The 72,089-nt window shown below is 39.1% G+C and overlaps 4 protein-coding genes and 1 long non-coding RNA gene across 6 annotated transcripts; 2 read left to right on the forward strand and 3 right to left on the reverse strand.

Moving 5' to 3' along the window:
• Nucleotides 1-10,060: 10,060 nt before the first annotated feature.
• Nucleotides 10,061-16,180, reverse strand: LOC148877946 (uncharacterized). The gene is made up of 3 exons (XR_016105385.1): nt 15,927-16,180; nt 10,343-11,132; nt 10,061-10,241 (listed from the first exon to the last, which is right to left on the reverse strand). It is a non-coding gene; the product is annotated as an uncharacterized LOC148877946 (long non-coding RNA).
• A 6,538-nt stretch (nt 16,181-22,718) lies between these two features.
• On the forward strand, nt 22,719-29,996 carry LOC148877947 (protein TRANSPORT INHIBITOR RESPONSE 1-like). 2 transcript variants are annotated; one of them, XR_016099695.1, is made up of 5 exons: nt 22,739-24,051; nt 25,946-26,438; nt 27,649-28,421; nt 29,141-29,226; nt 29,421-29,996. XR_016099695.1 is itself a non-coding variant. In XM_088947027.1 (4 exons), exons 1-3 carry the CDS (start codon nt 23,552-23,554, stop codon nt 28,405-28,407), a joined length of 1,752 nt encoding a protein of 583 aa, XP_088803153.1. In that variant the 5' UTR covers nt 22,719-23,551; the 3' UTR covers nt 28,408-28,421; nt 29,421-29,996. The 2 variants fall into 2 exon arrangements, 1 of the variants encoding a protein (XP_088803153.1); XM_088947027.1 differs by lacking the exon at nt 29,141-29,226 and having other exon boundaries at nt 22,719-24,051.
• Nucleotides 29,529-30,229, reverse strand: LOC148877948 (dynein light chain 1, cytoplasmic-like). Its single transcript, XM_088947042.1, has 2 exons — nt 29,985-30,229; nt 29,529-29,849 (listed from the first exon to the last, which is right to left on the reverse strand). Exons 1-2 carry the CDS (start codon nt 30,084-30,086, stop codon nt 29,658-29,660), a joined length of 294 nt encoding a protein of 97 aa, XP_088803168.1. The 5' UTR covers nt 30,087-30,229; the 3' UTR covers nt 29,529-29,657.
• Nucleotides 30,230-42,572: 12,343 nt separating this feature from the next.
• LOC148877949 (protein CELLULOSE SYNTHASE INTERACTIVE 1-like) lies at nt 42,573-44,796 on the forward strand. The gene has a single exon (XM_088947048.1). It carries the CDS (start codon nt 42,918-42,920, stop codon nt 44,667-44,669), a length of 1,752 nt encoding a protein of 583 aa, XP_088803174.1. The 5' UTR covers nt 42,573-42,917; the 3' UTR covers nt 44,670-44,796.
• Nucleotides 44,797-49,971: 5,175 nt separating this feature from the next.
• Nucleotides 49,972-51,730, reverse strand: LOC148877950 (uncharacterized). The gene has a single exon (XM_088947069.1). The coding sequence runs from the start codon at nt 51,555-51,557 to the stop codon at nt 50,130-50,132; it is 1,428 nt and encodes a 475-aa protein (XP_088803195.1). The 5' UTR covers nt 51,558-51,730; the 3' UTR covers nt 49,972-50,129.
• Between the last annotated feature and the right edge of the window lie 20,359 nt (nt 51,731-72,089).

The following is a 72,089-nucleotide window of genomic DNA, read 5'->3' on the forward strand; positions in this document are numbered from 1 at the left end:
CACTTTTTGTTATAATCATGAAAACAATGTTTCTTGCAATGGCAAAACATTTTTCTCCTTAGGCTCAGTTTGGAAGGAGTACAAATGCAAATTTGTAGAGTGCGAAATCATGTATTTTGTATTATTTTGCATATATTTGCATCATACATATTTGTATTTATACTCCTTCCAAACTGAGCCTATAGAAGTAGTACATATGCAAATATATACATTATAAATACATATATAAAATAATACAAAATATAAGGTTTTGCACTCTACAAATTTGCATTTATACTGTTTCCAAACTTAGTCTTATGTTGGTGCCCAATGGCACCTATATATCATAAAAAAATGGAAAAATCTATGATACGGAAAAGATATGGTATAGAAAAAGTTTTGACCAATCAAAAATGACCCATGAATTTTGATAAATAACACGTAATTGACTACCATGTTTATGATTTTAATCGACTGGTCAGAGTTTTTCAGATATTATATCTTTTCCGTGAAACCCTAAAAAATAATAAAAAGTATTTAAATATTCAATAGGGTTATGTGTACAATGCCACCAACTTTTCTGTTTTCCAAGACAAATTCTCACAAAATTATACTTACACTATCGTCACACCCACTCGCAACCGTGTATTAAGAATATCTCTGTACTTCTATCTTTTTATTCATGGAGAGTATTCTCGGTGTACAGCTGCAAATTAAATGATTGTGAATAAGATATAAACATCGTATTGTGAGGATTGATTCCAATCTCTGTAATGATCCAAGCATAGACATATCATCCCTCTAGCTCCACATGGCTAAAATAGAAGTAGAACCGTAGAAATGGCATCAGCTTGAAAGATTTTGTGGTTGTATGGCCATATCATCCCTCAATATGGCTAAAAAAGAATTAGAAGTGTAGAAGTAGGTAGCGTCAGCTTGAAAAGCTTGTGAGGTTGTATGGGAATATGGGATGAGGATGGAGTACTAAAGGGAAAGGACAATGATAGGACATGGCGAAAAGGGTTTTGGCGGAACATGGGATTTCTCAGCGGCAGGAAACAAGGGAGCAGGGAGTCAATCCAATCAAACAGAGCTCTACTGTTAACATGTTTGGATGAATTTAGCAGAAGAGTCGGTTAATAAGACTGGTGAATTGTCTGCTTATGTTGGTACTGAAAGTGAAAGAATATGGGTATGGCGGGAGGAGGTGAGGACTGCGGAGAGCCCAAATTAAACCCACTGTCATGCAGTCAGTCATTTTGAATGGCTGTCCACTTCAATGGCTTATTAGGAGCACTTCAGATCAGCCAAATCAGTTTAGCTGAATCTTCAGCTTAACCCCATGTCAAATGTGCCCTTTTTATGTCCTACACATTAATCCTTTTGGCAGCGGCTGAAATGACTGAACTGAATGACATATTGTTGTGAATTGTGACTTGTGACTTGTGAGCTGCTTAATAGCAGAATGGCACATGTTGGATTGATTGATTAACTATTTTATTAAACAACTAATTTATTTAGTAAAATTAAAGCAATTAATAGATCATTTTAGGTCAGCCACTTATTAAAAGAATCGAAACATTTTACCTAATAAATCATATATATGGTACAATGGCATTTCAGTATTATTGTTGTTATGGGATATTTGGTCGTTATTTGTCTTCAATTCCATTTCCATTATGTGATCATCTTGTTTTGGCCCTTTGGCTTAAATGGGGGCTTCATGCGTCCTATATTTTTAGACAAGCAGGACCAACCACTGATTGATCATTCACATGGGAGACATTTTCTTTCTCTGCTTAAAATAAAAAAGATGAGATGGATTTTAGCAATGAGATTCCTTTTCCATGTTTATATATATGATGAAAACATCATTCTCTATCAAATGACTAGTCTCTGCAGCTATCATCTTTATCTTTTTCTTTTCTTTTCTTTTTTTTTTCAGCTGATTCTAATCGCTCAAGAAATTAGTCATGACAAACTCTAGCACTTCCCTCTAAGGTTGTTAATGGACCGATTTTGGGTTGGATTCCTTCAGTTCAAAATTAATTTGGACGGATTGGATGGAAGAATAAGACATTGGATTAGATCAATTCGATCCAAAATATTTATTAGATTGGATTGAACTTGATCCGTTCATAGCAATTTTATATTAGATTGGGTTGAATTAAGCCAATATTTGATCCATTAATATAAGATAAGAATATATGTATCAATGAACCGGGGATTGAATTTAGGTTAAAACCAATCTAAATTAAAATAAATTTGAACAGATTAGACGGTTCAAACATTGAATTGGACCGATCCAAATCAGTTTAAAACATTCATTGGATTGAATTGGACCTGATCCATTTATAATGGATTTACATTGAACCGAATCGGATTGGACCAAATCCAGTCCAATCGACACCCCTACCTTCCAGGACATTCTATTTCTATATACGCCCTTCTACGGGAGTAATCACAAAATGACAAATACATCATTCGTGTCAATTGATCTTAACTGGCAAGAGCTGGAGCCTGGAGGAGTATTATGAAACCCCAAAGAAAACTTCAGCTTGATTTCAGAGCACAGTGTTGTAATGGAGATAACGTCGAAGCCGAAGCCTAACCATGTGGGATGTAGGAAGGTCTGCAATTGGTGGTGCAACAAAGGTGTAGAAAGCTTGGTAGCTAGAAAGTGACTCGGCATCTACAATCCTTCCTATTGTCAAATCGAGATGCCAACGCCACCTCCTTATTATTCTGGGAAACCCATTGCCATGTACCTATTATCGGCTATAAAAGAATTTAGGATAAATTAAAGAATGCCACCATATGTATTGTGGATGTGGGAGTAGTGACACTTAGCGTTTGATAAATCTAAAATCTGAAAAGTTAAAAAGTTAAAAATATATTATTTGTATTTGAAATATGAAAAGAATTATAGGTGATTTTTTACTTTTTAGAGTATTTGAATCGATAATTTTTTTTTGTATTAAATCAACATCTGAAATTCACTAATTTTACTTTTTTATCCTCAGAACATACTATTTGGTAATTTTGTATTTAATCGGCACCACCTCATAAAAAACTGTTATCAACTTCAAAATAATATTGAAATAGTGTGAATAAAAACTAATAAATTAATAATTAATAAATAACACAATTAAAATTATTAATAATTAATAAATAAAACCGAACCATGAGCACCCCGACCTGTTTTTTCCTTCAAACAAAACACAGCCTAATAGAATACTATTTTATTTAATATTCTTTTTATTATTTATAATATTATCAAGCAATCTATTTCTAAGGGTAAAATAATAAACTTCACAATTTAAGATGTCAGAGAATTGTTTCAACTCAAATGATCTTATCTTTTCAGAGCCTTTAAAAAATGGAAAATCATTTCCACTTTTTTTTTCAGATTTCAGACCTGAATAATAAGAGGTTGGAAATTTTTAATTCATTCTGTATTTCCCCTTTTTCTTTATTTTTTGTTATATTTCTTATATTACCCACAATTATCTACTTTTCTTTTATTTTCCATTTTTATGTTGTATGAGAGCATGGACATGAGGCCATAGACCCTAGCTAACCTGTCGTAAGCCAAAGCTGAATTGTCTTGGTCCAACTTGAATCATAAAATGTTAATTAAGGCCAAGTCATGAGTACAACATAGACATAGTCTAGTGGTTGACATCTGGACACTTATGTTGATGTGGCATAATTCCTAGCAGATTTCAAAAAAAAAATAAAACTCTCATTTAGGTAAAAGTATAGTTCACACTCTCTCTCCTCTACCGACTTTCTCCTTTTGTCATAGGGAACTTCAATAGGACTACGGATCCGTTTGGTTCACAGTTGAAATCCGAATCAAAATCTTTCAGCATCGAAATTAGAATGATCTATTTTTATAATTTATTTGGCTCAAAAAAGAATCAAAATTGAAATTGATATCAGCTAGAATGAAATCTCATTCTCAAAGAAGGTGAGAATGACCATTCCATCAGAAATAGGAATGAAAATTTGATTCTGCCCAACCAAATGATTAGAATTCTGGTTCCGATTCCAAATCTCTATAAGGCCCTACAGTATCCTGATCGCTCTCGAGAGACACGAGAGGGTACTTTAGCACAACCCCATTTTTAGGGGTCCGTTTATTCCATTTTCCCTGTCATTCCTGGACTTTCGGAGTTAAACACCAATTATGTCCCTCACATGTTGTATTTTATCAATTTTTTTACGAAATGATATCATAAAATGGCATAAGGGTAATATAAGGTTTTAGAAATGTTCAAAGTTTAAACTCTCACATAATGGTCACATGAAAATCTTTTTCAAAAGTTAATTCATTGAATCCTAATGATGGGAACAAAGTGCTAAAATTTAAAGTTGAAGGTAGGTAGTTGTCGCAAATAAAAGTTCAGAGGGGTCCCCAAAGTACATGGTGATAGATTAACAGTTTGTATTTTACCTAAAATTTAGATAGTTTTACCTTTTTTTTTTTTTATCCATTCAAGTGTATTGATGGAAGATATGATACTATAGCTGACTATAAGCTAATTACTGAATGTTGTCTTCGAGGCTCCTATGTATATGGGGTCTTGGAAGGGTAGACCGGATATGATCCTAATATTTGGCTTTTTTTTTTTTTTTTTTTCTATAAAATGCCCCTCTCAAACTCAAACCAGCGTTATTTATGCTTGTAAAATTAATGGCTCGTTTGGTATATCTTTTCGTGTGGTTTTTTGGCTATTTATAAATCGGGAAAATTGATTTTTAGTTTATTTTCATTTGACTCGTAGAAGATCTAGTCGTCAAATGATGGTGTATTAAATTTAATTTCATGCGAAAAAACATGGGTAGACGCACAGAAATATGCGCATCTACCAAAATGTCTTCAAACTGCCCAGGTCTTATATCAAAAGCTCAATACGTTTTTTGACTATCAGAACTATAAGAAGATCCACTTTAAAAGATATGACAAACAGGCCTTAAAAGTTTAGGACTAACCAAGTAATTGGCAATGCGGCCTCTCGCCTCTCTTAAAAATGGCACAGATAGAGATAGCTTTTTGGGGATATTTCCTTTTTTTTTTTTTTCCATCTTTTCAAGATATTATACTATTCATCAGAAAGTACAAAAGGACCACTGGAGAAGTAGAATTTACATTTTTATTGCAAATGAGGCTTCGGAATAGGGATCACTTATGGGAATAAGGTTCTAACTTTTGATAAGGATTATCCATCGAGTTCCAGAAAAAGAGGGTTTGGAGAGGAAGGGACAGCCCATATGAGAGGAATGGAGAATTGAATAGGAACCTTATCTGCTTATCCATTGATGTTGCTTAAGATCCATGGATGACATTAGTATACTAAGAGCGGATAACCATTTCTGTCAGGGGGCCCTGGACTTGTTAACATTAGCTGTGAAAGTCTTAACTCCAACCCAGTTCACCCAGATCCTCTTTCTTTTGAACACATATATCCAGGTCGACATCAGTCCAGCTTAACTTCAAATCTGGGTCTGCCTTGTAGTCTGGTTAGATCTCAACATGGCCCAATTTGACCCCATGAGACCTTTACAAATTGCATAAAAACTACCTCAAATCTAGTCGCTTTAGTGGGAGGGAGGTGTTCGTCGATATTTGTTTTTGCAAAAACAAAATCACATTATTTACAAGCATTATTGAAGAAAAAAAAAACAAAATCCATATTTACTCTCTAATAATATCATTCCTCTCTCTCTCTTACACACACATTAATAGTCACTGCTTATAATATCTCCCCTTCACATTAAATCCATATTTTCTTCTCAAATCTCTTTTAATCCTTTTTGGCTCTATCTAATAAAGTAGGGTTGTTAATTATATGAATTGGGTTAGGTTAATGGCCAACCTAAATATGAGCCTTAATTTGACCTAAACTAATGTCAAAACCGAGATTCACACACCAATATATGGGGTGAATCAATTTTCTTCTTATATAAAAGTTTAAAGAAACCATTTATCATTTTCATGGGTTATTAGGTTTTTCTCTATTTTTATTAATTTAATGTAGATTTGTTTTATAGATTCTTCTGGTTCCACAAAAAAAAAAAAAAAAAAAAAACTTAACATGAACCTTTGGTTATCTTTGTTTGTTTAATTTTGGAATTGCTTTTTTAGTTTTGTTATTAATCTCATGTTAAGCACCTTTTTTTGACTATATAATTTGAAGCTAAATAGCTAAAAAGGAAAAGTATATGCAAAGAACTACAAATTGAAAGTTTTGTTATTAATCACTATTACATAAATGTTTTTCCTTATAAATACATTTTTAAAAAACAATCAATACATCACAGTAGTGGTTTAATATATAAAAAAAAGAAAAAAGAAAAACTTTTAACCCATTAGATGAAGTGATCTATTACAAATTGAAAAAGTTAGAAGAATCAAAAGCAGATTGAAAAGAATTTGGATTAGCGAAACGAGATTCATTCATATAAAGGCTTAGATGATGATAAAAATGAGCTTTATAGTGAAAAAGGAACAATCAAGTAGTGTAGCTATTTTCAATTTCCAAATATTTGGAGGAATTATGTTTTTATAGTTAATTTGATTGATTGGTTGATTTTATTAAATTTTGTCATTTGGGCTCGTCTCCTAGTATTGTCAGGCTTATGGATTTTTTTAATTTATTTTTGGTAAGGAGTAAGGAGTCAAGCCTGTGAAATTTGAGTTGCTCCATCCCTTCCATTTTGGATTTTTGTGTCGTACGAATGATCCAGCGCTCACGGACACAACAGCTTCTCCTAGCACCTGTTCATCAAGATCGTTGCCTGATCTTCACCATTGATTGACGTGTTGCAATCGTGATTCGTGAAGGCCATCATCCATTAGTCTGATCATCAACACACGATTGTCAAACGGTTGACTCCTCACCCCCCAGAATTGAAAAATCTACAGTGCTGCATTTATCCATTTAGGATCATCTACAAGAAAACTGAAAGGACCAATCATGATGTGCCACGTCATCTTAGGATGTAGGAGCCACGTGTGGGAGCAGTATATCATGGTACAACTGTAAACGACAGGAACTCGCACTTTTGAGCATATCCAAGGAAGAAACACGTTTCGCAACGGGCGGAGAAGCCCATTATCCATTAACAGGTTACGTGGATAGTGGACCTCTCACCTCTGTGGAGGCCAATCTGGTCTTAAAAAAATAACATGATCGGACTATTTTACACTTGGGGGCCCAACAACACGGAATAGCTTTAAAAAAGCGAAATGAGGTCACAGGACCATGTGCTCGTCGTATCTTAAATGAACCATTTATGATGGCTAAAGCTGAACTAACGCGGACCCCACGAGTGGGGCCACCAAAAGAGGATGACCCCACCCCTCACATGCAATCCACAGGCGATAGTTCGCACTACATATTCATTAGAATATAAATCCATAAGCAAATAAAATAATACTGTGCCCACTGTCCATTACACTTCTCTAATAAAAGGCCCAGGCCTATTAAAAAAAAAATGGAAGCTTTTTAGCTATTGCCCATTGGTAGATTACCTTTGACATTGTTGATGTCATAACTCACAACTCGCAAGCCAAAGCCAGCTCTGATTAACTGGGTTCTTCTCCTTTTCCACTTTTTTCTTTCCTGTGGGCTGTGATTGAGGTGTTATGATTGTGTGAGCCATACCACCCTACCACTATGATATAAGAGGCTAATTGGATGGCTAGGATCAACTTGGATAGTAATAGATAATGTGGGGTCTCATGAAGGGGGTGGGGGGCAACGTTCACTGATTGGACTTTGGATAGCTTGGTGGACCGATCGGGCAGTCACTCTGCAACGTACTTGTTAGCTTGTAGCTGAGGCCTTGTGGGCCGAGATTTTTTCATATAAAAATGAAAGAGGAGCAAATTACTTGAATGCCCTCAAGTCTGCTTGCACTCGGCAGTCGGCAGGTGAGATTAATTAAGTAATTAAAATATGAAGAGGAAGTTGGGTAATTAATAGAGAAAATGATAAAGTATGGAGGTGAGCCACGAGGAGATGCATCGGGTTTATAACAGAAATCTGGAATGCATTGATAATCTTAGAATTTCAGGAAACAACGATGCAAGCATTTTTGTTTATTAGATTACAGATTTTTGGGAAATAGAAAGATATTATAAAATATTTGAAACCAAATAAATATGTCCATATTGCTCTATTAATGCACGTCGCCTTTGCTATTATTGATTATTAATATTCCCTCTTTCCCTTTGGCCTTGTGTTATAAATTTTAATTTCTCTGTGATTTTGGTATATTCTTCTATTCTCGTCTCAATCTCATACTTATCATCTTGTTAGTCAACCTTTACGGCGCACGTTAGCGGGCAAGGCTCATGAATTGATTAGTGAAGTTATAGCTGAAAGGATAAAGACACGTGTCGTGATGAAAACAGGGTAAGGAGCATTGACTATGACAGCCAGCTGTTCTTAACAAACCCATGTTGGAATTATTTCTTCCGCTTCTTAATCATTTATTAAAAAATAAAATTGGACGATTAATGTATTGAGATTCCAGATAATGAGGTTGGTGGAGGATTAAGTCCTTCGGCCTTTTCTTTTCTTTTTTTTTCTTATTTATTTATTTAATTTTGTCTCTTGCCGGTTAAGTTGACTTGCACGAACCGGTTATAGGGGAGAGGAACGTTGGATGGGCTTTAATTATCCCGCCCACAAGGCTCTCTCCCTTGGTGAAATGGGTTGTCTCAATTTGTCATCGGGTGGAATTGGGACTGAATTCAGTCACATCCGAATTTGATCTGGATTATTGATACTTCCAAATCTGATTTCGATTTGAAATCCAATTTTTTTTGGACTCCAATTGAATGCGGATTAAATCCATTTTATTATTTAAAAAAAAAATAAAGATTAAAAAAAACTTATTCATGTATAACAAATTGATATAAATATAAATATTGAATTCATAAAACTTTATATTTTTATATGTAATATTCATATGTAACATAGTTGTATTATATTTTTAACACAATGAAATTTAATCGGACTTAAAACAAAATTGAGATCTCTAACCTCTTTATAACTGTTGTAAAAAATATGATAAATTTCTTAAACTATCCTTATTATTTATCTAACCGATTAAGTATACCTTTACTATTTGACTATTGTCAATGCTATTCTTACTCTTTCAAAAAATGGCCATTGTTGTTAAATATCAACAGAAGAGCTAAAATAACAATTTTATCCTTCTGTTAAATTCCTTTGAAAGGGGTTCTCTCTCCTCTCGCTCTTCACCTTCTTCGCACACGGTATAGTGTCAATGAAGCCATCGTCGCCACCGCTGCAACCTTTGAAAGCGGTGGTCATCACTAACAGAAACTATTATGGGCCTGGGCGTAGGATCTCGTCACGGGTCGGTCCACCGGGAGAGATGCCTACTTTCCCTTGACCTTCCCCTTGCGTACAGACCCCGTTGGCCTTCAAGTAGTCCCTAAATTCGTCAGAGAGATACTCGCCACCTCGATTTGATCGAATGGCCTTAATTTCTCTCCCTAATTGTTTCTCGACTTATTGTCTGAACTCCTTGAACTTTTCAATGGATTCAGACTTTTGTCTCATTAGGTACACGTAATCATATCGTGAGTAATCATCGGTGAAGGTGATGAAATACATGTGTTGGTTACGAGTCTTAACGCTCAGGGGACCGCATACATCAGTATGTATAAGGTCAAGCATGCCTGTACAACTTTCAGGCTTACTGTTAAATGGCCGTTTTGTCATCTTACCTCGGAGGCAAGGCTCACAAGTGGGAAGATCTTCAATGGTTAGAAAATCCAAAGGATCATCCTTTACCAATTTTGTGATTCGGTCAATACCGATATGGCCATGTCGGTAATGCCACAGGCACGTGAGACTAACTATATCACATGCCCTTTTCTTGGGGATTTCTACCAACGTAGTTTCGATTAAGTTAGTGTTTAGAGAAGGATATAGAACATAGAGACCATTCTCCAGTCCCTACATGCGATGAATTTATTGTTCCTTTTAATAGTAATCATATTACTAAAACAGACAATATATCCATGAGCACGCAATTTAGAAACAAAAATCAAATTTCTTCTTAAGTTTTGTACATAAAGTCAATCCTTAAGTACAAGTATTTCCTTATCTAAAGACTAATTCTACGGTTCCTATCACCGTAGCTACAATACTTGAAGAAGTCCCCAAGTAAAGTGTCACTTCTCCTTCACTCAGCCTTCTACTTGCTTTGAACCCCTACAATGAATTACACGCATGAGTTGAAGCCTCGGAGTAAACACATCAGGACAAAAAAGCAACTAACAGGTTAGTTTCCACGACACAAGTTTCGAAGTTACCATTCTTAGATTCCAGGTAGGCAGGACAGTTCCTCTTCCAGTAGCCGGCCTGTTTGCAAAAGTGATAGGCATTGGATGCCTTGTCTTTCTTTTGTTTATTAGATTTAGTGGCCTTTTTCTGGGGCTTCCTCTTTGCCCTCCTCTTCTTGCTAGATTTGCCAGTTTCAACAAGCATGACTATCGGCTCATCCTTTCTAATCAGTTCCTCGGCTCGTTGCAACATGCTGCTAAGCTCTTGAACGCTGACATTCAACTTGTTCATATTATAGTTCATAATGAACGGATTGAAGGACGGAGACAAGGAGTTAAGAATGACGTCTATCTGTGTGACCAAATCTAGCCCAGACCCAAGGGCCTCCAGCTCGTTTATGTAACCCATCATCCAAAGACAATGGTCATGAACTTGCTGCCCCTTGGTCATCTGTGTTGTCATGAACTGCTTCAGGACCTTTTGGCGAGTAGAACGGTTCTGCTCTTCGTACATAGTTTTCAGACTATCCAATATGTCTTTGGTTAGTTCGATCTGATCGAACTGTCTCTGTATCGAATTATCTAAAGAGGCTATGATATAGCAGCGGGCTAGGGAGTTTTTCTCCTCCCATTCTTGGTATTCCCTCCTGCGAGCTTCTGAAGCCCTTTCTCCCGAACGATCCAATGCAAGATTCTTTGCCACTTTATCTAACTTTTCTGAAGTCAGGACCATCATAAGGTTTCTGTACCAGTCGGTATAGTTTGGGCCCTTAAGTTTGTTGTCATCAAACAACTTAGCAAATTGTCCGTTTGCCATTTTCTGGTAAAACAACAAAACGTTAGTCCACAACCTTAGTTTGATTCATGTTATCTACATAGATGTGGCTTTTAATCTATGTTTCATTTCCATTTGTTCATCTCTAGGATTTCCCTCCTATCTCAGTGACGGAGACGACGAAATGTCTCTGGAAATGTGGAAAATCACATAGGGTGCGTGGAGCCAACTATTTCAGCTGCATAACCCCTCCACCTATCTGTGACGGATCATATCCACTCATCGTATGAGTTTCTCTTTGGCCTCTGTCAAACAAGGTTCATAGCCATTTTAGGCTAAACCTTTCTATCCAGTGAGTGCTCACCCATCATATTCAGGTTACGCCAATGTATTGTGAGAGAGTTCCCATTTTCTAGTGAAGCCCCTCCCACATTGGTCTATGACGCCCCTATCATCTTATGAAACACTCTGAAAAACCCAATAGCAAATGGATAACCCAATTTTATGGTGCGTTTCCTCATTACTAAAGGACCCATCATCGTGCTAATGATGGAAGGCCTTTAGAGAGTTCATCATATAGATTTCCATATCACATGCACTCATATTATCGGAGGGAACAAGAGATTACGCCCTAGTTAATTTAGGTCAAACCAAAGCGGCTCCCATTGACTTTCATAAAGTCAGATTTCTGGTGGCCTAATTCGGCTAGGGTTTTTGCACGTGTTCCTTTTTAGGGTTATGGGGCCCACCACGAAAGGAAGGGGTCATCCAATGACTGTAAGGGACACCATGGCAACAATGTGCATTCAGCCATGGTGTGCGCGAGAGCCACTAACGTATCATCATGGGCCAAGTGCTTATGGCCCATGGTCGCAACACATCAAACATCCACACATCACATGTAATGGAAGAATTGATCCAATCAATTACTTGCTATAAAGCCCATTAATAAGCCCATTTATAATCCATAACATTAGCAATTAACATTATCTAGTATATGGGCTGAATAGCAGTTAGCAGTTTGGCCCATATAGCTTTTACACAAAATTGGGCTTTTGCAGTTTTAACCTTTTAAAATCGGGCTTTACAGGTCGAGTCGAATTGGTTCTTTCAATTAAAGATTAGTTTCAGACCTGAAAGTGGGAGAAATCAGGGCTGAGAACAGCCCCATTCAAACCCTAGATTCGGTCCAAACAACTTTGGTCCAATTTGGTCTGAAACAGTCCAAAACCAATTTTCAATTCAAGAAACAATTCAAGAAAGATCTGAAATTAATATTTCTGATTTTAGACAATCACAAATCAGATATGGATTGTTCATACCACCTACAAAACAGATGTTAGTAATCAAGGGTTGTAGTTTCAGAAACTGCAAAATGCAAAATGCGATATCATGATCTACAAATCTCTAGTGTCGTTGCCATCTTCAATCAAGAAAATAAAAAAAAAAAACATAAACATAATTTCTATTAATTAATTACATTATTGATTGAATCCTATACATTCAGTCTAGAAAAAAAAATATTTTACAGACCGAATAGAATAGAAACTACAAAAAAAGATTGCGCAGACTATCTGCGCCAAATCTGCACTTCAATCTCCATGTATGAACAACCCATTTAAATCAAGAAATAAATTAAGAACATTTTCAAATAAATTTCAGATTTAACAAAAATTAATTTCAGATCAATCGCCCACATCTAGAAACAACTTCTTGGAATAAAACAACAATTTGTGCAAATCTAGGTAGAATAGCTTCTGCTCAATTGCGCAGGTTCAAATATGATTTTCTTGGTTCAAGATTCGAACCTGTGGCTCTAATACCAATGAAAGGAGGGAGAGATCCACCGTATGGACACCAAGAATGCAATGAAATAGGGTGGGCGAATATCAAAAATTTCTCTCCTCCCTTCCAACTGGGAATTATATTCCCTGATTTTAGAATACAATATTCAAGGATCTAATCGAACCAAAATCAAACCAGATCTGAACCAAAGAGAAAGGGAAGGGTTATACCTGATATGGAGAGTCGGTATCTCCCAATGTCGGTGTTCACGCCCAAAGAATACTCCTAAGATCTGCTCCCACTGAAGATGACGCAGTGATACTGGAACAGAACTAACAGTGTTCGTCCTACGAACTAAATTCTTCACAAGAATTCGATGGAAGCGAAGAGCACCGTACACAATCAGTCTTTCAGCAAAGACTAATATCAAGAACACCTTCTTGATCTTTCCCTCTCAGAGAGATCGAACCAGACAATGAAATGCGGCGGTTGGAGGAGAACTCTAGAGCTGATGTTGGCGTATTTGCTTTTCTTCTCTTTAGGGTTTCTAAGATCCTTTCTCTAACTGCAGGAGGATGTTCTGCTAAACCCTTGGTTCGAATTCATGTAATTCAAGATTAGGGTTTCTCTCATCTTTTTTAGTGATTAAGAAACTTCATAATCCTATTAGGAGTTATCCCAATCCAAATAAGTATTTGGATAGGGAATTATCTTAATCCTATCTGCAGATTAGGTCAGCCCACTCCTGATTTTATCAGGAGGTTACCAGATTCAAATCTTTATTTGAATCTCAGATCTGCCCCTTTAAGTGGATAATCAAATCAGCCAGTTCAAAATGGGCTTTAGGCCCAATATGTATCAAGTGCTCAATAGGCTTCCAAACTGCTGCCCAGTTGGGCTTCTTTGTATTGCGTGAGACCCAAGCATTGATTTACACATCAGCCACATGAGTTCGGCCCAGTCTTTGTTACAAGGCCTAGCCGAATTCATTGGAGAGCCCAGTGAACCCCCTGAGCCCATCGCATGGACTCTATAGCCCCAACACTTACACTAAGTGGTCCCTGGGCCAAGCTATCTTATAAAAACCCAGGGACTGTGGACAGATGCAAGATTAGCCCATCAGGTATAACCCTAAATGGCCTTACACTTAACCTTTCAACCCATAATGATCAAACATTGCCCGACAAGAGAACAATGTTGCACTCTCTGCTCATATTGATCCCAGGAATTAAAACCATTTGCAAACATTTTGAAACCGTATATATATCTATATATCTTATATATAAATTTTGCAAAACAAAATTCCAACGATTGAAATCAATTGCCAGCAGTTTGGTTTCCATCAGAGAGAGTGCATCTCCGATCATTACCTTTGTCCGACAAAGGGACTGATCCTATCATTATGATCACCCACTCAGATGAATTCTCAGACTGTCTCAACATACCCAGGTTTTGACCCCCGCTAAGGATCTCATTGATTGGCATATTAAAGACAACCCAATCCGACACTTAGTGCAGTATCATAATCGAGTGTAGGGGTCAGGTGTAACTTTCCAGTTTTGCCCATCAATCACCAAGGTCCAGGGCAATACTAGAAATCTGGTACAGTTCAAAGATTCAAGTAATCCTACACTACATGTGCTTTGGGTCTCACCCTAGCAGCTGAGACAAGCCACCCCAATATTTGGCAGCACACCAGTGTCAGCCTTGATAGAATAAATCTCCCTAGACTTATCCAATGACTGTGAACATTCTAAACTAACACGAGTCTCATTAAGTGTCTAGTTTAAGGGTCTTACATAGAAACATACCACACAACATGAATCAAACATGCATTTTATTCATTTACACTAAATGTCAAAAGTACATCAAACTGATTGGAGGTAAGGGCATACAAAACTATCTAACTGCAAAAGGAGAACCATCTACAACACACAAACAAAATGATATTCAAGTTCTTATCCTAGCAAAGAAGACCAAGTTGGCAGATAGGAAGGTGGCACCTAGGTTTTCGCACCAAAGAGTAAGAGGAAAATATAGAGTAACTCCAAGCTCGCGTAATAGCATTTGGCACTAGACAAGGTCAATAGTGTAGTGGCTAAGTTCCTATATTTTGATTCAGTGTTGGAACATGCCACTGTGTGTTACTTCTGTGAGCTCCATGAGATAATATTAGGCCCAAAGAAGATTACGTGCCCTCCCTGAGATCATCTATCATTTGGGTAACCAGCCCAATCTATGTCAAAGAACACATGAAGATCAAAATGTTTACAAAGGCGAAGAAGAATATCATGATTAGGTGTACCCTTAAGATAACATAGGATTCTTTTTACTGCAGCCTAATTATCAAAGGTTGGTGCCTTTAAAAATTGATAGACCTTGTTAACCGAAAAGGATATCTTGGGTCTAGTGAGTGTGAGATATTGAAGGGCACCAACCACACTCTGGTATGTGGTAACATCATCATGTGGAACGTTGGAAGTGGCAGAGAGTTTACAACGTACAACCATGGGCGATGAAGAGGGCTTCACCTCATGCATTTTGCAACGGATAAGAAGATCTTGCAAGTATTTTATGTTGTGAGAGGTGAACACCAGCACATGTGCGATGGGCCTCCACTCCAAGAGAATAACTTAAGGGCCAAAGATTACGTAGAGAAAAGGTAGATTCCAAATCTACAACAAGACGATATATGGTGTTTGGATAGGAGCCTATTAGCAAGATATAGGGTTGTCAACGGTCTGGGTCTAGTTTGGGATAAGGTAGAACCATCCCAAACTGATTACTAAAATCGGTAGAACCAGAACTGTATCAAACCCTAATAGTTCTACAAAACTAGAACCAGTGCCAAACCGGCGAGAATTGGGACAACCGAGTATGTTCCAATAAGGCCCAATTATATAAACAAAAACTTGTTAACACTTGTAATTTTTTCAATAGAACAACTATAGGGAAAAAAACTAAGGAAACATCAATCATGTAATTTCTTTTTCCAATAGAACTACAAATCTATAATAGGGAAAAAATATGGAGGCATAAGGCAAGTTACAGAACTTTTGAGTTGGGAGACAGAGAATGTCATCTGTCGCTGCTTCTAACTTCCACCACTGTTGTTATTGCTTCAACTTCTATCTTCTATCGTTGCGACTATTGTCTTCGTCGTTGCTTCCACTACTACAACTACCTATCTGCCTCCATGATTGAATCTTTAAGATTGAAGATGGTTAAAGAGTGAAAGGAGTTGAGAGTAGTTAAGTGAAGAAAGTAGAAGAGAGACAAGAGATTGAGTTGAATGAAAAGGGGAAAACGAGAGAAGAGATAGAAAAGTTTAGGTTGTCTTGAAGAGGAAGAAAGGTAGGCTAGGAATAGGAACCTAGGAAACTGAACACTCCATTGCCTAGACTTCAGATGTCAAAATGGGAAATAAGAAATGAAATGAACCTTATCCCATTTGAATGGAAAGTTTCTTCCAACCTAACTAAAATGACCATTTTGAACATATATGGTTAGAAATATTGCATATAAAATATTATATATTTAATATACATTATATAATCAGTTCAGGTCTGAATTGATTTAGGACGGACAAAACCAGTACCAACCTATTGGTACAACTCATGGAACCAAAACCAAGAGAATAGTGAAGTCTGAAGTGGTCTTATGAAATAAGAGTGAAACATCAGCCTTGGATTTAGAGAACTCCATGGATAGAAGATGCTCACGATGGCGGTGGAACCAAGCCTGTAGAACTTGTTTGAGACCATATAGTGATTTGTTAAGCTTACAAACAGAATGAAGATGCTTGGGATCCACAAAACCAATGGACTGTTGCATATACATCTCTTCTTGTAAATTCCCATGAAGGCATTATAGGCATCTTGACAATGAGACTAAATGTCTCGGTGTAGTCCAAACCCACTTCGTAGTTGACTCATCGGGCTTCCATTTAATGCAAAACACCAATTACTTACCCACAATACCAAGTTAAACCCAAAGATTTTGGTGAATATACAAATTGGTAATTATTGAGTGCCTTGAGTATTTATATATAAATTCTATAATTTACAAGAGATAAGTATAAATGTGAAACAAGCTTTTGAATTTGAAAATAAACAATAGATATGCATAACGCCCCAAATTAGCATGTTATCACTTGTGTAACATTGAGTTGTACCTAACACAGATTGACGTATCTTTGTTTACATTCTCAAAATAAGAGCCATCCACATAGATTTTATAGCTCATAAATGATATGTGGGGATCCTCCAATGAAGCTATGTTCTTCTAAGTAATGAAAACTTCCTTAGAAAGCATGTACAACAATATTTTCAAAAGCAACTCTTCAGGTTTTATAGTCTTGTTTTCTTGTACTTTTATGTTCTTCGGAGCCCATATGAATTTGTGCCCTAAGCCTCCTTTACTCCTCTCACAACAACACTTCTCCCAACTTATTACTTAAATACCTTTCTTCCCCCTTTGAGTTCCACCAAAAATCCTTATGGATCTTCTCAATTTTGTTTGTTATATTTTTTGGCAACAAAACCATGTCTATTGTATAAACCAGTATGGCTTGAGCCATGGATTTAATAAATGTCAATATTCTAGCATGAGGCAAATTCTTTGCCCTCCATAAAAATAAGTGACTCATAATTCTATGTACCAATATGCTTCATGTTTTCATTTTCCCACCCATAACTTGGAGCTTAGGTATTTGTCATTAAAAGACAGATCCCACTCCCATTATTCTTGGCAACATTTTTTTTTTCTTTCTATCTATGCATATTTTCACTAAAATATATTCCATTTTTTGTCTATTAATTCTCTAACCATGTTATCTCCTCAAAAAACCGTAGTATTTTTCATTGAATTAATTTGTTGGGGTTCAATTTTACAAAAAAAAAAAATAATAATAATTATTTGCAAATAATAAATGAGGTATGGTAGTTACATCTCTCCCTAACTTAGTGTTAAATCTTTGTTTTTTCTTTGCTTTTAAAGAAGAATAAAAAGGAGTTGCATTGATAAGATCAAAAGAAAGGGAAATAGTGGATCACTTTGTCTAATCTTTCTTCTCATTTCAAATAACTCATGTGCAACTCCATTTACTAATCCTTCTCATTTCAAACAACTCATGTACAACTCCATTTACTTTGACATAAGTTGACAACAATGGTATGAGAAGTGATGTAACTGTTTTCAGCCACGTACCAATGTTTTGTGATGTAAAATTTTTTAGCTAAGTACCTCGTCATTTGACCCGGTGGTGGCGTGCCTTAGTGATGAGCTACTTGGTGGTGAATTGCCTATTGGCGAACTGCTTGGTGGAGAACTGCCTAGGGGCGAACTGCTTGGTGGCGAACTGTCTAGTGGCGAACTGCCTGGTGGCGAGCTCCCTGGTGGCACGAACTACCAAGTGGCGAGCTGCCTAGTGGCGAACTGCCTGGTGGCGAACTTCCTGGTGGCGAACTGCCTGGTGGCGAGCTGCTCCATGGTGAATTGCCTAGTGGAGAGCTACCTGGTGGCGAACTCCCTACTAGGCGGCCAATGACTTAGAGAATGGTGGAGCTCCCTAGTAAGGCGCAATCCGACTGCCCTCAGCATGAGGTGGTCTTCTTTCCTTTGTAGGCAGTGGGAGCTGAGGGCCTGCGAGAACTGAATTAGATGTCCCGGGGATATTTTCCCGGCGGGGGCTCTTCGATGCTTAAGTTAGCACTCTGATTATAGAGAGCTTTGAAGATAATATTGGAGAAACGAGAGAGCTAGAGAGCAGGGGTTACTTTCCTTTTTTCATCCCCTTCCCCTTTGGGGGGTGAGGTCTTTATATACCGGAGTCCTTGTGGGTTAGGTGGGTGAAAAGCCTCCAAACGGTAAAACTCGTCACATCCTGTCAGAACCGGGGTACGGTGGTGAACTCCTCGAGGTCGTCAGGCTGGCGCTTGTGTCAGGCAGCCAGGTCAGCGCCTCGGCCGGGTTATCAGGGCGGTGCCTGCGTTAGTCGGCGGGTCGGTGTCTGGGCTAGGTCGTCAGGTTGGCGCCTGTATCAGTCGGCGGGTCAGTGTCTAGGCCAGGTTGTCAGGCAGGAGATCTTCCTGCGATATGCCAAACTACTCCTGTACCGAACTTCTCTACAAGTGGCGAGTTGCTTATAGCGAGCTGTCTGGGGGCGAACTCCCTGTGGTGAGCTGCCTGTGGCGAGCTCTGTCGAATTGTTTGTGGCGAGCTCTGTCGAGCTGCCTGGCTCTTTGGCGAGCTCCCTACTGAGCTACCAAGCTTGTGGGGTATGTATGCCGCCGAGTTTATTGGTGGGCGTCTTATGGGCGGCTTGGCCGGATCATGTGCTAGGTTGGTCCAGGTCGGAGAGGTCGCGCAGGCCGCACGTCAGGCCGTGCATAGGTTGCGCGTGCCGTGCGCAGGTCGCGTAGGCCGCACACAGGTCGTGCCAGGCCGGCCAGACTGGTGCTCGGGTGGGTCACCAACTTCGTAAGTTTATTGGCTAGGTATTTACCTAGTTGTCACAAGGTGCCACGTGTCACAATTCCACTGGAGGGCCAAATCTGCCCTCATCAAGAAGGCATGGTTTACAGTATCAATTCTTATCAGTTTTTAATATTACAATTACATGGAATCGGGTGAGATGGATGAAAATCAACATTATTCCGCCCATATCCATATTATTGGACCAATAATGGCAAAGTATTGGTATCTATACCAATATGGACTGATATTGTGAACATATCATGTCAATGTGTTTGATTTTTTTTTTCTTTACATTTGTTTTGCTTCTTTTAAATTCATATTCAAATTCAAATCCTAGACATCTCTCCCAATTAACTATCATTAATTTCTATATTTACCTTCATTAGCTCCTATTACAAATTCAGATTCCCAATTTAATTTAAGGCATCTTTTCTAATTACTTAATTCCAATTATTAATTTCTCTATTTACTCATTAATTCCCAAGGAATAAGACACATTTACTTAGTTCTCACTTAACAAACACCATCAAAGTGTGCATTGATATTTGATCAATAATGGTATTTTTTGAAAATTATACAAAAAAATAATTTATTATTGGGTTCGACTATGATATAAAAAATATATAATATCTGAAAATTTACTGACCAGTCAACTGAAATCATAAATGTGATAACCAATCAGATGTTATTTATCAAAATCCATGAATATGTTTTAATTGATCAAAACTCTTCCCATATCATATCTTTTCCGCAACATAGATTTTCCCTTTATTATTTAGTGAGAATGGTTTTCTTATCATTTGCACTCGTTGTAATCGGACAATCCCATCATATGACTTCCTAAACCAAAGATTTTGTCTTTTGGGCTAAACGGTGTGCGGCTCCCTTGATCTCCCTTTCAATATACATAAAGCATATCTAATCAAATTTCATAGAAATCAACCGAATTTTGTCCAAAGATGCCCAATAAAACCAATCCACATCCTTTTTCTCTCCCATTGAAACCTAACATAACCTTCTAACTTTTAGATTCTGCTATAGACTAGCAGTAATAAACAGAACTAGTTCTATCATCACATTAGACTTAAAAATTCTCCGATTGTAAGACAACAATAGATTTATTTAACCAATGAGCTCTTAATTGAGCTAATGTTTTCAACCCAAGATTGGTTTGGACGGTCAAACTATGTGAACTATCACCTAGTCACAATATCATGTTTAAATCTTATAAATCCAAAATCTTTAAAAAACTATTTAACTTGGATGATTGAACCATTGACACATTCGACCTGAAAGCTATAACTTTACTCTCCAAAATTTGATTATAGTGATCTTTATTTATTTATTTTTTTAATTATCTTAGATCATATTTCAAGATCTATGCATCTCAAGGTGAGGAATGTCCTATTATATTTTTTTTCCAAAATAAACTAATTTTATCCTAAAATCGTAATTTTGAGCATTTTTATTAATAAAAATTAAAAGCTGAATTAAAGACATGACTTAAACATAAAATAATACTTATATATATATATTACCTGTAAAATATAATTATATAATACATATTGATACCTATATATACATATTTATATATGTATATTAATTTTCTGATTGTGACGGGATGATCTATTTGTCCTAATAAAGAGGAAAAAAACGGTTCAGACAATTGGACCACTCAATCTGTATCCCTGAGACAACAACGGTTCCATGTCCGATTCGGTTCAAATCATACTCATTACACATGTCACGGAAATTCTGTAACAGGGAAATGATTTAACAAATTTCTAGAAAGTAGGGAAAGTTTTAACCCATGTCTAACATTATCAAGGAAGTGTAGGTAGTTTCGAAAAATTTCCTGCTTATTAGCCAAACGTGTCAAAAACTCAAAATAGGAGGACGCAATTACCCTTTTAAAGAAATAAATATTTACAAATAATACCTTGTCTCTTGACGAGATTATTCACCACTAAAACCAAGTGCCCTTCCTTTCCTGACAAAAGCTGATGAAATCACGTGGCCTTTTCGGGATGGTCGGTCTCCATCCACTTCTAAAGTTCCAATTTTTCATCTCAGACATGACGATGACGCCATAACCCATAAGTGGCACAGATGTAAATTGTCCCAACTTCGAAGGCAATGGCAAATCCCAGTAGTCACTGATAACACCGTATTACGGAAAAATCTGAAAAGTTCAGCGATGACCCACAAAGACGAACCTAACCTTCAAGCTAATCGGCTTGGTTGTGCCAAGTACGAGGGCATTGGAGTAATTCGGTAGTCATCAGAGTTCTCCGTTTGGACATTAAAGACATTTTCCTTGTTTTCGGGAAAATGTAAGACTTTTTCAAATAAAATACGATTAATTAATAATTAAGTGAGACGAAACGTCACACTCCCAAAGATGTTCAGAAATTTGTTCGGACAAGTTTTGGATCTTAATCGCTTTATGCTTTAGTAATGAGACGCGAGAGCAATTAATCTACCGAAATTTTCACCAGAAGAGGTCTTCTGTGAACTGCAACAGAGAGATTCTAGCTACTAGCGAGATCAGGCAGTTGAAAACGAGATTTCATTCTGGAAAACGTAAAGCTTTAATTCAAGTCAAGCTCCAAAGGAAGCGTAAAAGAAATAGAACAGTTTCGTTCGCTTCTGAAAGCTCTGCTCCGTCAAATCAGAATTCAGAGATGCGTTAGTCATAGAATCTGTGGTTTCTGCATTTTTTTTTAACGTTAAGATATAGACGGACCGATTTTTGAATTATTCCTCTCGGTTTAAAAAATGGGAGATTTTTAGTGGAAATCATGGCAGAGATTAATAATAAAAAAGCCTTCAAATTCAATGATTTATGGAGTTTGTTGTGCGTCTGATCAGTCAAATGTGGCAGGGGAAAGGGAAGAAGACATGAATGAAGAAGGGGTGGGCCTGTGGGAGGAGATGTTCGAACTTCGAAGCATCGTGTAGGCGTAAAATTGTCATTACAAATAATAAAATGGAAAGGTCAGAAATCATGAGAGGGAGGCTGTACGGATTTCCCGTTCATGGCGCGGTAAAATTATTGAGCGAAATAGCTGTCTGTCGTGTCCATATCAGTAAATATTATAAAAATAATGGTAGAGTAGTATAATATTGTCATTTGCAGGGGCTTTTTTCGAATTGTTATTATTTGTTTACTCCACGGAGGAAAGATTCCTCCTTACAATACGCTCAATGCGCAGTGCGCATTCCAGGACTAGGCGCTCCCACGTTGTAAATATGCTTACGTGTCAGCAGAAACAGAGGGATGTGCGCACTGCGCATCCCTCCTGCTCATCAGTTCCATTTTTTTTTTACCTCGCTCTATTTTTCTGCCATGTCTGTTACTCTGTCAGTGAGTTTAAGTTAATAAAGCCTTTTTTTTCCTGCTTTTGCTATAATACGCAATGGGTCGGCTCACTGACTCTCTGTCTCTGGTTGTTTTCAGAGGCGTAGATCCTTCCCTCCTTTTGGGTTATAAGGGTTTGTTTGGAGATTGGTAAATAGTGGACACTGGACACCCAAATCCAAATGACATCTATGCATTCCAAACCATTTCTCTGATCTCTCCATTTTTTTCTCTTCTCTTTACCTGAGCTGTCTTCGTATGGGGGAGGGGATTTGAGAGCGACCTCCATGCCGTATCTGTCTTTCCGCTTATAAGGTTTTGAGATTCTTTCGATTTTTCCCCTTCTTCTGGAGACGCTTCAGGTGGAATAACTATAATTTCTTTCTAACTTTTTCCTCTTTTTTGTTATTCTCCGTCGTCGAATTTAAATTGCAAAACTGTCTATTTCTTTCGGTCTTTGGTATTTTTTCTTGGGTGCGAGCCTTTTCATGGCCGATAGATCGCATTTATGTTTATAACAGTAGCGGATTTGTCTTTCCTCTAATATTTTTTTCCCCAGGTGCTGGAGTTATTGGAAATGTGAATTTCCATACGTGGTCTTAAAGCTTTTGTTTTTTCTACTGAGGAGATAAACCCGTTTTTTCTGCAACTTCTTCTTTTTTTAATGTGACCTGCAGTTTCCACGATGGAGCTCAGCCAGTTTTTACTCTAGCATTCGGTTATATTATCCTAGACCTTCGAAACGAGTGAAAAAAATGATCTTTAGTTCAGATTCTTAAGAGTTTCCTTTCATTTGTTCCCAAATGGCGTTTAGGTTTTAGATTTTGATGTTTGAGTAGGCATGGCTTCCAAGAGGCAAAAGGATTCGCCGGAGGAGGAGAAGAAGCAGGCTTCGTCGTTCCCGGACGAGGTCTTAGAATGTGTTCTTGGTTTCGTGAAATCCCACAGGGATAGGAGCTCTGTTTCTCTGGTTTGCAAGGACTGGTACAACGCCGAGAGATGGAGTCGTACGCATGTGTTTATAGGGAACTGCTACTCTGTTTCTCCTGAGATCCTAGTTCGGAGATTTCCTAACATTCGGAGCGTTACCCTGAAAGGGAAACCTCGGTTCTCAGACTTCAACCTTGTTCCCCTGAATTGGGGAGCCGATATCCATGCTTGGCTGGTGGTCTTCGCCTCAGCTTATTCTTTTCTGGAGGAGCTGAGACTCAAGAGGATGACCATCACTGACGAGAGCCTGGAGTTTCTCGCAAAGTCTTTTCCAAACTTCAAAGCTCTCTCCCTTGTTAGCTGTGATGGATTCAGCACTGATGGCCTTAAAGTTATTGTAACTCATTGCAAGTGAGTTCCCTACTCGCTTCTTGCTTCATTTTGTCTGCTCAAATTGCAGGTCTTCTGCATTTATTTTTCTCCTTTTTTAACGTATTGTAGCTTTGTTTCCTTCCAAATTAGTCTGCAACTGTTGGTTGTGATATATATGTATCAAAATAATTAACTCTCCCCACCCTACCAGAGAAGAAAAAGGAAAGAAAGTTCCTGTCTTAGCAGTTTGCGGTTTACTAATGTATGGATTGATCTTGGCTGGGGGGGGGGTGTTGAACTGATATTCTATTCAAGGAAGAACGTATCGGCATCTTAGAAGTGATTGCATTCTTTTCTCCCCCTTTCTCCTTCATTCCTAGATGTGATCGATGAGTTTCTAATGTGGACATTTACTGAATGGCATGCCGTTGATATTGTCTTCAGCATAAAAATCTACATTTTGACGGGGAAAGGAAGTCCATTGACTCCTTTGTTACCATTGGAGAGATTTGATGCTTCAGAAACTTCTAAACGACTTAGTTAATTCAATTATTTAATGGTTGTGCTTAACAGATGAGATTATTTCAGTTGGTGTCACAATCTTTTCTGTAGCCGCTTGTATTCGTGGTTTCCCTTAGCTGACAAATGAATGATCATTTTTCTAAATATGTAGCAGCTTTTAAAATAGTTTATTTAGTGAAATGACTTGGATTCATAACAAGGATGTATTCATTTGAAATTAGACAATATGGCCAACAGGAATGATCTGTAGAAGTGGTAATATGGTTGACCTCTGAACTGCACAGCTCTGATAGTGACATCTTCCCTATTCTCTGATCTTATCTTATTTTAGATGGTTTCTAGATCCCTTCTCCTTGAAGCGTAAAGGGAGGGAAGCATCCAACACCACTTTCTTCTCCATTGGAGAGCAAGAATTAGAATAAGGTTAGACACATGCTATGACCCTTATTCCATGTTAAGCTAGGTGACGTGGTTCTGTGATCACAATAGGCTTATTGACATGTTGACCCACCAAACGGTGTTCTCCTTCAAAGTTTAAAACTTTAAAGGATCTGTTGTGCAAAAGCAATCTTTTATTTGCTCGTTCTTCATGGAAAATGAAAACTTTGTCACTCAACATCATTTTCTTTCCAAATTACTTGCTGTGTACTGAATTTTACACTCCGAAAAGCAGGCAGATAGAAAAAATTGGAGTATTTTCTCCAGATGCAGGGCCCTAAAATTGATTTCCATTTGTAAGGATATTTCATATTTGACTTTCCAACATGTGAAGTTGTGAACTACTGGGAATTTTTCCTCTTTATCTTCTTTCTCCCCTGTTTGGCAACGTCCAGTCTCCAGTGCATGCGTTTCTGTCAATATGCATGCTATATGCCATGATCTCTTGTAGAGAGTCTCCAGCCACATACTAATACAATAGGTATGCACGGAGGGAACAGCTCCTCCATTCCGCATTTGTCAATTGAGAAATTTTCATTTGTGTTTGCCTGTTTGGTTTATCTGAAAATTAGTGTGAAGGGGAAGTTGTAGGAAAGTCCATAAACCATTTTATGAATTCCTTAAGAACTTACCAACGAATTTCCTCACTTATTTTCCAAGGAACCAAGTGCAGTTTACCTAATCTGTATGCGTAGTGTAGCATGTGTCTGGCACACTTTAAAGGTAAGTAACTCACACCATTGTACATGGAGTCACGGACTATGTGTTTAAAGGTAAATAACCGAGTGCAGTTTACAACAATTTGTTTTTTCATTTTTAGTTTCCCAGTTTTGCAATTAGTGTTCATAAGAATATTACAAATTTCTTCTTTCTTATTGCAGTAAGCCAGTAACTAATTTTCCATGTATTGTTATAGCTCTCATGTTGAACCACAGCTGATAACTCTTGTACCTTAATTCAATTTGAGTTACAGGAACTTGACTGAGCTGGACATACTGGAGAATGGAATTGATGATCTTGGAGGAAGCTGGTTAAGTTGTTTTCCTGAGAACTTTACATCATTAGAAGTTCTAAACTTTGCAAGTCTGAATAGCGAAGTCAACTTTGATGCCCTGGAGAGGCTTGTAGCCAGATGCAAATCACTCAAGGTTTTAAAGGTAAACAAGAATGTGACCCTGGAACAGTTACAAAGGCTGCTTGTGCACACTTCTCAGTTAACAGAGTTGGGGACAGGCTCCTTCTCACAAGAGCTCACACTTAGGGAGTATTCAGAACTGGAAAGTGCATTCAGCAACTGCAAGAACTTATATACACTCTCGGGTTTATCTGAAGCAACTTCTTTATATCTTCCAGCACTATATCCTGCCTGTGTGAATCTGACTTTCTTGAATCTAAGTGATGCTGCATTACAGAGTGCTGAGCTTGCTAAGCTCCTTCCTCATTGCCCACATCTTCGGCGCTTATGGGTAAGGAGTTTTCCATCCATAACTTTCTAACTGGTTTACTTGTCCCCATCCTCCACTCAAAAGGAAGATACTTTGGCATTGTAATCACTGTGGCTGGGAATAGTGGAGGGGAGCTATTCCCTCAGTCCCTTTGTTTTACTTAGAACATAGGGGCTCAGATCTGCTATCCACAAGCTGTTCCCACATCTCTACCCATGGAATATTACAACTGCACATCGGGAATATCTCCCTTGTCATTCATAGGGAGATGTTCCCAGTACATGGCGGTGGTGTTCTTGGGGCAGGGATGTGGGAACTGTTCACGGTTAGTGGATCTGGAGTACGAACATAGGGCACATCAAGGAAGATTATAGTTCCCAAGTCTAGGATGTTCCACATGTCTCAACTTAAAAAAATGGATAGAACGTATTTTCCTCATTCCCTGTTTATCCTTCTTGATATATTCTTTTCTCACACATATCATAACCTCAGACTTAATTTTCTGAACTAATGTCAGCAACATTACCATCACAGGCTGAAGCTTTCAAATTCTGGACATAGAATTTTTTTTTGAACATCTGTATTCTCCTGTGTCATATTGTATGAACATCAAAGGAACAACTATTTTATGGTTATTAAATATAGTTGATGGAACCAGGACACCCAAAACCTTTGACCCTTTGTGCAATCTTCAATATGTAGTAAGTTGGTAACCATGGGTTTTTCTAGGTTTTGTCTTCAATACTCTTTTCCTATTCTTAACCATCATCACCTTTCTTATTTTAAGTGTAAATTGTTAGTGATCCATTCAAAATTGTAGCGGTTAAAACAATGTTCACTGTTGAGCCAAAGAACTGGTTTAAAACACTTCCATCAGCCCTTTGTCACAAAAATACATGGGAAGAAAGTCTCTCTTTAACATGCACTGGTACACACTGGCTATAATAGCCAAAAAGAAAGGAATTTTATGTTTTGAACTTTGATCATAAGCATTGGTGCAGAGAAAACTGTGCTGATGGATTACTGTGTCAAATGCAACTGTAGATTCCAGCTTCAATTAACATAGAAACATTAAAAACATTGTTATTTGGTGTTCAATTGAGTCTTTAGTTCTCTACCGTTTGCTCCATTGACATTAACAAAATAACCCATTAAAAGAGTTCCTTCTGATGTTGTGCTATTTTTCTAAATCATCATTTTATTGCAACTCTAACCCTTTCCTTTCATACAGGTCTTGGACACTGTAGAAGACAAGGGGCTTGAGGCTGTGGGGTCCAGTTGCCCCTTGCTTGAGGAGCTCCGAGTATTCCCAGCTGAACCCTTTGAACAGGATGTTGTCATTGGTGGAGTGACAGAATCCGGTTTTGTAGCTGTCTCTCAAGGTTGCCGGAAGCTTCATTATGTCCTATATTTCTGTCGGCGGATGACCAATTCAGCAGTAGCTGCAGTAGTGAAAAATTGTCCTGATTTCACTCACTTCCGTCTCTGCATCATGAACCCTTGGGAGCCTGATTATCTGACAAAGGAGCCAATGGATGAGGCTTTTGGGGTAGTGGTGAAGACATGCACCAAACTTCAGAGGCTTGCAGTCTCAGGCTTGCTCACTGACTTGACATTTGAGTATATTGGAAAGTATGCAAAAAATCTGGAGACCCTCTCAGTGGCATTTGCAGGCAGCAGTGACCGTGGTATGCAGTGTGTTCTGGCAGGTTGCCCAAAACTAAGGAAACTTGAGATTAGGGATTGCCCATTTGGCAATGCAGCACTGCTGTCAGGGCTGGAGAGATACGAGTCTATGAGGTCACTCTGGATGTCAGCGTGCCATGTGACGATGAATGGTTGTAGACTGCTGGCAAGAGAGATGCCAAGGCTGAATGTAGAGGTGATCAAAGAGGATGGAAGTGATGACACTAATGCTGAGAAGGTTTATGTCTATCGTTCTGTTGCTGGGCCAAGAAGGGATGCCCCACCTTTTGTTCTTACCCTCTGAAAATAAAGAGCAAGGTACTTTCTCACTTTCTCTGGACTGAACTTATTGCTTGATTGGCCAGTTTGGTTGATTCAGTAAACTGAATAGTGCATTTCAGTTACGCAAAATGACATGGCTGGTCCGTCATACATTAGGATGAGATGCTACTGAAATAAACATCAGTAGATCTTCCCATGGGAGATTTTTTTTTGATACCTAATCTTACCATAGGGTACGAGTGACTGCTTTTTAGCAACCGGGAAAACTTCTTCACACCCACTTCACAGCACATTGCAACTGCACATCAGGAACATCTCCCATACTAGTATTTTTTCATTCATGGGGAGATGTTCCCAATGCACAGCTTCAATGTGCTGTGAGGAGGATTCTGTAAGGAGGAAATCCAGATTCTCTGTGGTGAAGTGTAATCCTGAGGACCATCCAATACCATGAACCTAAGAGAACAAACTCCACGGCAAAAATAACCTCTAAAGTCACTCCTAGGGGAATAAACATTAAAGCCCTTGTTACAATGATATCAAAGCAGTGGAACCAAGTTAGGTCCTGTGGTCCGAGTACTTTTACTCGGTAACTTGGAAGAGATTTTTTTATCATCAGCTATGATTGGCTGTGCGCCCACCCAGGAGAAGGATGTGTTTGTCCTTTCAGGAAACTAGAAATTCATGGGGACCTAACTATGCTGTCTTGATTTTTGACCTGTGATGTGGAACTTTTTTCTTTATTTGTGGTCTAGGACTGGCGTCCCTTGATATTCTTTAACCGGTCACCATTGAAGGGAAACCAGGCATCCGAAATGCGAGTGGTGTACTCCTACCCAAGGTGTTTGTCAATGCTTCTTTTATAAATGTTTGCTCAATATTGGCGTTCCCGTGTTGGTGTTTAAGCATACATCCATTAGATTCTATAATTCCTGATCTTTTGAGGTTCTTCATAACTTAAACTTCTAGGCATGCGTTAATAGAGCACTAAACTGTTTATGAGCCATCTAACAGGAATTTCCATTTTTTTTTCAGACTGCCTATCGAGTTTCACAACTGGTTAACATGGAAGTTAAGAAGCAGCAGCCCAGATGTGATTCATCAAGGGATGAAAGAACAGTAGGGGACTGGGGAAATGCCAAATGTCATTGCAAACACTGATAGTACTGTATCCCTTAACACAGTAAATCCATGAATAAGAAGAGAGGTCCCATGCCTCAACCGTGGTTGTCCATGCGGCAAACCCATATAAGAGAGAAGGAAAAAGAAAGTTCATGCCATCACAGCGTCCAGGGATACCATCTGATTTGCTTCTAATTCTGGTTCCGCTGCACCCCTAAAGAGCAAGATGGCAAGGTTCCCAATGCAGAAGAAGATAAAGCAGCCATGGGAGTGAGTCACGAACGAACCGAAATCTGTTCCCACGATGCATTTCCAACCGAGTCCATATGACCGATCAAATTCCTGCATAAGATTGCAAAAGTCCCATAACAGAGAGATTAAGATTTTATTTTAAATTTATTATCCACAGTCAAGGTCTGATCATGGCGCTAAAAGTTAAATGTTGTACAAAAAGTTGTTTATATTTGCGAACTTCACCATTTTTATGAAGCGAGCAATCTCAGTGGAATCGGTGACATCGAAGACGTCGAGAGCCTTTGCAGTTAGGCCGAGGGCGTCCTGCTGCATGGTTTGGAGCATATCCGTATCGCCAATAACAGCCTTGCCTTCCACATGGCTAGTGTAGTAAGTAGTAGTAAGTAGTAGTAACCTTGGGGAGGGGTGGGGTGGCAATTGGCAGAACAGCAAAGATGAAAAAGGGGAGAACAAATAAAAGAAACAAGTCTAACGTTGTAGCCTGGGTGGGAAATGAAGAAGAGGTGGTATTGAGGATTTATAAAGAGAGAGAGAGAGAGAGACTAAAGGGGGTTGGTTGGTTGGTTCATTTGTAATTGAGAGGAATGAGGATCCATCATCTATTGGCTGTTGATGGTGTAGATTTATTCCGTGATTGTCTGGGGTCAACTCTGTTGTCATGTTGTAAAAGGACATAAGATTCCCTCCCCAGTCCTGCGAGAGATTTGGCTGACAACGTTTGACAGCCAACAGTAGGATCACCCAGCAACTCTTTCTGCGCTGATATAACAGGGAGTATGTTTGAACTTTGAAGTAACGTGTCATGCAGGGAGACCCTGAAACCAAAAAGGGTGTCAGCCTAAGAGGAATTTGGACAGCCAAGGAGTTGGGTGCGATTCCTCGTCCACTGAAATGGGTGTTAGCCTAATAGGAAGAGCTGAGAGGGTCCAATGAGAAGCCCCTTGTGGGGTCTATGTTTGACAGCCATCAGATTGAGGTGTGCTAATACTAGCTATGTCGATCAGATGGTTTGTAAGAGGGTTGAATATTTAGATCAAGGAACTAGGGAAGTTTAGAAGAAAGACCTAACCGGGCAATGTTTAGACTTCAGAGAACTTCTAATCATGTGGTGGATTTGATCAAGACTCAACATAACACACAACGTGGTAGACAAGGAGCTTGTGATATTTGATCAAATGGTCATACACGTACCAATTTGTTGAAAAAAACAAAGAAACTATTTCGAATCTGGTTCTCGAGTTCGCTTATCTTTACATCTTGATATGTGTTCCTGAATTATGGCTGGTATATTTTCAAAATGAAAAGTGATTGAAAAGCTCCATCGCATAGAGGGAGGAGAATGTAGAATCCTTTTCTTTCAGAATCAGCATATTTTTTGTTTGTTTGTTTCTTGGTTTCATTCTACATTAAATTAAATGTCGACCGTTAATGTCATTATAAATAATTCACTAAATTAAAAAAATACATTAATAACACTAAATATAAGTCTTTAATTAAATGTACATTCATTGAATTAATATATTTTAATGATTTTATGAAGAAATACATCATAGTCAATTATAATGTTATTAAAAAACATATGCTCAATTATAAATTATAATTCTTAAGTTTTAAGGGATGGGCTAACAATGCTCAATTAATATATTTTAATGATTTTGTGTTTTTTTTTTGTATATCTAACATTTTATGAATGCAATTTAGAGTTTTAGAGTCATTTGAGGGTGAATGAAGGCTTGTTTAAAAGAAAAAGCTTTTTTTTTCTCTTTTATTATTTTGTTTTTTTTTTTTATTTTTTGTCCGTATCTTTTTCGTAACATATCGGTCAATACGTTATCGATATGTCTAGTACACTTTTGATACGATAGAAAAAAGATGATACAATCAAAATTCCATTGTATCTTGTATCGGAATTGGAAAGATACAATGCAATGTCCCATATATGGTGTATTGTGTTGAAATTGGAAGCATTGACAAGTATACCCAACACTTTTACCAAAGGGTCATGCAGATAGCATTAATTATTACTTGACACTTTCATAGGGGTCGTTACTATTTTTAATTAGTGAACATTACACAACACCCCATCAACCATCTCAAGTAATCACAAAATTTCTTTTCTTAAATAGCAGGATTTTCTGGGAGGTGGCAAGTAGGCTACCCCCTCACTTGGCGTGCAAATGAAGCTTTGAAATAGCCCAAACTGTTTTTATTTATTTATTTTTTCAATTAGCCGAAATTATCTCAAATTTTGACGTGTTCGTCCAGTCCTTGATATAACTATCTAAACTATCTATTTTTTGTCCAAATTCAATGGCCAAACTATTATTTTTATGCTTTTGGTATATGGTGATATGGCCGAATCCCCCATAGGAGCTGTTGAGTAGCATAGCACCACGTTAATAATCCCTCCCCAAAAACAGTGATAGTAGAAATCAAATTTGTATCTGTATTGAAACAAACCAACTGAGCCACCGCTGAGTCGGCGATGGTTAAATGATTTATGGTATTTTATATGGTTAAAATACTACCAATCCTCCTACGTGGATTTCGTCAAATACTACCTATCATGTTTACCTAATAACTTACACCCCTTAAACTGCCAAATTAGAGGAGTTTAGTTAACTGAACATATGGGATTAAGGTGGTAATACATGTTTTAATAAAATGACCTTAATTTTAAATATTAGTTTTACCTCCGTATTTTAATTGATAGGAATACTCAAGTACCCTTTTAAGCATTAAATACAATTTTATAGGGGTGATTAATGTGGCGCTTGGTAGCATGTATATATCATGGATTGGTCCTGTCTATGGTAAGATATGACGTTCAGCTATGTGTGGACGGTCCCCGTTCACAAAATAGCGTGGACAGGGATGAACCACACCCCAATTTATCGTCCACAGTATTTTCTCGTGGATGGTTCACATTATGGTGTAGACAATTTGTGGGAAAGTTTCAATGTAACGCACATTGGTCCAATTACTCTCATTTTATTTAATCTTTTAATAATTTTTAAAATTTTAATGTTATTTTAACTCTTTTTTTCATTATTTAAATATTAAATATTAAATATTTTTATCAATAAAACAATATTTAAATTATTAATTTTTTAAAATTTTTAATATTTCAAATAATACTTTTTAAATTATTTAAAAAATGCAATTGTTGTTTACATATTGATGCCTTTTTTTCAATTTATTTATCATATAAATTGCAAAAGTTAGACATTTATGATCGACTGTATAGATCTCCCATAAAATGTATATGAGATACATGAAATCAATCTACACTACACTTATAGAACGCCATCGTGAGTGTGGACTGGTCCGGTCCACACAATCTATCCATAGTTCATAATAGTTGTGGATTATGGTGTGGTGTGGATTAATCTCTGCCATAGGGTGTCTCTTTCACATTATGGAACACCCCCTAAATGAATAAAAACCCAAAATTCATAGGCAAGGATTAAAATAATGATATGCTCGATACCCAAAGTTAGGTAGCTGTGTGTAATGATATGATCGATACTCATTCTTTGATTTTTTTTTTTTTACTTTTTTTTTAATTTTATAATAATAAGATGTTGGGGTGTACCCTTGGATTGTTTTAAAAGAACCTCTATATGTATTCAAGCATATATGAGAATACTAATATAGATACGATAGACCTCAATATAAACATATTGTATTGATATTCTGCACCTATATTTAAATTTCATTTAAAATAAATGAAAACCAATAAAATCTAATAAAAATAGTAAAAAAAATAACATTATCCAAGTCATGGATTGACTTGGCAAACTCGAATTGTCCAATTCTATTATACACACATGACAACGGATTGGAATTACACACAGTGGAATTGCATCACTGATTCATTTTCACGCTAGCTTACACCAGAGGCAAAGAGGAGATTGCAGAATTTTCCTCCTATGTTGTGTCTGAACCTTGGAATTGCAGTTTTAATTTGCTTTTGCAGCAAACTAAGAAACTAATCATCAGGTTCTGAATTGTACAGTGGCCAGTGGCCAACTGGCCACCCACCCTCCACCGGGAATAAGGGGGCTGGCATCAAACTGTAATCCTGTTGTAGTGTTGACTCATGAGAATGAGATGTTTCAGTATGTAGTACGAGATAGGGTCCATTTATGAGAATGAAGTCCACCAAAATTTATGGGAAGCATGAGGGAGCCCCACCAAGTAACCTATTCACATCTAGCCTATCAATTAGATTTTCCACCAAGAGAATCGTTTGTTTTCTTTTGATTTTTATGATACAACTTTAATTCTTAATCTCCCGTTTTTGTTCGAGGTGTCACACTTGTTTTTGTTTTGAAAACAAAATCATATAAACATACTAGCGAGACATGCGATGTATGAGATTTATTAAATGAAAGCTAAATAATAGAAATGTTCATTTACTAAAATACCCTTTATAGTTTCATGGATTTACTAAAATCTACTATATATTTAGCATTTTACTAAAACACTACTTATAATTTGCAATGGATTCAGTGGAAAATGACAATGTTGATCCTAATTCTCATTTAAATAAATTTTATAAAAGAATAAAAACAAAATACTATTTTTGCCCTTAATAAAACACGAGCAACTACCCTATTAGCTATATTTGGTCAATTTTGTTTTATGTACAAAAAAAATGTTAAGGGTATTTTTGAAATAAAAAATCATGGGTCTAATGGCAAAACAAACACTCCTTTATGAAATGTTGGTTAAGTAAATAAGTTGTAAAATATATGGGATGTTTTAATAAAATGAAAACTATAAGGTGCGTTCTAGTAAATGACCCTAATAGAAACACATATACAATTGTTTTATATTTTCAAAATTTTAAATAATTAATAATTATTCATATTTTATATACTACTTTTAATAATTTTTTTATAATACAAAAATAACAATAATTAATTTCAATTAGGTTTATTCATTAAACTCATGAAATCGACCAACCTAATCAACTTGACCCGAGTTGGTCAGTGTTCTAGTATTTTAGGTCGGCTTTAGTTAAAAAATTTCCTAATTCGACCAAGTTGGATTAGTTTCACTTTGGCCATTGTAAACCGACCAAAATCGAACGACCTAACCATGGATATATATTAATATTTTAATTTTAAATATAAAATTTAATATGGAAAAATAGAAAATTTCCCATGTTTCTTAGTCTAAAATGTTTTATATCATAAATCTAATTTTTAAATTTATTTTTTAATAATTATACTATAATTTTTAAAATTAAATTAAATTTTTAAGTTTAAATCTTTTGAACCGACTGACCAAATAAAAAAAATTGACCCAAATCGATACAACTTGAGTGAGTCGGTTTTCACAAAAGGTCAGTCGGTTCCAACTAACCAACTCCCCAACCTGACCAAGTCAATTTAGTTAGCCAAATATCCTATGACCGAATTTAACTAACTTATGAACAGTCATGATTTTATCTAAATTAATAGCCTCATCTTTGATAAATAATAATAGTTTAATCTCCAATAATTATTGAAAATAAATTGATAATGAAAAAGATACAATAAGTACTAAAAATATATTAACTTAGTCAATAAATAGTATAATCTCAAATAATAGTTTAATCTCTAATAAACATTAATCAATAAGTTATAATAAAAATACAATAAATACAATAAGTACAATAAATTAAATATAAAAAATTTAATAATAGTAGTTTAATCTCCAATAATTATTGAAAGTTTTCTGTTAAATAACAAAACAAAATAAATTTATACATAATCATTGAAAATACATTTATCACAAAAACAATAAATAATTACTGAAACACAATAAATATTAATTTTAGTATATATAATTTTATAATAAATACAAATTAAGAGGTTAAAATTATTATTAATATATTATTTTTTTGAAAGTTATTTTCTTGAATCATTACTTGATTTAAGTGAAATTAGTTATTTACAATATTATGTAAAAATATTAAATTATTAATAATTTCAATATCATGTTATAATTATTTCTACTTTTCAGAATTTTTAAATTTATTACATAATTTCTCTATTTTAACTATTTAAAATCTAGTTATGTTAAATATTTTGTTATTTGAATACTTAAATAAAATGTAAAATATTTAAATTTTAAAATATTAATTATTTATTGAATTTAATTATCCATAAAATTTTGTAATATATTAAATTATTATTAATTTCAATATTATGTTATAATTATTTTTATACTTTGAAGAAATTTTTTAAATTTATTACATAATTTCATTATTTTAACTATTTAAAATCTATTTATGATAAATATTTAGTTATTTTAATATTTAAATAATCTATAAAATATTTAATTTTTTTTGTTATTTGAATTCTATTTATTTAAAGCTATTACATACTATTAAATATTTGAAAAACATTTGAATTGATAATCTGGGAAAATATAATTTAAATTGTTAGCACATAATTCTGTGATATATTTTGTAAAAATATTAAATTATTTTTTGTGTTTTTAATAAATATTTTAAAGTTATTATATAATTTTGTTAGGATGTTTAAATAATTCTTAAACTTTTAATCCAAACCTTCTTTAGATAGATATAGATAAAAAGCATGGGAGAGGATAAATAGGAATTAGAGATAATTTAAAAGAGAAACTCTCTACTAAATTAGAGATAATTTTGGAGATGAATAGGAATTAGAGATGGTTTAGAAGATAAATAGGAATTACAGATAATTTTGGAGAAAGTTGGGGATAGTGGGGGAGGTAGTTTAAGAGAAATTTTAGGAGAAAAGATTATTTAGGTTATTGGGAAAGTGCATTTGATTGGTTGTTTAAAAAATGACATGGAATAAAAAAATAAAAAAATCAAAAAAGGAGAAATTTTTTTCACTGCCTTGTTTTAATATATACTAGTTAATGACCCCATACTAAGTACGGGGAATCATTAATGTTAAATTTACATTATGGAATGAATACTGTTAAATTTATATTTGTTAATATTTTAAATAATTATTAAAATATAAAAAAATACCTTTTCAATAATTATTAGAATATGGATATTTTTTTTTGAAGGCTTAAAACATATTTCATTCATTCAAGAAATTGATACAAGTATATAGACTTGCCAAAAAGGCCAATCAGAACCCAAATACAATTTATCATGAAAAACCAAAATATAGAAATGGATGTAGGAGAACAAAAGAACTTCTGCAATCAAACAAAGGTGAAAAATCACCAACATAAGTGGAAAAGCACAACTCCAATCCACTATAAATGATAAGAGAAAAGACAAGAGAGGTTCCCAAAAGAGATTGCAAAGAGTCGGTAAAGCATGGTTGGGGTAGATCCACAAAAGATGATAGATCCCCAAACATTACAATTGATACCAAATACTATAATCACCTTCCATAATGGCATTCGTCGAAGAAATGCGAATGGAATTGATCATGAATTGTTTCTGCCGGAGAACTGTGATCGGACTTAACCATGGATGACAAAACGAAAAGCAATGCCCGCTGGTATCGAAAGCCCAATACAAGATCCAAGTGCAAGTGACCCCTTGTCAAAACGCCTACAAAAAGAAGAAAAAACAAACAAGAAAGAAAAGAGATGATAAAGAAAAAGGGGGGACTCCCCGAAGGGAGTCACCCCAATAGAGAGATTGATAGAACCTCGAGCAACGCAAGAGAGAAACTCTCTCTAAACAGAGAAAGAAGGAGTGGTTGTACGACTTGCAGAGAGGGAGCGGTTTCAGAGATGGAGCAGATTTAGAGGGAGTGGTTTCAGAGACGGAGTGATTTTAGAGTTGGAGCAGTTTCAGAAGGAATGGTTTTAGAGACGGAGCAATTTCAGAGAAGGAGCGGTTTCAGAGATGGAGCAGTTTCAGAAGAAGGAGTAGTTTTAGAGACAGAGCGATTTCAGAGAAGGAGCAATTTCAGAAGGAGTGGTTTTAGAGATGGAGCGATTTCAAAGAAGGAGCGGTTTTAGAGAAGGAGCAATTTGATTTATTTACACGTCATTTTAATATGGATAATTTTCTTTTGTTATGATACTTAGAGGGTTAATGATTAATTGAGATTGATAGAATGTAAGCATAAGTGGTTGTGGATAACCACTTTTGCATTTTTTGCATTTTTTTAGGAATAGATTGAAAAGGGTGGTAGTGGGTTGTGGGATTTAGCAACAACTTTTCAAAAAAAATGCCACGTGTCTAATTTTCTAGAGAAATAAAAGGCCATGTGTCTGAATGGTGGAAATAGCCTGGTAGTGGGTTGTGGGATTTAGCAATAACTTCTCAAAAAAAAAAAAAATGCCACGTGTCTAGTTTTCTAAAGAAACAAAAAGGTCATGTGTCTGAATGGTGGGAATAGCCTGGTAGTGGGTTGTGGGTTTTAGTAGAATGTCACTTTTCTTAATGGTGGTAGTGGGTTATAAGCTTTAACAAGTTCTCAGAAAATGCTGTGTTTAAATTAAAAAAAAACCACGTGGTTGAATGATGGGAACTATAGCCTAAAAGCCTTTTTTTAATATATAAATATATATATTAGATATATAAATTGGGGAGTGCATACTAATCAAGTTAATCTCATATCACAATCTAATTAAACAAAACCATACTATACATATTGGCAAATACACCCTCAGTATTAAACAAAATGCATTATTGAATTTGTAATGGAACTTTATCCCCTCTTTCTTATAATCTTTGAAATTATAGAGACATTTATCTCTTGGACCTCTCAAATCATAGACAAGCTCATTGTTGCATTACCTTTAATCGATGGTTCAAGCAATCAAACGAAACTAACTTCATTCCTATATATCTGGGAAGGAATTAGGCAGGATGCAAAGAGGCCCTTTCTGAACCCAAATTTCCTATGCGGTAGAGAGTGAATAAGAAATCCCGTTTGTCTAATCAGTGATTAAATGAGACTTTAACTACTTTGTAAAATATATGAACCAATAAAAAATAAATAAATTACGTGAAGTATTTAACACGATTGATGGATAGAAAATATATTCATAGTTGGATTCATTAGGTTAGTTTGAGAATATTAGCCAAGTCAAATTGTGGCTATTGATAGCCTTCCGATCCGTCCACCTGTTGAATGCTGGAACGACTTTCAAATTATGCTTGCAATCTTTAGGTTCACATGGACATGGGCAATTGGGCATGGTACCTCCTCTTTTCCGTGTGGACATGCAATCGACCACCAGCTTCGGGCATTCTTCAATTTGGCCACTTGTAGCTGCTACTTCCTTATAGCTTCCTTTGACAACCCAAAACTCCAATTCACCCCGCAGCTTTAATTTTGCCAAGTCAGAGGAATACACACACAAAAACAAACAAACAAACAAATATTTGTTGTTTTCCTTTGTTGAGACGTCTTTTGAGCTTACCTCCTTGAGATCTCAAGGCTTATTCCAATGTGTCTTTGTCTCAAGGGAGAGGGAGAGGAAAACAAGCTAATTAACTTCTGCTTGATTAATAACCTGTTGCATTCCTCTCTGTTTTCTTACAACTGGCCGGGTTCGTTTGTATAAATTAAAATGCATGCAAGTACTTTTCTGGAATTAATGCATGTGAACATTGCACCTGGGCAGGCCCCACCATACTCCATACAGGTCCTTTCCTTTATTTATGGTGGAAAGCAATATGATAGGTCAGCTTCATGTGTAAGAAGAGGTCATTGGGTTATTGTGATGGTTTTGTCCACAATTATTGCCTTTGAAAGGTGTCCGCTGTGGGTGATCTAATCCGGTTGGACCCACGGTCTCATCCAATTCAACCCAGAAATGAATTAATGGTTTGACAGTTGAAGCTGGATTAATTAGAAGGACTTAGTCTTAGTCTTACATATGAAGTCTTTATTGTTTTTGGGGTAGTCAATACCAACACCCTTAGATCACATAAAAATAAAGTCTAAATTAACACAAAGCATGATAAATTCTTCGTCAATGGAATTAAATCCCATCAGCTTGGGATATTAATTATATGCATTAGAATCTCTTGGGGGGCCCTTGCCTGGTTGCCTCTGATTTGACATTGCATTATATCCATGAATGAAAAACAAATTCGATTCAACAGCTAAGGAGTTTAGCTTTTAGTTAACCTTCATATAAGATTTAAGATTACATCAATTATCGATACTGTTAGTTCACATACATTGAAAGATTTTGGGCTTAGAGTAATAAGCTTGGAGGGACCTCCAATGGAAAATACCCAATAAATTAAATATTGAATTAGTTATAAACTTGATTGCTTGATTATTTTAATGGGTATTCTGTATTACAGCATGATATGTGAAAAATTGGATAAATTGGACACTAGTGGCCCTTGACAGAGTTCCCTTCTTAGTTCGTCTATTAATAATCAACAATCCCATATCCCCACCTTCAAGAAATTAAGACATGTCCTTCCTTGGCTTCGAGTACGCCATTGAGTTGTCTTATTTCTTCATTTCAGTTGATGAACTCAGGAACATGAAATATTATTATTTAACCTGTTATCTTCATAGATAAGGAATTCTGTATCTGCTCTTCTACCTCGGAATTAGAATTCCATTCTTCCCTCCTGAATGTTTCTTCAACAGTCACTCCCTTCATCGTACATTAACTTTTCCACCTAACAACTATTTTTCCCTCAAAAATTCATAATCAACCAAGCCAAAATATTTAGCTTTTTTAATCATATTTTTAAATGGAAATAAATGAAATCAATTTGCAACTTACTAGGCAAGATCAATGATCATGATTGTATAAATAGTGTTATTATCGAAAAGACAAGATGCTAACACCACCAAGATCTGAGATCCCATGGACCCATATCCAGTAGGCATGCATCAATTATTGAGCAACTCTGTGAAATAAAGATGAGGCCCATTTCTAAGCAAAGACAAAACAAATTGCTGCAGGCAGTTCACTAATGAAGAACATTTTAGGGTTCTCATCACTTCTCACGGATTGCTATTAATGAATCCACTATACCTAAGAGGCCAAGATTAGTATTAGTTGCAGTTTTAAGACGATATGTTGTCCCTTTAGTGGATTATGGCCATGTGCCAATCCAGTAATACCAGAAGAGATAACATCTTTGAATTTGATGGATGCAAAAGAACATTTTCTAATTGTGTCTCTAGACAAAAGTGCTTGTCATTAGGGATTTAAATAGACAAGAGAAGGAATGCAGTCATCCCCACTTAAGAAACATTGAGCAAAATGAACCCTTCATTTCTGCCTAACGTATATATATGTTCTCCATTTTCAGGAATTTCCTGCCCAATCATACCATGGGTTATTTGCTCCCTTGTGGGGTTGTATTTCTATACTACATTGCTGTTCATCTCTCAATACAATTCTTCTGAAGTTTTATTCCTCTGAAAAGGCTAACTCTTTGTTCCCTTTTAAACTTATCGTTTGTGTGTGTGTAACTGACTCGCTGAGCTTAGCTTGGAAAGGGAGAAAGGGGTTTTATTAGGAAAGAGAATTGCTTCTCATTTTACTTTTTTCTTTTTTCTTTTATTTTTTCCCTTCTTTTGTCTTGTTTGTCACTATTCACTCTTACTTTTACAAAGGGTGTCCCCAAGCTCAAAAAAACCTAGAAGATGTGATTCACATGGTGGGATGGACTGTGTCATCTTCAAGATAAGAGACTTGAAAAGAACCCCTTTTCTTAATCAAAGATTGTCCACAATCAAATGTGGTCCAACCCTAGAAAAATTAAACGTGGTCCATCATGGCAATGGTTATGGGCTACTTTCTTTTCCTGGTTCCCTCTTTGGGTAATTAGAAACCCAAATGGCCCAAATGGCTTCTCTAAACTTGTAATCGACACCTATCAAGTGGGTCTACCAAAGTTGCTCAGTTGCTGTAGAAAAACACAATTAAGAAACCTAGTGAAAGTGGAGAAAAAGAAAAAGAAAACAGTAAAGGAAAAGGTTCCAGAAATCACAATGGGTCTCTCACAAAGTTTCACATAAAGAAACCCAATGCGTTTTTCCAAAAGTGGTGATTCTACAGTAAACTTTTTATTTCCACTTGCAGCACATCTCTTCCCTTATTTGGTTGCATTTAAGCAGCTACCATCGTTTTATTATTGAAGAAATGATCTAGTAATTACGATGCTGATAATGAAAACGAGGCTGTTTCAAATCAATGCTGATGCACAAAACACAATCAAACTTTGTGATTTATTACTCCAAAAGCCTAATTTAGTAAAGATTTAGGCCCCGTTTGTTTTGCAGGAATAGGGGTCTGAAATTGGAACATTCCAATTCCAACTGTTTGGTTGGGCAGAATCGGAATCCATTCTCCCATTTGAGAGAATGGCCATTTTCTGTCCATCCCTTGAAAATGAAATCTCATTTCTGATAATTTTAATTTTCATATCCATTTCTATCTAAACCCAACAGACTATGGGAATGGACCATTTTAATTCTGATTCCAATTCCGATTCTGACTACGAACCAAATGGACCCTTAACTTTATTAGAAAACATTAATGAAATCTTGAACTTAATTTAGCTTATTTCATGCCATAGACACAAACAGTGCCTTAGCTGTTGCTTAACAAGTGATCACCCAGCTAGGTAACATGTAACATTGTATTTACGAAAAGGACACTGTTGATTAATTTATACTTCTTAAAATGATTTATCTAAATTAATATTAATAATTTATTTCATAACTAAGCCAAATTAAAGGGCCAATTAATTATTATTAATTAATATATAATAATCAGAAGCGATAAAATTCCTTCTCACCCACCCATCCCATGAGGCTATGACACATCCATATAAATGAAAAATCTCTTACTCTATAACGGAACAATTCTGCTCTTCATATTCTCTCTATTCCCAAAATGCCCCAATTCCCGTTCATTGACCATCAACCGTTACCCAGTCCCCAAAAGAGGTCAATGTAGTAAATACCCAGTAAATTCCAATTCAGTTTCATGTTCATTCACAAGATAAGAAGAAAAGAAGAAGAGAGAGATATAGAGCCAAAGCTTTCTCAGATATAGAAGAGACTTCCCTAGCTATCTCATGTTATAAGTTTTCCATTCCTCTCCTCTTTCACAGTTCTGACCACTTGCCGGAGTTGTTATTTGGACTTGTTGGCTGGAGTTAACTGACCCAACTGATCAGCAAAAGATGCGCTTGCCTCCAAACCAATGAGCAAAGATATGGGGGAAGAGAAGGGAGATAAAGAAGCAGACAACCCAAACTTGTTGGAAGTGGACGCTGGAGAATCATCCTCTCTCCGGCGGACGATACAGCTAATATCATCATTGATATCTTTCACTCTTTCCATCAAAGTGTTTGCTGTTAAATGGCAAACTATCCGCAACAAGATGGAGGAGCTGAATTCTGGTCTAACCGCTGCAGAGAATTGCAACTTGGGTGAAAATTCATCTATCTTGGACTTGATTCCAGCTATTGAGTCAACTGTTAACGACTGTCATGATATTGCTCGTCGGTGTGTCAACCTGTCCTACAGTGGGAAGCTGCTAATGCAGAGCGATCTCGATGTATTGTATGCAAAATTTGAACTTCATATCAAGAATCTTACAGCAATCTACACTGCTGGGATTCTTCATGGTTATGCAATTGTTGTGTCTAAGCCGGGTGTTGGAGCTAGTCGCGATGACATGAAATTCTATGTCAGGGATTTGTTGACGAGGCTGAAGATCGGGGATTCGGAGATGAAACGCCAGGCCTTGATGGCTTTGAATGAGGTTGTCCAGGAGGACGAAAAATATGTGAGGATTTTTGTTGAGACAGGTGAAATAATAAGTCTCTTAGTGCATTTTCTTGAGTCTTCAGAGATGGAGATTCAGGAAGAATCAACCATGGCTATCTCGGTGATCTCAGGGTTTGACTCGTACAAAGGTGTTCTTGTTGGCGCTGGAGTCATTGCACCTTTGGTTCGGGTTTTGGAAAGTGGAAAAGATTTGGCAAAAGAAAGAGCAGCCAGGGCTCTGCAGAAACTGACAGAGAATTCCGACAATGCCTGGTCGGTTTCTGCTCACGGTGGAGTAACAGTTCTGTTAAAGTTCTGCACTACTGGTGATGGCAGAGGAGGTGGGTCTTTTGTTCCGGCCTGTGGGGTTCTAAGGAACCTGGCCGGAGTGGAAGAGATCAAAAGGTTCATGGTTGAAGAAGGTGCAGTGACGGCATTCATCAAGCTTATAAAATCGAAAGACGAAGCCTCGCAGATAAATGCAATCGAGTTCCTCCAGACTATGGCTTCTGAAGATGAACCCATTCGGCAAATGATCATTAGAGAAGGAGGTATCCACTCGCTTGTCAGTAATTTGGATTCTAGATCTTCCTCTTCCTCCAAGGCCCGAGAGACTGCACTTAAAGCATTTGAGAGCCTCTGTTTCTCGTCTACAAGTTCTCTGAACCTCCTGATTGCATATGGGTTTCTTGATCGTCTCCTTTACTTTCTTCGCAACGGTGAGGTCTCAACTCAGGAATTGGTAGTGAAGTTGGCATTTCGTCTCTCTGGGACATCAGAAGCAACTAAGAAGGCAATGGGTGATGCTGGTTTTATGCCAGAGCTGGTGAGACTACTCGACGCGAAATCTTTTGAAATTCGAGAAATGGCAGCCGAAGCACTATCTAACCTGGTTTTAGTCTCGAGGAATCGAAGGAGGTTCATCCAAGGAGATAGTGACATAGCCCGGATTCTTCAATTGCTTGACCCAGAGGAGGTGAAATCAGGTAACAAGAAGTTCTTGTTCTCTGCTTTATTGTCATTAACCAGTAGCAACATTGGAAGAAGGAAGATTCAGAATTCTGGTTACCTGAGAAATTTAGAAAAGCTTGCAGAAGCTGAAATGCCCGATGCCAAGAGAATTATTAGAAAGTTGTCCACAAACAGATTTCGTAGTATACTGAACGGAATCTGGAACTCCTGAATGTAATTATTTTACTGTATAACAATTGAACTACATGTGTTTCATAGTCTCTTAATTTATTATTTTACATTTCAGCTTGTAACTTTTGAATTTTGATCTCCAAATCTTCTCTTTGTCTGTGCAGAAACTCTAGAACAGCTTTTCTTTTCTTTTCTTCTTTATATGTAATTTCTAGCCATTAAAATTGCAAGAAGATGTGGAAATGTCAAATAGGATCTTTGGTTAGTTTATTTAGTTGGAGAAGTGGGAAGAAAAGCTTTTGTTTCTTTAGTGAGGAAGCACATGGTAAGGGTATGAACCCAGACAGAGTGACAATGAAGTTTTTGTCTCGCTTCTATTGTTTATTTATAGGTTAAGAGTGTGAGATGATATCTCTCAATTTAATTATTTCTCAGCATGTCTTGTGGGTCTCTAGTGTCATTGGCAAGGTCTTTTTATATGCTAGAGTGAAGCAATGGCTAGGCCTTGGGTCACATGCCATCATGTCACATTTAATTTTAGGTCAAGTCTACTGTAACAACTGTTGAACCAAAACTAGATAAAACCAGAAAAACAAAACATAGCAGACAGAAAGACAAGATTTAGGTGGTTAGAGTTGAACCCTAACCAAGCCACTACATTCTCAACTGCTATTACAACCCTAGCTTTCTCCTCTCATGATCCTAATGAAAGTTAGCCCTGCTAGTTTTTGCATTGCTTGTAGTTGTAAAAGTAGAACCCCCCAATTTCTCCCCCTAACTAGAATACAGGAAATCTATTTAATTTCTTTATCTTCAACCTAGTGCTTCTGGATCGATCCTATGACGGAGCATAAACTGCTAGTTTGCTTGACCAACTTTGGATCCAACCTGATCCCATCACTTCTCATTTCAAGCCTTCACTACAATCCAATATTGGAAGGTGCTGGCAAGCTTCACAAGCATTTGAAGGTTACAAATTCATGACAATTTCCTGGGAACAAATGGACAATCATGTATCCAGAGAGGAATTTGGTATCAACAGACACTGGTAAGTGATATCTGTGTGTGTGGCTTAGTCCAAATATACTCAAACCTGTTAATTTACACCTATGGATCTCAAGTCTCAACAATGACGTAGAGTTACAGTGTGTGCCATTGTGTCTTCTAAAAAGCTTCAATAGATTAGGCTTTGTGGAAGCATTGGAATGTTTTGAGACATGAATAAAGTAAAAGTAACAAACAAAGCCTACCATAGGAAAGTGGAATCTCCTTGTAGGTGGGTTTGAGATAGATCGACTAATTTGGTGCCTGTGACCATCTTCTTTTGCTATGGTGCTGAAGAATCAAGACCTCTTTTGTTTTTGATAGGTAGAAGAATCAAGACTTTTGTACAACAAAAAGAACATTATCCTCTGATGAGGAATGCTAAGCTAAACTCCAATTAATCTACCCTGCTGGGAACATTTTCTTCAATAAAAATGGGAGAAGGGACAAAAAAGTAGGAACTTATATATTAAATAAGTGCCCCTACTATTTTGTCAGTTAGTTAAGTTTATTGATCAAGCAAACCTCTCCACTCAGCCTATTGAGCATTGGCCCTAGTATGCCCCTTATCCTCCGTCACATGTACCATCTTCCTCTCCTGCCTTGGAGGTAATGTAGGTGCCAGACCTAAGCAATAACAGTTTTGTCGACTACTTCACACCTGGTTGACCCATTTAACAATGGGAAGACAAGTGGGCCGCTGGACCATCAACAACAGTCTTGACAGGTTGTTGGTTTTCTGAGTGACACATGGAGTTCCATTATCATTCTTGTTCCTTCTCTCAAGTTGTGGGACATGGTCCTTTGCTGTTTGATCTGGGTTGGTTCTTGGTTGATTAATGGGAGGGCAAAATCAAGTAAAGGCCCTATGAGAGCTGAGCCATTTTCTCGACGTACGAGCGAACAACCAGTCAATCACTTGCCTTGTATGATTTGTAGTGTCCTTTAGAAAAGTTTTATGAAATTCCAATTTCCTTTTAGGAGAAGGTGGAAATCATATCAGGTTTCAACCTAAAATTCTGACGAAATCTTTGAGTTCATAGGGAAAAGTAGTCAATAAAATAAGAATGAAAATAACATGAAGGAAAAAATAAAAAGGTTTCTTAATCAGGCCATCAAGACAAAGGCCAATTTACTCAATGTTGGTATATGCTGTCTGGGGTCTTGGGTTGATGGATGAATTGGATAAGGGACCAAAACTTTTTAATATTTTCTTGCACAAACTGGGGTACTCTCAGTCTCAAACCAGCATTCTTGCATTCCCATGATTGTTAGGCCTGAAATTTTACCATTGCACCAAGCAGTGGTCCCAATTTCGGCCACATTGATCGTGGGGCCAATCGATACCATCTACAGACAGGGATGCCCTGGATTAACTGTGTTCAATCCTCCAAAGCCCTTCTAAATCTTAAGTTTTTCCATGTAACAATAGAAAGTGGAATAAACCAGCTAACACACCACCGAGCCAGCCCTTGGTTGGTTGATAGATGGATGATGATGAATAGAAAGAAGGAGAGATGGGGGGTGATTTTATGGCTCCAAACTAGTTGGCCACAAGATAGATTCCTGCGTCATTTGGACTCGTTAAAAAATGATGACCCTATTAGCTGACCACTTTCAAAATAGATATACGTACCAAGAAGGTAGTTTAAGTGCTATATATGAGCAGATATTAATGGGGGTAAATCTATGATGCCAGAAAGGTATGATACTGGAAGAGCTTTGACCAACCTAGAAACTTGTCTGATCATGCTAATACAATCTAACTAAGATCCATGTGTCTGTGTATTTTACTAATAAAGTTGCTTTAGATTTTATGTTTTTAAACAAAATTTAGGCTCAAGTTTCTGTAATGTCATTTTAGTTGATTTAATCGGGAATTTACAATATCTGAATATGATCAGAGTCCTATCAGTCGGATTCCATTCAAATTCAGGCAGGTATCCTGAATATGTTATTCTATCGATGTGTTTTGAACCAAGTTCCATAACAGTTGTTTATTTTAAAGCTCAGAAAAATAAGTCCCATCATTATTCAACAAAGGGAAATGCAATACGTGGTGGGTGTGGACTTCATGGATCAAGACCAATACAAGAGAGTGTCTCTTATAAAATTGAGACCCAGATATGACTTCAACCCAACCTCAATCCCAACTATTTGGGCTGGGATACAAGAATCCTAGCCTAGTGTTTACTATAGAGCACATTATACCAGTGGCCAGTGGCCAGTGGAGAAAACCAAACTGTTGGCTACATTGCTTCGATGCTTGCAATGGCCACGTTATACTTTGTTCAAAGAGTTAATAAAATGGTTGAACCAAGAAGAAGAAAAAGAACATCACCCAGATATAACCATACGCAAAATTTACACTGGAAATGGAAATATCCAATGTATTGCAGGAATCCAGGTATCAAAGAAAATAGTAGTCTAAAGTGACATTAGCCCTCAGGCTTGTTCATCGATCAGAGTCATCCGAGATATTATTCAACAAGAAGACATCAGAGGAATCATCCTCCCACCAGGAATTCACTGCCAGTCTGGCCAAAGTATGTGCTGCCATGAGAGGGTTCTTCTGTAACAACAATCTGCTATCCCCCCAACAACAGGAGCAAACCTCAAAGGGGGAACACCTAAGGGTGTCAATGGTCTGGCCAAAGTATGTGCAGCCATGAGAGGGTTCTTCTGTAACGACAATCTGCTATCCCCCTAGCAACAGGAGAAAACCACAAAGGGGGAACACCTAAGGGTGTCAATGGACCAGTTTGGACCCCATCCAGTCCAAAACCAATTTGGATGGATTGGATGGACCGACAAGACATATTGGATTGGACCAATCTGGTCCAAAATATTTATTAGATTGGATTTGACCTGGTCTGTCCGTAACAAATTTATATTGGATTGTGTTGGATTAAGCCAATATCTGGTCCATTGATATAAGATAAGAATATACATGGACCGGGTTTGGGTTGAAACCAATCTAAATCAAAATGAGTTTGAACAGATTGAATGGTCCAGACATTGAATTGGACCTGTCCAAATTGGTCCAAAACATTCATTGGATTGGATTGGACCTGGTCCATTTATAATGGACTCACATTGGACTGGATCAGATTGGACCAAATCCAGTCCAATTGACACCCCTAGGAACACCCAATGGGTTCAACTGTTAGTCAATTACAATCTTGGCAAAACTTTAAACAAAAACTGGGCAATTGCCCATGCTACTACTAGCTAAGTTGATTTCTTCCTTCATTGCCAAGGCCTCACTCACATTCACAGGCAGAGCACCAAGGGGTGCACACAGCCTTACAAGCCCAAAAAGTTATGCTAAATATGTCAGTTAAAATCTTATTCCCTTTTTTTTTTTGACATTTGAAAAACTAGGAAGCCAATCTAGCAACTAATCAACTTAGGGGCAGATCCATGAATCAATTAATTTTTTTGGTAATCATGTAAATTAAATAGAAATCCTGTATTGGGAACTTTACCAAGTAATAAAATAATTAAGTTTCAATATATTGAAAATGGCAATACGATAACGCCTTTCTTTTGCCATGTGGATAGTTGGATTATATTTTGGTTGACCCTAGGAGTCTTATAGGATTGATTATATTGAGTTACCAAAAAAAAAAATGCCTCTTACACTCTTCTATCATTTCTTTTTCTTTTTCGGATTTCAAAAAGTGGAATTCTTCTTCCAAAAATTTTATAATGATGATCAGAATTAGCTCTGTAATATTTCAACTGTAATAATAGCTAAGAGATGCAGTTGAGCTAAAACAATGTATCCAAAAACAATAGCAATTTCCATGAATCAAGTTTTCTTTCCCCTTTCCATTAATAGTTGTTGGCATATTAGGATCTAAAGAATGGTTCTTCATGTGCATAGTACAGTTCCACATACAGCTGTAATTTCTATAAAATATCTGACTCCATTGAATAGCATTGCAATCAAAATAACTCCCAGACATTGTATCAATGTGATGCAATGCAAGTGTTAATTAGGCTGATATAAACCAGAGGCCTGCCATTACTGGATATTGCATCAAGGCACATACTGTCTATTAGCCTCAAGGATTTTTGTTTGGTAAGAATAATAACTCATTCTCTTTTATCAAAAGGTGGACAAAAACCTTGATTCCAGATATTTTTCAACCTGTAAAATTTCAATGAAATTTTAGTTCTTTTTCGAACAAAAGCATACTTCAGTTAACAAGGAAGCCATGGTTATTAAGATAAACTCTTAGGTTTATTCTCTGATATGAAAAGCCGAACAGCCAGCCATTAGATCACAACTATGAACAAAGAGAGAAATCTTATTCCCATATGAATTCAAAGAACAGGGAAAAAATGAAAATGTAGAAACTAACGTACCATTTTGAGGAAGCTAAAGCAAGCTTACCCCATCACAAATCACTAATTAAAAATGGGAGAAAAAGGAAGAAAAGGAAATATCTTATTCTTCTTCTTCTTCTTCTTCCTCGTCATCAAAACTAAGAGCTTGACAGACTGAAGTCTCCACCTCTGTTCCCTCGTCACCAAAATAAGATTTTCTTCCAATCAACTCTGCAACTCTCTTAGCAGGTCCAGAATCCCTAGGGCTTTCTTCCGTGATGCATCGGACTGTCCTGATTTTTGGAAGCAATTCTGTCATCTTCACAATCGAAGCTGGAGAGACATCTTCTAAACTCTTTTGAGCAAATTCCGCCTCGCTAGGAATTTCCCACCGTTTTTTGGGGCGTTTCTCATTGACCTGATTTCCGCCGGATTCCGGCAGAAACGCAGCTGACTTTCCAACTGAGGAAACAAGTTTCTTATCGCATCTCTTACCGTCAATCTCATTTTCTGGCAATGACCTCTTCCGCCGATCATTGTTTGTTAGATTTCCAGCAGGTTGTACCGGAATGTGATTGTATCGGCTGGCTACTACTCTCCCATTTTTCGATGGTTTCTTTGGGGCAACTGATTTTTCTCTCTCTTTGAAAAGCTTCTTCGGCTGGATTGACGACATGACCCCATCATCTCTTTTCACATATTTCTTTGATCCGCCAGTCGTGAGTCCTTGTTTGGGAGCTTGGACCTTTGTAACGCAAGACCGTGGCTTTGGGCTTAGACTCAAAGTTCGTCCTCTTTGCTTTGTCACCTTCTCTTCATCGATATCTTGAAGCTTCCAAAAGCATGATTTCCGGCGATTAGTTATTGATTGAGTGGGGGTCATTTCTAGCTTACCCATCTGCCGGGATCTAACACCTGCGAAAATTTCCGATGGCCCAAGACTGACGCCTCTGCGCTGAAATTTCGTGCTACTGCTCGTTGTCGATCGTTCTTCCATTTTTCTTGCTGTAGCTGAATTCTTTGTGCTCTGTTTCTGCTCCATGAATTTTGCTGGCACGATTCGTCCGCGCTTTTCAATCTCCTTAAGATTCCTCTCAGCCTTTTCGAGGCGAAGTTCTTCTAGTTTAGATGATAACCGACTGATCTCCATCTCGATCTCCTCAATATCGGTATCAATCTTGCTGACGTCACGAGTGGCATCACTTCCGTTATCGGACGAAGTTGGGGAATGTGGAAGAAGGCCCTGTTTGTAGAGTAACTTCAATGGCTTCCCTTGCGAGTATCGTCCCGTAGCACCGTTTGGGTGAAGGGGCTTGATGGGCATAGGAGATTTTACAGAAACAGGGGATTTGCAGATAGCGGGACCTTGATTTTCTTTACTTGAATCGGATTCAAGGGTTTCAGATTGGTTGACGAAGATCGGTTGCAGAGGACACCAAGAATCTTTAGTTTTAGCTGATTCGTCTAGACCTCCATTGTCGAATGCGGCGTTGTTCCATATCTGAAGATCTGGAGCTTTAACAGCGTCTGGGTACTGAAGAATACTCATTTTCAGGCAAATGAGTAAGGGAAAATCTTGAAGAAAGAAGAGCAGGAAATGGAGAAAAAGAAAAGATAAAGTTCAACGAATTGTTGCTTGTTCTTTGTTGTTCGAGGGGGATTTCTTGAAGGTTGGAGGGGGGGAACGAGTGGAGAGATCTTGGGAGATTTTTTCTGTATTTTGAGTTTTTTCGACCGTTGAGAGAGGAAAAACTAGACGTTGGAGTCCGTTTAATCATAATCGTTGGATGCTAAACGGTCATCCGGACGCTCCGATGTAATTTAGCAAAGGTTAAATGATTAGTAAAGGTGGAGGTGGAGCTAACTGCAAATGGAGCGGGAATATTAGTGGACATGGACAGGAGTGGACTGACTGGAGTCCAGTGGACATGGGCTCCGATGCCCAAGCTCTACCACGTGGCAATTTGCGAATTAAATGAGCGTCGGGACGTCCGCGTTCTTCTACAAAAGCCCAAATTCCTTGACAAGCACCACTTGATTGGAATCTTTTATCAACGAAGTTAAAATGTTTCAAATAGGAGTGCTAGTAGGACGGGGTTTTAACTCAACCCAGCCCATTCCTAAGAATTGAAGCTATTCTATCAAAATAAAAAAAAAAAAACAAAAAACTAAAAAAGAATTGAGGCTAAAGTCTAAGCGTGGCCCAAGCCAGAGTCAAGCCTGAACTATTTAACTTCAGCTCATTCCACACTTAAGTTTCTTACCTTTGGGTTGGGGTTATGCCCAGGTCATACTCGGGTTGATTAATTAGTCCACACTAAAAATTGACACAGGCAAGGTTCGGATTGGGTTTAGGCTGCGTTCAGGCTACATGAAGGCAAGAGCCAAGCTCAGCCCAAAAATAAAAAAACCCAAATTTTTGGACCTAGGTCCAATTCTAGGAGCAAAAATCCAAATCCAGCATGTATAAAATTGCGAGGTGGGTTAGTGTGAAGTTGAGTTAGAACTTCCCAACTTGCACCCCTAATTTTAAAGAAAAAAAAAAGATTGGATTTATTGAAAGATTGGTTACCAATAAGAAAAGATTTATTGAAACATAATTTATTTATTTAACCACGTGGGATTACATGACATTTGGCAATGTAAGGAAAAATTGCACTCCGAGCCAGGTAATAAAAACTTATTGATGGTGTTTGGTTCTGATGGAGGGTGATTTGGCCCGACCTTGTAGCATGGGGACACGTGGGTACAACCTGGCATAAGTGATAGGTCAGCATAGCAGCCTAGCCATAACTCGGTGTACTGAACTCGCCAGACCCCAGCAACGTAGCTCGACGGATGTAGTAGCCCACCGAGTAGAAAGATCTAGTACACTTAGAATTCTCCCTAAGGGAGGAGGACTACTAAGCTCCTTCTGAGACCCAAACTCCCCCTGGTGGGCCCCAAACTCTTTCTTCCTTAAAAGGGAGCACCCCGGTCTACGGGAAGTACCCCAAAGTGGGGACACTTCAGGATAATCCCATCAACGCTCCTACCCATATTTGCCTAAGGCTCAACTCGAGCACTTGCACCTCGGCTCCCCGACACCCCGGTGTAGGGTAGCTCGGACCATGGCAGCTCGGTGCAAAGTAGCTCGGCAACCTACACAAAAGATCCTCCTGATAATAGTACCTGCCAAATCCTGAGGCTGTGCCCACGTCTCTTGTCAGGCAGCGTCGTGCCTGCCATTTCTGCCAGATGTGGCACGCTTGACAGGTCCGTACCCTGCAACGGCTGCCCACACCTGCCACCTTAGCTCTTGCAGTAACGGCTGCGGCAGAGGCGGTTAAGCCAGATTTGATAGAACTCCGGTATAAGAGAACCCCAACCCTCACGAAGCAAGGGTATTGAAGCTAGCGCAATCAACACTCTTAGTTTTCTCTCTGCATTTTCTCAAGTTTTCTTAGAATTCTAACTTAAACATCGGACTGTTCCCGCCGGTTGAGCTACCCGGGAACTCTTCACGTTCCTCTTCATCTCAGGTGCCGTCAATCACAGCTAGGAGCCAGGTTCCAGCCAGCTAGGAGTGCCCGGATTGCGCAGCATCATTTGGTGCCGTCTGTGGGAAAAGCTTCAAAAAGCCTTCCTCAAACTTCTGTGTAACTTTCTCCAAAGGACTCATCAGTACCATCAGCACTCATGGCTTCCTCCAGCAACACTGGACGCCAAAATGCCTATGAGGAACAACCCCAGCTTCCCACTGTCTGCATCAGATAGTTCACTGTCCCCCTCTCTATGGACGGAGTTCCCAGTCTAAATGTGCCTCAAACAGTGGCACACGTGACTGTTCCACTTCCTCCTACGGTCGAAACAACCTTCGTTGAACCCACCATCCCCCCTCCGGTGGCCAGCCAAGGACAACTTGAGGATCTAATGCAGTGCATGCGAGCCATGCAGGCTTAGATGCAAAGGTTCCAGCAACTTCAGCTTTATCAGCAACAAGTGTTGCACTAGGTTTCCCAATACTAGTATCAGCAATAGTTTCCTTCACTCCCACCTCGGCATCTAGCCGCACAGTAAACTAGGCCCCGCTGTTGGAACGAACTTCCTTCCCGTCGGGGAGAGACATCGGTGTCGTATCACGGGAGAAAGGAGAGACTACCAACCCCTGCCTCATAGCCTGTAGTCAGGTTGGGGGCTTCCCAGCCAGTTAGGCCCGTGTCGCCTCAGCGTTCGCAATTCAAGCTCCCACTTGCCGAAAACCAGTTCGAGGTGCTAGCCGCCGACCTGGGACAAGGTCCCTTAGTTCGTAGCTACCAACAACAGTCTGAGCCTTTCCCTGGGCCCATCAAGCTCGGTAATACCGAAGCCAGTAGCACCAATGCCGAGTCGGCTAAGAGGCAGCGGAGACGTCACCGAGCTTGTCGAGCTGCCACCCACGATCTACCCGAACTCAAAGGCAAGGAAGAGGTAAGGTTGGGTGAAGCAAAAACTACTCCGCTTCTTTTAGTTCCTTCCCCTTTGTCACTAGAACTCCTTGTTGTCCCCATGTCAAGGGACTTCAAGCTCCCCCCACTTGACAAGTATGATGGATCCTTCGATTCGAATGATCACGTGGACGCCTTTCAGTCCCAGATGCACCTAGCAAGAGCCAGTGAATCCTGCATGTGTGTGGCCTTCTCCACCACCTTCAAAGGGGTAGCCCACACCTGGTACCGAAACCTCGCGCCTGGTTCGATAAGAAGTTGGGCGCAATTCGTGCAAGTATTTACCTCCCACTTTGTCACCAGCAAGAGGTGCCCATGAACCCAAGAAAGCCTCCTTGGCATAGTTCATAAGGAAGGGGAGTCCATCCAAATCTACATCAAGCGGTTCAATGATGCTTGCTTATAAATACCCAACTTGGACCCCGCAGTTTGGCTCACTGCGGCCAAGCGAGGCATCACCCACAAAGAATTCAAGTGACACATGGTTGTCTTTTAGCTGAAGACCATGACTGAGTTCCTCAAGCTTGCTGATCGGTTCGTAGGGATGGAGGAAGAGATCCACCAGAAGGATGAGTAGGCCCTTGAGAAAAGAAAGAGGGAACTAGAGCCCCCAGCTCAGGGCGACAACAAGAAGAAGAAGGACCAAGCTCGGAGGGCAAAGCCAATTCAGCCTTTCCGAGCTCCAGCAGCAGAAAGGGACTACCCTCAACGCAAAGTGGGCCGAGATCCTCATGGCGATCAAGGATGCACCGTATGTGAAGTGGCCACCTCGGATGAAGGCCGACCCTAATGTTAGAAATAAAAATTTGTATTGCAGTTTTCATAAGGATCACAGTCACAGTACCGAGAACTGTACGAACCTTCGCGACAAGATAGAGGAACTCATTCGTCGTGGATATCTGAGAAATTTTGTACAAAACAATAATAGTAATAAAGCAGGTCGGCAGGGGGAGCATAATAGAGATGCTCCTGAGTCCAGTAGGTAGACAGGACATCCGCAGAGGCAGCCCCCCGAAGAGAGACCAGTCCAGGGGACCATCCATGTAATTGTCAGAGGATCAATTGTCGCGGGTTGCACTTCGGCTGCAGCTCGATCATTAGCTTGCGAGCCGTCAGGGAAGAACAGAATCCCCCGAAGCGGCCAAGGGTGGAGGATCCGATCTTCTTCATAGAAGATGACGCACGAGGGGTCCACTATTCCCATGATGGCGCGCTCGTCATAAAGACAAAAATCAATGACTTTGAAGTCAAGCGTGTCCTCGCCGACTTGGGCAGCTTGGCGGATACTCTCTTCAAAGCAGTCTTTGACCAACTTCAGCTCCAAGAAAGCAACTTGAAGCCCACAAGCACTCCACTGGTGGGATTCGGTAGAGAGGAGGTCAAACCTTTGGGAAGAGTTACCGTACCTGTGGAGGTCAGCACATGGCCTAGCATGGTGAGGCTCAACCATGATTTCTTGGTGTGGTCGCGACTCCCTCCCCATACAATGCAATAGTAGGCCAGCCCATCATCCATGCCTTATAAGCAGTAGTCTCTACCTACTATCTGGCAATGAAGTTCCCTACAGACTTCGGGGTCGGAGTGACGTGAAGCGATCAGCTTGAGTCTCACAAGTGCTATGTAGCCGCCCTCAAAGGAAAAGCCAAGGTAACAGACGACCTCGAGCTGGAGCGACCCATGGAGCAGTGCGTGGAGCGTGCCGCACCCACTAAAGATACCGTTTCCATCCCGGCTTCGAAAGAGGACCTAGCTCAGGCACTTCAGATTGATGCTTCTATTGAAGAGCCTCTGCGATCTCAACTAGTACATTTCTTACTCGAAAGTTTGGATATTTTTGCATGGTCCGCGGCAGAAATGCCCGACATAGACCCTAGCATCATAACTCATAAGCTTAATACTGATCTTGTAGTTAGGCCCATTAGACAGAAGAAACGCAACCTAGCCCTAGAGCAATGGAGGTTAGTCGACGAGGAGGTCGGGAAGCTCCTTGCAGCCGATTTTATCAAGGAAGTCCATTACTCGAGCTAGGTGGCCAACCCCATTCTGGTAAAAAAGGCTAACGGTAAATGGTGCATGTGCGTCGACTACACCAACCTAAACCGAGCTTGTCCAAAGGATTGCTTCCCGCTTCCTAGGATCAACTGTCTGGTGGACGCGACCTTGGGGCATGAGTTGCTGAGCTTTCTAGATGCCTATTCGGGCTACAACCAGATCAGGATGGACCCAACAGATGAAGAGAAGACTACCTTCATAACCGAGCTTGGCCTGTACTGTTACAAGGTCATGCCCTTGGGTTGAAGAATGGTGGGGCAACTTTCCAAAGACTTGTAAATAAACTGTTTGAGCCATTAATTGGCAGGAAAATAGAGTGTTATGTATACAACATGGTCGTCAAAACCCAATTTTCACATGATCTAATACAAGATTTGCATTCGGTTTTTGAAATTTTGTGTAAGTTTAATATGAAATTGAACCCGAATAAGTGTGTCTTCGGTGTCACATCGGGTAAATTCCTAGGGAACATTGTCAACCGGCGCGACATTGAGGTTAACCCAGACAAAATTAATGCTATCCTAGAAATGAGACCGCCCCGATTGCAAGAGGTTCAGAAGTTGAATGGTCGTTTAGCCTCTTTGAGCCATTTCAAGTCCAAGTCGGCAGATCGTTGCCTGACTTTCTTTAAGGCAATAAAAGGCAAAGGCTTTGAATGGATTGAAGGATGTCAGTTCATGTTTGACGAGCTCAACAAGTACCTTGCCACTGTTCCTGTCTTAACCCGACCCAAAGAGGGTGATGTTTTAGAGTTGTACCTCTCGACAAGTGACGAGGTGGTAAGCTCGGTACTAAAGTATTGTAGGGAGCAGAGACGAGATACCCGGTGATAGAAAAGCTAATCTATGCACTAGTCATTGCAGCTTGGAAGCTCCGTTCGTACTTCCAAGCTCACACCATCGTCATCCTTACCAACAAACCTCTAAGGCAAGTCCTGCTCAAGCTCGAGGTCTTCGGAAGGTTAACGAAGTGGGCCATTGAGCTCAGCAAGTACGAGCTCCAATACAAACCATGAACTACTATCAAGGCCCAAGCCTTGACAGATTTTGTCGCAGAATGCACCTTCAGCTCCGAAGTCCCCAGGTCGGTCGAACACGAGGCCCCCAGCTCAGGCGAGCCCGAGGTTCCCAGGCCGGTTAAGCTCGGGCACCGTGAAGTAGCAACCAGTGTGGCATCTCTCCTAGTCAGACCAAGCGTGAACTGGGATGAGGAGCCCTGGATCCTTCACGTAGATGGCTCATCGAACCAGTTGGGCGGCGGAGCTAGGATCGTTTTGTACGGGCCGAGTGGTGTAAAACTGGAGTACGCATTGCGCTTCGAGTTCGCGGCATCCAACAATGAAGCAGAGTACGAGGCGTTACTAGCTGGGCTGAATCTAGCAAACGAGGTGAAAGCCAAGCACATTGTCGTCTGTAGTGACTCTCAGCTTGTGGTCAACCAGGTTACGGGTGAGTACGAAGCCCGCGAGCCAACCATGATAGCTTACTTAGCCAAAGTAAGAGGGGCTCTGCTCAACTTCCAGTCACACTTCATCCAGCGGATCCCAAGATCAGAGAACGTTGAGGCCGATGCCCTATCTCGGTTAGCCAGCACTAGCGATAACACCATGAGAACCGTGTATATAGAGAACTTACCTCGGCCTAGCATTCTCGGGGGGGTGGGGTGGGTAGAGGAGGTCGCTCCCATCGTTCAAGCAAAACTGAGCTGGATCGATCCACTCGCGAGCTTCCTGGTACACGGAACCCTCCCTACAGATTGTAATGCCGCCAGAAGGGTAAAGCGTCAGGCAGCCAAATATATCATGATAGACGAGCGGTTGTACTGAAGATCCTATACACTCCCCTATTTGTGCTGCTTGCGACCCTTTGAGGCCGAGTTGGTCCTCTGTGATACTCATGAGGGCCTGTGCGGCAGACACTTGAGGGGTAGGGCTCTCTCCTAGAAAGCATTGCGATAGGGATATTATTGGCCAACGATGAAGGCAGACGCGACCGAGCTCGTAAAAAAATGCGACAAGTGTTAAAAGCACGCCAACATCCTCCACCGGCCTGCCGCCGATCTAAAATACCTCACTAGCCCGTGGCCATTCACATAGTGGGGGATCAACATAATCGGGCCATTCCCACCAGCAACAGGGCAAAGAAGGTTCCTAGTGGTGGCAGTTGACTATTTTACCAAGTGAGTCGAGGCTGAACCTCTCACAACAATCACAACCCAAAATATGCAGAACTTCTTTTGGAAGAGCATAGTGTGTCGTTTCGGATTACCTCGGGTACTGATCTCCGACAATGGTAAGTAGTTCAAGGACATCAAATTCCAAAACTGGTGCCAAGACATGGGAATTCAGCAGAACTTCACCTCAATGGCGCACCCTCAAGCAAACGGACAGGCATAAGTCATGAACAGAGCTATCCTTCGTGGGTTAAAGGCACTTCTGGATCGAGCTAAGGGACTATGGGTAGACAAGCTGCCTAGCATATTATGGGCTTATCGTACCACGGTAAAGACCGCTATAGGAGAGACCCCCTTCAACCTCACCTATGACACTGAAGCAGTCATTCCAGTCGAGATTGAGGTTCCCTCGTTGAGACTAGAAGTGTATGATGATAAGGCAAATGAAGACGAGCTACGTACCAACCTCGACTTACTTGACGAGGTATGAGACATCGCATACATCAGGATCGCGGCCTACCAGCAAAGAGTAGCTCTGTACTATAATGCCAGGGTCAAGAAATGGACTCTCCGCGTCGACGACTTGGTTCTTTGTAAGGTTATGGTGCTTGAGCTTGGTGTTGGTAAGATCAGTCCGAACAAAGAAGGACCTTACTGAGTAAAGCGAGTGTTTGGGGAAGGGACATATGAGCTCGAAACCCTAGAAGGGAAACAAGTATCTCGAGCATGGAATATTGTCAACTTAAGGCAATATTACCTATAATGTCGAGTCACTCCTAGAGCCTAAGGGCCAAAATGTAGAGCTAACGTAGACCTCAGCGCGACAAGACCCAGTCGCCTCTATGGCATGGGTGAACTACTGAGTGGACCATGAGTCACTCCTAGAGCCTAAGGGCCAAAACGCCAAGCTAACGACGACCTCAACACTATAAGACCCAGTCGCCTCTTCGGCATGGGTAGACTCTAGGAGAGGTGTGACTCACTCCCCCAGCCAAAGGGCTAAAATGTCAAGCTGACTAAGGGACTTGGCACTATACACGACCTAACCGCCCCATCAGCATAGGCTCAATATGCAAAAGACGCAAGCAGCTTGGGTGTGGACCCTATGGTACATAGCCCACCTCGACATACAACAAGTTGAACCCACTACGGACGACCATCAATCCAAGTAACCTAGGAGTAGATAGGTTAGGCATATGCCTTACTATGTCGCTCACCTCGATGTACGTTATAAAGACCACATCTACAAAGATTGGGAGACTGTTCGGGTGCTGACGGACGAAAAATCCTACTTCAGACACGTAACAGTTCGGATAAAACAGCCATTGGCAAAAGCATAAGGTGCGGAATACTTGGCAAAAAAGCAAAATTCATTGATTGAGAGTTTCGTACAATGAGCTCGGTAAAAAAGAAAAAAAAAACTAAGCTCGCAAGCTCAAGATACAAGGGCTACACTATTTGGGGGACTCATCTTTACTCGGGACCTCCTCAGGAGCATCTGCCAGGTTGGTGGCATTTGCCTCTTCGTCGCCACTCTCCTCTTCAGAATCTGGGTCCTCTGTGGCCTGGCGGGCTATTTCGTCCGTGATCCGCGAGGTGGTGATGGTGCTCATATCGAGCTCGGGCTATGTGTGCCTTATCAACCACCTACTCAGTTTGAAGCCCTTATTATAGGCCTCCGTCAGCACGACATCAAACTTGTTCGATCTGACATAGTCTAGAACAACCTTAACCTTGGTCTCCTCTATGGCCTGGTTGAAGATCTTGGTTTTCTCCTCGATGTCGGCCTTGAGGAACTCCACCTTGTGCTTTAGGACCCCTTGATCCTCCTTAAGGCCTTTCACCTCGAGCTCTAGAGCCCCCTTGCCTGCTTGGAGGGCGCTCGCCTCCCTCTTCAGCTCATCTCTTTCACGTGCCAACTCCTCCTTCTCTGCCATCAACGCCTCGATGACATTCTTCCAAGCTGAGGCACTGCTCTCTAGATGATAAATGTGGTCCCAAGCTGCCCTCAGGTGGGCATGGGCTGTGCAAGCCGAGTCCTCGGCAGCTAAAGCCTGCTTCAGATACCTCTCGAACTGAAGAGTCAAGGCGTGCACGACGGAGTTCACCTGACTGGAGAGGATTAGTTAGCACCGAAGAGATGTACAAAAAAGGGGGGATAAAAGAGAAGAGAGAAGGGTCTTTATAACTTACCACCATTGTGTGAGTGGCAACCTGGGCTCCGAGCTGAGCAGGAGCAAGGTCAGCCCAAAGGGAGACCTCTTCGGTGTAGACAGCCCCCTTGCTCTTTCACAGGCTGCATTGAGGAATCAAGATGTTTTGTTCCCTCTCCTGACTCCCCGAGCTGGAAATGGCTGTCTTGGTTGTGTGGATGTGCTCGGCGGAAGCTTCAATCTTTGCATCAGTGGCCTCGGTGGCGACCTCAGGCTCCGCAGCTGCCTGAGGGGCAGGCTCTATCGATGTCTCGGGCTCCCGAGGTGGCAGGATCTCCTCTAAGTCGATGATTGGAGGTACGTCAGGGAGGTCGGGCTCAGAAGTAGGAGCTTGTGGAAGCTCGGGTTCGGAAGTGGGGGCCTACGGAGGCTTGACTCGAGCTCTCTTGGAAGCTCGCTTCTTCTTCCCTTTCATCTGGCAGAAAAGTCTCTCCCCCTTAAGTTGGCCTTTATGAGTTTGCTCTCGGCAATATAATCCTTGTAATTAAACCCAAGCTCAGCCCATGATTGTAGCGTCTCCCTTGTCTTCTTGTCCAGGATAACGCCAGGGTCTTGGATGGCTGCCTTCCAATGAGTGGGGAAAGGCCACCCCACGGTGTTCCACACTACGAAGTACTCCTGCTTCCAGGCTGGGACTTTGCTAGGAAGCTTGTGCAGCAACTTGAAACCCGGGTGAGGGGACAGGTAGTAAGCCCACCTGTGCTCGGGGAGAACGTTTGAAGCGCTCTTCTTTATTGAGAGGATCGAGCAGAAAATATGAAGGTTCAAAGGAAGGACATACTCGAAGCACAGGGATATGGTCCCGACCATGTTACGAATGGAGTTCGGGTGAAGTTGGTCTATTGTGACGTTGAAGTGGTTCAAAACCTCTATGATAAGAGGGTGGAAAGGAAGTCGGAGCCGGGCTATAAGCTGCTCCCGGAAGATCACGATCTCGTCAGGACCGTGCTCCCATGGGAAGTTACTCGCATGAAGACTGTAGGTATACTCCCTAGGCAAATTGCATTGCTAGATGAGGTATCGGAGCCTCTCCAGGATCATATTGGAGGGACCGAACCTATTTGACATCCGTCCTCAGTGAGAGGTGGATGCCAGATTACTCGAGGCCTTTCGCGACTCGTGAGACTGTACTTCGATGGGGTCACCCTAAGTCGAGGTACCTACCTCGGGCCCATCCAGTTGATTATTGAAACTATACATAGTGAAGGAAAGAAACGAACTGGAAGGAAAGGAAACTGAAAGAAAAGCAAAGGAGACTCACCAAGGAAAGCAACCGAAGTAGGAACAATTAACCCGAGCTAAAAACCTTAGACGCGAGCTCATGACAAGTGCTGAGGACTTATGGCGAGGGAAGATGACCAGGACCTCCGCTATTTATGGCCACTACACTCGGGCATCAACGATCAAGATCAAGACTATCTGACGGTTCTCAAGGAAACTGGCTACGCGATCCTCGAGGCAAAATCGGTTTAGTGCATTTTTGATGTCCGCGGAGTTCATAGATCACATGACGTCCGTGCGTAGACTGTACTCGACTCGGATTGCCCTTGATCGAGCCAAGCAGTGAACCGGTCTGACCCATAAGCCGCCTGACTAGGAGGCCAAAGCTCTGAGCCAAATCCACCCAGCACACTGCAGACTCCCCGCACTGGATCAGAACCCCAACACGGGGAGTGGGGGGCAATTGATGGAGGGTGATTTGGCCCGACCTCGTAACATGGGGACATGTGGGTACAACCTGGCATAAGTGACAGGTCAGCATGGTAACCTGGCCATAACTCGGTGTATTGAACTCGCTAGAGCCTAGCAGCGTAGCTCGGCAACCTACAGAAAAGATCCGTCTGACAATAGGACATGCCGAATCCGGAGGTTGTGCCCACGTCTCTTGTCAAGCGGCATCGTGCCTGCCATTTCTACCAGATGTGGCACACCTGATAGGTCTGTACCCTGCAATGGCTGCCCAAACCTGCCACCTCGGCTCTGGTGGTAACGACTGCGACAGAGGTGGTTAAGCCAGATTTGACAGAACTCCGGTATAAGAGAACCCCAACCCTCACGAAGCAAGGGTATTGAAGCTAGCGCAATCAACACTCTTAGTTTTCTCTCTGCATTTCCTCAAGTTTTCTCAGAATTCTAACTTAAGCATTGGAGTGTTCCCGCCAGGCGAGATAACCGGGAACTCTTCACGTTCCTCTTCGTCTCAGGTGCCGTCAATCACAGATAAGAGCTAGGTTCCAGCCAGCTAGGAGTGCCCAGATCACGCAGCATCAGGTTCCATTGCCAGTTTTGAAAAAAAACGACACCACAATGGAACCACATCAGATTTTGAAAAAAAAAGGCTAGAAATACATAGGCATATGTTGTTTGGTTAGTCGTTTTCTCAAAAAAAAAAAAAGCCTCAAAATATGGTCCATCTTAGAAAAAGGTCATTTTTTTATGTTTTTCTTTTCTCAAAGCATTTTTTGGTATGGTGGCTGATGTGGCTCCTATGTGGTGTTGTTAGAAAACAACAATGGAACCAAACAGCGCCATGCATAAACATTTTCTTAAAAATCTATACTACTATTAGAAGTACGTTTGAGAGTGAAACTTTTGTTTGATTAAAATATCCTCTAATTTTTTAATTTGGTTTCTCTCCAATTGTAAAGATAGAAATGTAATTTTAATAACCACTTTTCTTCTCATTCAAATCCTTATATTTAAGGTATTAATTCCCATTAACATTCATTGAATCCTATTCTTGACTAGAATATCCTTGTTTTTGAATTTGGTCCTTTTTTAATTGTGAGGGCACAAAATGTAATCTAAACTACTACATTTCTCTTCATTTGATTCCCTTTCATTAAGTCTTATATTTAGGGTATTAACTTCCATTCTCTCATTAAATCTCATATTTAAGCTATTCGTGATTCAACAATAAATTCTAGTGATTAAATCTATATCCAATACTTTTAACAATATACAATACATGTACTTTTCTTTTAAAATTGACCCAAAAAAAGAACATTTATTCCATCCTAGTGTACAAATAATAATTAGGGCAAATTTCTTAAACTACCCCCACTGTTTATCTAATTAGCAAACTCTACCCCTATTCTATAATAATTGTCTTGCACTACCCCTATTGTTTTTGACAATTATCATCGCCGTTATATCATAACGGAACATATGAAATGTCCAATTTTCCCTTAAATTAAAAACCCACACTACCGCTAGCTCTCTCTCTCTCTATGTATATGTATATATATAAGTTTGTTACACCTTTTTTGTCGTTGCAACTGCAGCAACAAGCCCAAATAAACCCGTCAAGATTGCCATCGAGAAATATACCAGATTAGTCAGTCGTGTGAACAATCTTGGTTTGTTGCTTCCTCTTCATTCGAATTTGGAGCCACTACCATTGATCTCATCGAAGACCTCAGTTGGAACCCCCATCTTGACTTCACAATAACTAGAAACCCCTAACCCCTACAAAGACCTCGGCCATAATCCCCATCTCAACTTCACAATAACCATTGAGACCTTGACTAGAATCCCCATCTCGACTTTGTAGTAACCAGAAATGGGTGGCATAGCTCACATTTTAGGGAAGTTCAGAGACAGAATTATAGGGGAAATGGGTGTCATAGTTCACATTTGGTGGATTTTCAGAAAGCGGCAAAGAGTGGAGGGAATTACAAGGGAGTTCAAAGGTAGGGATTTGATGTCGTAGCTCACATTTGCTGGGTAGGTTGTCTAATGTCATCTTGGAAGAACTTGAATTCATCCAGACCGTGGAATTGTTGGAAGGATTTGTTGTTATTGGGCCAATTGTAGGAGGTGGATCGAAAGAGCAAACCAAAACGTTGAGGAAGTTTGCGAGTTGCATCAGCTTGCTGTTTCAAGTGGCTAACGATATCCCCGATGTCACGAAATCATCTCAAGAATAGGGAAGACAATTGGGAAAGATTTGTTGGTTGACAAGAATACTTATCTAAAGCTGATGGGTCTCAAGAAATTGAGAGAATTTGTAGAGGAGCTGAGGAAGGAGGCAACTCCATTGATATCTTTAACGAATTACATTGCTGTTTTGTAAAACTAATATTTTTCTCTTCATGAATTGGGGAAATGGGTGTTGTAGCTTACATTTGATGGGCAGCTTTGAAATGCTAGAGATGGTAGCCACCACCTATCATCGTGGCTTTACAACTTAGAGCAGTCGGCACGGCTCAATATCTAGCCAGCAACTCATGAGGTGGAGCCACCTAATATTGTAATCAAATTTGGTTGGTAACTCATGAATCAACGAGGCTCAATATTTGGTCGGCAACTCATGAGGTGGAGCCACCTACAGTATTTTACTATAATCAAATATAGCTGGAAACTCATGAGTTGGTGAGGCTCAATTTCCATCCTAGCATTGAAGGATTGAGAGACGTGAATGGGCACGTGAGGAGTCACATGGAGAACCAACTGAAGGATCTGATCGAGCTAGTGAGCAATTGTTTGGCCATCTTCATGTACTTGGGAGGGGACCAGGACTTTCCCAGTGTTCTATATAGAATTGGCAGAGATTTTCAGATGGAAGATGGCATGCCAGTGTGGTTGAGAAGAAGAAGAAGAAGGAGGAGGAGGAGGAGGAGAAAAGGAAGAAAGAGAAAGAGAGAAGAGAGAGTCGGGAATGGGATGAGGGTAACTTTGGGTTTTAATAAAAACTTAAACATCACGTGGTGTCATATGTGTATGGATTTTGACAGAACATTAATGGACGTTAACGACAGAGGTATAGTTAGTCAATTATTAGAAACAATAGGGATGGTTTAAGACAATAGTTAAACAAAAAGGGTATAGCTTGTCAATTAGCTAAACACTAAAGGTGGTTTAAGAAATTTGCCCAAAAATTCTTATTAATGTTGGAAACATATATAAATTTAAAACCAATCCAAAAAATAAAAACTATTTTCATTGTGGCAAGTAAACAATTCAACCTTTTTGAGTCAATGTGTCAACTTTTGATATCATAATTAAATAGAAAATGAAAAAAGATAAAAAAACACAAAAACATTATGTAATAATATAAAAATTTTGTAGAAAAAATATTTATGCACTTATCTAATATTTTATATTAATTATATTGAATAAAATCAACGTATTGTTCGATATGTATCATTTCGGAAGAGTTCCGATACACGAAACATACACAATTAGATAGTTTCATAATTTTTCGTCCGTATTGGACCGATATGGGACCAATATCAGTTGAATTTAATTTTCCTCTCTTTTCTAAATTCAAATTTAATTTTAATTAATCTCTTCTCTCTCACACACACATTTATATCAATTTTAATTAAGCCTTTAAACCTAAGGTGACAGAGTTTTGTGTATTAAGGGACATGTATTCTTAAGCACAAATAAAAAAATGAGCATTTGTACTAAAAACAAGATGGAAATTCTTACAAAAAATGAGATGTGCACCATTTTCAGACCTCCATTGAGAAGAAATACCTATTTATTTCAATTTGTCCAATGCGTAGCCTAGAAAAAATCGGAGTTTGCTTTAGTGCTGATGATCATCCCAAACCATATTCCTTGTACAAAGCCATAGTGATCAAGTGAAGCGGGAATGCTTTCTTTCAGTTTCAAAAGCTTTTATTTGTATACTTGAGAGAGAGCTCATTATTTCCTTTTTCCCCATATTAGTTGCTTATTCAGCAACCCATGTTTTGTTTTTCTTTTTCAAAACTTTTGATATCTACTTTTTAGAAAAAAAAAGTTGTATGAAATGTTAAATTCTTTTGATCACAATTAATGTTTAGTTCTGAAATTAATAAAAATCCAATTGAGTTCTTGAGTCATAGAAAACTGCAGTTCTAGATACTCTAGAATGGAGATTTAATCAAATTGATCGATATAAAGGGCATATATATTTTAATTGATGCCCACTAACAAATGCAAATCGAGAGTTCTAATGTTGATTTGAAGACAAACTCCTTTTGAGAAGAATTCTATGAAGTTGACTCATAGCATTTATTAGTTCAATGGACTCACTAGGAGTTTTCAAAGAAAAAAATGCAAATGATCCCGAGAGGAAAGAAAATGATTCTTGAACCCAAACCTTCAAAGATTTTGGGTAGTTTCTTTTTTGAGTCAAGGTTAAAAAGGACTATAAGAGGGCAAAATTGGGATTTTAAAAAATTCAACTATAAGTGATATATTGTTGTAAGTACATGTAATTCATCATTACCCTAATCACATTACTGATGTCAAAATAAGGTTACATGCACATACATATTGGCATATGGGATCACCCAAAACTTGTGATGTGATGCTTTTAAACGTCATTGCAGACTTGCGGTGAGTTGAAACAACCCGTGACTAGATGTTTGGTAGATGACAAGGTGGTTAAGCAACACATAGATCGACTCTGACGTCATTCACGACACATTACTACGGGAGACTTGTAATGGGAAGTAGCACACATGTATTATGAGAATCATTGGGCGAAAGGAAACTTTGTCCTAGTAAGATCTCATTCAACACATGGTATTGAATGGCCAAACAAGTGGGCATTGCAATCCTATCTCACAAAGTCTATGGTATTGAGGCCCATTTCGATCGGATGAAACAACTGCAAGTCAAGATGTGAAGCACTTTGCAGTTATTGTTGCAAAGATCAACAACACCTAGACACCCTCCTTTCATCTCCACCATGCCAACCCCCTAGCCACTCCGGAGCCCCAACTAAGAGACACCTATTGGAAATCAACCACACATTAGTGCCCAATGTGCCCTAAAGGGCCCAGTATGCGGTCCGGAAATGGCTGATACACCTGTCAGCTGATTAGAAATCAGGGAGTACATGCATGGCCTAATAGAGGAAAGCCAAAACAAGGCATAACCAGCCCTCACATTGCAGAAGACCTACTCCAACTACATCCTATACAAACCATACCCAAGCAACTATGTCCCATTGCAACAATGGCCCTAGTATGACGGTTAGGAAGGGAGTCCACAGGAGCACATCACTAAGTTTGAGGACGCGCTAGGGGCGTTTGCCCTGGATGGAGCTTTGAAAGTTTGAGAGTTCTCCAAATCCTTAACCGGACCAACTTAGTCCTGGTTTGTCAATCTAACGACAGGAAGTATCGATTCGTGGGTGGAATTCACAAAGAGATTTTTATCCAAGTGGTTTACTCTTGAATGGAGGTTGACCATGGCTGATCTTCACAAGATGGAACAATGCACCGGGGAGGATCTCCTGGCCTATGTTATGCGATTTCAGAAGCTGACCCACTCGTTCTTTGAGATACATGCGACTGAGCCTACATAATAAGCATTGAGAATGTTGAAATAGAAACTTTTAGTCAACTCTGGAGGTGTGTTGAGAGGACAACGCGAACAATGGCCCCTTGGAGCGACTACAATCACGCAAGGGCTACCCTACACCAAGCCAGAAGCATACGCAGTAAATTGCAACCCTTGCGCTGCAAGAGGACCCAATCAAGCGCCGTATTATCGTGGCAGTGGCTGACGAAGAAACTCACTCCCGCCGCCCCCACTAGCATTTTCTTGTAGTAAAAAAATGAACTGATCATGATTATGAAACAGCTGGTGGAAGATTGTGTCATCAACCTGCCACTACCACTGACCAGAGTCGATCTCGAGAAGGATAGGCTTGGACCTCGGTGGTGCGATTACCATCAGTCACCGAACCATGACCTCATGGTTGCTTCCCCCTGTGACGGCTTTTCGCATAGAAAGTTAAACTGGACGACTATGTCAAGAGAAAACCCACCTAGGTAGAGACTGACCTCCTCTCAACACATTCGTAGGGGGTAGTATAAATGTTGTCAAGACACCGGTTTGTAGGGATGTAGATATGTTGGTCCAGCGGTTCGAACAAAGCGCAGGCCTTCAGTAGTTCTTTATTAAGCAAGGAGCGAACAACGCATTCCAGAGACTCGTTGTCAGGGCATTGGTGGAAGTCTTCAGAAAACCCCTGAAACCGCATCACATGGACAAGCTGAACGTCAAACTCACGTTGGAAGGCATGCTCGCAATGGACCCACACCACAATCGTCCCTTGTATATAACAACATAGATAGGGGATATTAGATGCGGCAGTCCTTGATCGACCAAGGAAGTTCAGTGAATCTGATCTCCATCCACACCCTATGGTTGATGAACATGCAACACGACATTGTCAAAGGTCTGCCCATGGAGGTAACGGATTTCAATGACAATGCATCCATCACAGAGGGCTCTCTCATGCTATTGGTAGTCATCGGCCCCTTCTCTATAGAGTAGGAATTTCAAGTGGTTTCTAGGAAGACTACCAACCACGCCTTATTTGGGCATCCACTAATACATGGCCTAGCACTGGTCCCATCCACCTACCACTAGTGCATCAAGGCTAAGTACAAGAGAAGGACCATTAGGATCCCGGCTACCCGCACTCTGTTCGAAAGGCCAGAAGCCCACTTGTAGGATGCGATCTACTACACTAAACTTTATGAAGATGGAGAGACTTGGGTAGCAAAGGTCGAAACACTGTGATTGCCAGAGCAGTCGAATGAATCACTGGTGGTGACATAGTAAAAGAAGTAGTCCAAGTGCATATGAATGACTGATGAGAGTGGGAAAAACTATTAAATGATTGTCAAAGAATATGAAGAGGTTGATGCTCTCGTCGCAAAAGGCCCATTCCAGAGGTATGATTTATCAATATTTCATTTCCTTACGGCACAAAATAGTCATTGAAATCATTACTTTTCATTAATGATTATATCATAAACTTCCCCATGATCAGAGTTACTTTGTAATAAACAATAACTCATCACAACAAAACATGACAAAACAGAAGGTACGTAACCCAACATCTACAAACACTCACTAGCAATAAATAAACGTGATTAGACAACCAAAGTGACACCCATGACGGGAACAACCCAAAGAAAGAAAAGAATATTATCATGAAATCCACGCACCTCGTAAATATATGCAAGATTCAAAGAGTATAGTGGAAGAATCAATAGAAGAGATTGAGATGGCTGGCGAGAAAGTGGAAAAGAGACCATTATACATATCAGCTTCAGCTAAATTGAAATAGGAAGAAAAGAATGGAACTTTAAAATGGTGCTAAACATTCATGCCCACTGCAAAAATTAGGAACCTAATTAGATATTACACTAAAATCTAAATTGTTTCTCTCTCTGCGACTGACAGAGTTTCAGAACATTTCTGACTGGTCGTACGATCAGATGCTGGGGTTAGATCTGGTGTTAGTTAAGCAGTGGCTTTGCATGTACCCCAAATCTAGACGAGTAAAACAACTACAACAAGTTTTCAAACCGGAAGTTGCCCTGACCGCCATGCATTCAGCTTCAAAAAGGGTTACAGTCCTTTACTACGTCTTTATTTGATGGCTTCATAAAGAAACTTTGATTTGGTTTGTTTGTAATACAATTTTATTTGCACTGGTACAAAAAATGTGTACATATTCTTGTTTATTATTATTTCAGATTTTGCCTTATTTTGTTTGTTTGTAATAAAATAAAATCTGTAAGTAAAACCCAAAGCAAATAAAACCGAAATTTGCATTATTCTCATTTTGCACTTTCATGCATTTGTATTAGTGCATATTGCATTGCAAACAAACATAGTCTTATGAACTTTTTTTGGTTTTGTATTTTGTATTTTGTATTAACGACTAAATTTATGTACTATTATTCTACTGTTCTGTCCTGTGCCATAACTATTGTTAAATTATGTGCCTTTAAATCATCCGTCTACTTTAATCCATGTTTAAGAGTATGGGTATATTAAATCAAAGACAATAATTTAGAAGACGTACCCATACTCTTTAACAAGGTTTTTAAAACTGGATTAGACAGGGAAATGTTCCGGGGACCAGTTTCTGGGTCCAACGGTTTAAATAGGTGATTTATTCTGACAAAAAAATAAAAAATAAAAAACAGTCAAAAACTATTATTCAGTTTGACAGTTTCACCACCTAGGTCAGTGATTCGTTGACCAAATCTTTGAATTGAAACCTAACCGATTTCGATTTTTTCAATCCAACCGTCCGATCAATCCGATTTTAAAAGCCCACAATTTAACAATAGTTACGGCACAAGATAAAACAGTAGAATAAGACATAATAATGATGATGATGAGGGTGATCATATACTGTATCTGAAAAGTGTTAATTAACATGTTAGATTTCATAATAATAAGGTGCATCTCACATATGCAACTATATAAATTTGCATTGTAAATGAAAAGGGTAACTACGATAAAAGTGGTGAACACAGAGTACTGAAATTAAAAGACCAATATTATAATATTTTAATGTAGATAAAAGTTTATTATTCACCACCAAAGTTGTAAATGGAAATAGAAATAGAGATCAGATGAAGGAAGTTGAATACCCAACAAGGCAGATATATTGCAAAACCGACCATAGCCATATTATCTATCAACACAAAAAAGTCCAAAGCCATACATGTCTCAGGGAAGAAAGTAACTGTGTTATTTAAAACTTGAAAGTTGGACAGTAGAACCCCTTAACAAACGATGCACAAATGTTTTCCTGTTCTCACTATTGGGCTTTTCCGCCACCAAAGCTTGAGAAAGACAAGACACAGCAGTACCTCTCTAGGTCTGTTTCATGGGACCTATTTGAAAACAAAAATGAAAATAGGAAGTTAGGAACCATAGGAAAGAGCTCTTTTCCTTTCGCATTACAAAAAGAAAAAAAAAAAAAAACTCTTCTTTCACAGTAAGGAACTAAGCTGATTTGATATCTAACAATCTGATGTAGGTTGGCCGGGGCGACAGATCCTTTTGTCTCCTTGATCAAAGTGAAACTAGGACCTTTTGACAGTCTTTATGAATTACTAGTATCTTTCATTCTTTTATGCTTTACAACAAATCCATGCAGCATTTTTTTTTCGAAGGGATCCAAGTACCCCCTAAGTGCAAAGCCTAGCAAAAGAAGAAAACAAATTAATCATATTCACCTTGCCACTATGACATTCTATGGAGTATGATGAGCACATGAAATTCAGCCCTTCTCTGCTCTCTTCTGCATTTTTACAGGGTGGAGTTGTTCCTCTGACTCGAAATCTCCTTTGCTTGGGCCTAATGATAGGCGTTCTTGAAAGCAATGGCCCAAATGGTTCTCTTCTCCTTTCTTGG

Source organism: Nelumbo lutea, chromosome 1, assembly GCF_056320005.1.
Source record: "Nelumbo lutea isolate HS-2025 chromosome 1, American lotus-T2T, whole genome shotgun sequence".
NCBI lineage: Eukaryota > Viridiplantae > Streptophyta > Magnoliopsida > Proteales > Nelumbonaceae > Nelumbo > Nelumbo lutea.

Coding starts and splice junctions, on each gene's coding strand:
- LOC148877950 (XM_088947069.1), bottom strand. CDS start 51,557: ATGAGTATTCTTCAGTACCCAGACGCTGTTAAAGCTCCAGATCTTCAG.
- LOC148877948 (XM_088947042.1), bottom strand. CDS start 30,086: ATGCTCCAAACCATGCAGCAGGACGCCCTCGGCCTAACTGCAAAGGCT. Junction 29,850..29,984: donor TTGCTCGCTTCATAAAAATG/GTGAAGTTCGCA, acceptor AATCTTATGCAG/GAATTTGATCGGTCATATGG.
- LOC148877949 (XM_088947048.1), top strand. CDS start 42,918: ATGAGCAAAGATATGGGGGAAGAGAAGGGAGATAAAGAAGCAGACAAC.
- LOC148877947 (XM_088947027.1), top strand. CDS start 23,552: ATGGCTTCCAAGAGGCAAAAGGATTCGCCGGAGGAGGAGAAGAAGCAG. Junction 24,052..25,945: donor GTTATTGTAACTCATTGCAA/GTGAGTTCCCTA, acceptor TTTGAGTTACAG/GAACTTGACTGAGCTGGACA. Junction 26,439..27,648: donor CACATCTTCGGCGCTTATGG/GTAAGGAGTTTT, acceptor CCTTTCATACAG/GTCTTGGACACTGTAGAAGA.